Raw genomic sequence first — 72,089 nt, forward strand, 5'->3', positions numbered from 1 at the left:
TAATGATAATGATTTTAATGGAAATACTGTGAGGGGAAAGGTCTCAAAGGGATCTCGTTTATGGGCCAAAGCCCTAGAGGGAGCCCAACACCAGATTTCCATAGGCCACGAGCCAGTGACAAAAGGGTTGCTGGAGACCCCGCCAACTATAGGCCAAGACACAATAACTGAAAAGTGGTTGCTGATGTCCTATCGCCTGGTACCATAGTTTTACAGCTAAAATTGATCAATCGACCATATAATGATAGCTAGTCATTGTCAACGATCCAACCTTGCCTTAAAAAGATTTTACAATTTATGATCCTTTTTAGAAACATGGTGGTGATAACATTATAAATACTTAACTTGGTATTCATGAATGGGACGAGGATTATGATCAATGAACTAGAGATCCGACATCTCCTTGGACAAGCGGGACTCGCGAAGGGCACGCATCGAAGGTATAAGATTTTCTCCATGTAGATCTAAGTGTAGATCTAGGTAAACTCGTACTCGTAGTTTTTCGAAAATTTTTCTTTGCACGGATCCATTGGCTAAGGAGTTTCAGGGTTTCCGCGACGCGAAAAAGCAGTTTTTGCGACCCGAAAAACCCAACAGTGGTATCAGAGCCACGTGCGAAGATGAATACGAGTTTATTTTGGTTTTTATGAAAAATAAACATTCTGTAATATTCTGTAAATTTATGATTTTTATAGTTTTTATGGGTATTTTTCTCGTAGAAGCGAAGCACAAGTGTTTCGACACTTGTAGGCTTCGACTACCGAGAAGTTTTTCCCAAAATGGCCAAGTTTCGCCCCAAAACTTTTTGGGACAGCGGGCTAAGGAACTGTTAGATCGCGGGTAGGGGCGCTGCCCCTAGCCCCGCAAGGGGATTCGTTCTGCGATTGCGCCCGAAAACCGGCAAACGGGACCGCCGGAAAATTTTACTCATAAAAATTGTAAAAATTATGAAAAATTACAGAAAATTATGAAAATATATAATTTTGAATTATATATTATTTTTGTGATAGTCATGGCCCAAAAAGACCCAATATGATTGGATTTGTATTGTAATTTATAATATGTCCTGCGTGCCGTCATGTGCTTGTGTGTGCTGTATTTGATACGCGACCTGCGCGTCGTGCCTCCCTATTTATATTCTGGTTGTAAATTAGATTTAGACTCGAATGTAACTCGATTTTCAAAATTGTAATGTAAATTTTGAAGCGGTGGAAGGTCCACTCGAGACGGAGTTACGAGGAGGGCGCGAGTAACACGAGGTGGTCAAAGGAAGGAGCTTGAGAAGTTGTTGACCTTAGGTTGACCATCCGATCTTCTCATTGGCTTGAGAAGATCGTAGTAGGGCCATGACATAATCATAAAATTTAGTTAATTACTTGTGTATGTGATGCATGTTTAATTAAGTAATTAATTAGTGCCTAACGATTAAGATTAGATCTAAATCGTGCACAAGATGCACCCTTACGATTAGATTAGATCTACATCGTGTACAAGATGCACCCTATCGATTAGATTAGATCTATATCGAGTATATGATACAACATCGACGTTTAGATTAGATCTAAATCACGTCAACTCTAATACCTACCGTGCCGTGATACCTATCACTACCTCGATCACATGTGTTGTTGAATCTGCCAAAGCAGAGCAACACATATTATCTTGGTAGGGTACGGAGGGACAATCTTGGTCTCGCCTATCAACGCATGGGTGAGTACAACTCAATTAGATTGAGTAACTAGTTAACTCGGTTGGATCGAGTACAACTATAGGCATTCTTCCAATGGTTGGAAAGATAGGACATAAATCACATTTATATTAATTCTTGGGCGTATTAGCCAAAGCTAACTCAAGTTTTAATATAACTGCGGATAATGATCCTATAAACAAGAGTTGCATAGAGATATAATTGGTAATCGTTACCTACCGATCATACTAAATCTTGGGTGTATTAGCCAAAGCTAACTCAAGGGTTAGTATGATGTGGATCTTGTCCCACATGAATTATAGAATTCAGTGGGAGCATCATTTAGTTGAAGGCCTAATTAAATGATTTAAAAGAATATGATATTTATTTATGCATTTATTTCTATTGTAGAATTTCCATGACGTCAAACACGAACAACTTCTCTCTGCGTTCTGTCCTTAAGAAGGACAAGCTCAACGGAGCAAATTTCCTGGACTGGTACAGGAACCTGAGAAAAGTTATCACCCAAGAACGTAAACTGTACGTTCTGGAGCAGCCCATTCCGGAGGCTCCTCCTGCCACTACCACGCGAGCAGACCGAGATGATGACGCATTAGATGTGTCCTGTCTTATGCTCACGACCATGAACTCTGAGCTTCAGAAGCAACATGAGTTGATGGACGCTTACGATATGGTTGAACATCTTTGTCACCTATATCAAGGACAAGCAAGGCACTGGAAGAGGAACTCCAAAGAATACCTAGAAGATCTTAAGAAGAAGAGAAATAAGATTTCTACTTCAGGTATACATGTTATAGAAGTCAACCTCTCTATTTCTTCATCGTGGGTATTAGATACCGGATGTGCTTCGCACATTTGTACTAATGTACAAGCGCTGAGAAATAGCAGGGCATTGACGAAGGGTGAGGTAGACCTACGAGTAGGCAATGGAGCACGGGTTGCTGCTATTGCTGTAGGAACTTACTTTCTATCTCTACCCTCTGGGCTTGTACTAGAATTAAATGATTGTTGTTACGTGCTTGCCTTGACTAAGAACATAATTTCAGTTTCTTGTTTGGACAAGAAAGGATTTTCGTTTACAATAAAGAACAAATGTTGTTCCGTCTATTTAAACGATATGTTCTATTGTAGTGCACCTCTGATGAACGGACTCTATATTCTAGACATTGAGAGCCCTATCTATAACATAAATACCAAGAGGTTCAAGTCAAATGACATGAACCAAACCTACCTCTGGCACTGTCGCTTAGGTCATATAAATGACAAGCGCTTATCCCAGCTCCATAAGGATGGTTTGCTGGACTCATTTGATTTTGAATCATATGAGATATGCGAGTCATGCCTACGAGGCAAGATGACCAAGACTCCCTTTAGTGGGCACAGTGAGAGAGTGACTGATTTGTTAGGACTCATACATAGTGATGTATGTGGCTCTTTCAATGTCGCTGCTAGAGGTGATTATAGGTACTTCATCATATTTACTGATGACTTCAGTAGATATGGTTATGTGTACTTGATGACACATAAGTATGAATCCTTTGAAAAGTTCAAAGAATTCAAGAATAAAATACAGAACCAGCAAGAGTATTAAGATACTTCGATCAGATCGAGGTGGAGAATACCTTAGCCATGAGTTTCGTGACTATCTAACTAAGTGTGAGATTCTATCCCAACTCACTCCTCCTGGAACACCACAGTGGAATGGTGTATCCGAAAGGAGGAATCGTACCTTATTAGATATGATACGGCCTATGATGAGTCACACAGATCTTCCGACATTCCTTTGGGGCTATGCTCTAGACACGGCAGCTTTTATACTCAACCGAGTTCCATCCAAGGCCGTGATAAAGACACCATATAGGATATGGACTGGGAGAGATGCCCAAGTGTCTTTCATGAGGATTTGGGGATATGAGGCTTACGTTAGACGTCAAGTCTCAGATAAATTAGGACTCAAATCCGACAAGTACTACTTTATAGGATATCCTAAGGAAACTAAGGGATATTACTTCTACATTCCCAGTCAGCACAAGATAGTTGTGGCAAAGACTGGAGTCTTTCTAGAAAGGGACTTTGTTTCTAGAAAGACTAGTGGGAGTACATTCGATCTTGAAGAAGTTCAAGATGCGGATCCTAGCACTGAAGCCTCGATAGAAGTTGAACTGGAACCACAAAGTGTTGTGGATGATGTTGTTCCATAAAGAGTTGAGGAACAACAACCAGTTCAAGTAGACATACCTCTTCGCAGGTCTGATAGGGTACGTCGTCAGCCTGAAAGATACTCATTTCTCTTGTCTGACCATGATGACGTTGTGCTCATAGATAATGAGTCTACCACCTATCAGGAAGCTGTGATGAGTCGACCAGATTCTGAGAAATGGCTAGAGGCCATGAGATCCGAGATGCAATCCATGTACACTAACCAAGTATGGACTTTGGTTGATCCACCTGAAGGGGTAAAACCCATTGGGTGTAAGTGGGTCTTTAAGAGAAAGACTGACATGGATGAATTTATCTATAAGGGTCGTTTGGTAGCTAAAGGTTTCAAGCAGATTCATGGTATTGACTATGATGAAACTTTTCTCCAGTAGCAATGTTTAAGTCCATTCGGATTATACTTACTATTGCAGCATACCATGACTATGAGATATGGCAGATGAATGTCAAAACCGCGTTTTTGAATGGAAACCTACTTGAGGATGTGTACATGACACAACTTGAGGGTTTTGTAGATCCACAGCATACTAGCAGAGTATGCAAGCTGCATAGGTCCATTTATGGACTAAAGCAAGCTTCTTAGAGCTGGAATCTTCGATTTGATGATGCAATCAAACAGTTTGGTTTCATCAAGAATGAAGATGAACCTTGTGTCTACAAGAAGGTTGTAGGGGACATAGTTGTCTTCCTTATATTGTATGTGGATGACATACTGCTCATTGGGAAAGACATCCCTTTACTACAGTCTGTCAAGACTTGGCTATGAACTTGTTTCTCAATGAAGGACTTAGGTGAAGCATCCCACATTATAAGGATACAGATCTATAGAGATAGATCTAAGAGATTGCTTGACCTAAGTCAAAGTACATACATTGACAAGGTACTCCTTCGGTTTGCCATGCAGAACTCCAAGAAGGGATTTCTGCCGATGTCACATGGCGTGAGTCTTTCAAAGACTCAAGGTCTCTCTTCTAGAGAGGAGAGAGACCGCATGTATCAGATCCCTTATGCCTTAGCCATAGGATCGATCATGTACGCCATGCTATGTACTCGACCTGATGTCTCGTATGCTTTGAGCATGACGAGCAGATACCAATTAGATCCAGGTGAAAGTCACTGGATAGCGGTCAATAATATTCTTAAGTACTTAAGAAGGACTAAAGAATAATTCTTGATATATGGAGGCAATGATGAGCTAGCTGTAAAGGGTTACAGTGATGCTAGCTTCCAGACCGACCAGGATGACCATAGATCGCAGTCGGGGTTCGTGTTTTGCATTAATGGTGGTGCTGTGAGCTGGAAGAGTTCGAAGCAGGACACAGTAGCTGATTCTACGACAGAGGTATATTGTCGCATCGAGGCGAAAGGAGGCTTGGATTCGCAAGTTCATTACTGAACTTGGGGTGGTTCCTAGCATTGCTGACCCTATTGAGCTCTATTGTGACAACAATGGAGCTATAGCACAAGCGAAGGAACCTCGCTCACACCAGCGGACCAAACACATACTACGGCGCTTCCATCTCATTCGAGAGATCATCGAGAGAGGAGATGTGAAGATTTGCAGAGTACCTACAGAGGCTAACATCGCAGATCCCTTGACCAAGGCTTTGGCACAGAGGAAGCATGATGGTCACACTAGGTCATTGGGGCTTAGAGCCTACACTGATTGGCACTAGTGCTAGTGGGAGATTGTTAGCTAGAGCCCTAGAGCCAATCATTTGATGATTGTATTTTAGACTTGTTGTATCATATTCTATATAAATAAAGACATTTGGTTTTTGGTTATTATACTTACTTGTATTGGTGCCAAATAAACTAAGTATAATAACGTCCTTGAGTAGAAGGTTCTTACCTATATCAATCGATTGGTTGAATCGATAGTGAGATGATATAGGGAACACTACTCTTAATCATTCCTAGTCGAGTATTAACATTCAAGAACAATGTTAATGTAATAAGACTAGCATGTAGGTCAACTCGATGACTTGATCTCACAAGTCATGGATATAGAGATATCAAGTTGACACATGGGTATGCATTAGAGAATGTATACTGAATGACCTACCATGAGAAAGTATCATGGATCGTTATATGAATGTCATATATTTTCTCATGTGGCTATTAGTATGACTACTAGTCCTTAGACATGAAGTCACCATGGTTCCCTACATAAGGAGTTATATACTTTAGTTTCGTCAAACGTCACTCGTAATTGGGTGGATTATAAAGGCAATTACTGGGTATGTAACAAATTATGCGGAGAGATGTGAGTGATGTAGATGGGATCTATCCCTCCTATATGATGGGAGTGACATCGACATTCTTGATAGAGTGAGACCACGAAGTGCATGACCATGCCCAAATGAGTCAATATGAGATATTGAGCTCATTTGATTGAGTGAGTCTACTTGGAGTTCAAGATTTAGATTGATTAGAGGATGACACGGTCTATGCCTCACATTGATCAATCTAGATGTCTAGGATAGAAGGACACTTGTCATATATTGTGAGGAGTCAAAATTAGTAGTCACAAGGTGATGTTGGATCTCAACATTCTTGTAACTTGGGTAGTAATGATGTATTTCTAGATACCGCTCATTACTTATACTTTTAAATGAGTTTAGGGGCATTGCCAACGTTACAAGAACCTATTGGGTCACACACAAAGAACAAGTGGATGGAGATTAGGTTCATATGATGAACCAAGAGGATTAGATTCATGTGATGAATCAAATTGGATTAAGAGTAATCCTAATTGAGCTAATTGAGTTGGACTCAAGTTGATTCATGTGTTCAATGAGTCTAATTTAGATTATGACTCATTGAATCAATTTAATTAAATGAATTAGATTCATTATATTAAATTGGCTTGAATTAAATGGTTGGATTAGATCAACCATGAAAGAGATTAAGTCAAGTTTGACTTGACTTGAGAGGAAGAGGAAGAGTCAAGTTTGACTTGACTTTATGTCACATCATTTGTGACTTGGCATTAGGAGAACTAATGATGATGTGCCACATCATCACATGTGCCACCTCATGGAGGTTACAACTATTCTCTTTAATGGCCTCCACATTAATTGTGATTAATGTGAAGGGGGGTTATACCACTTGATGGAAAAGAGAAGTTTTCTTTTGGTGAGTAACTCTCATTCAAGTGATCTTCCTCCTCCTAAGCTCTCTTCTTGCTCCTTCTCTTCTCTTGGTCGTGGGTTTTAAGCAAGGGAGAAGAAAGGAGAGTGAATCTAATCCAAGAAGAAAGGTTAGTGAAAGTCAAATAGAGATTTTAGAGGAGTGTGTTCTCTTCTTTTCCTTTCTTCTTCTTCTAATCCCATCCGAGAGCATCAAGAAGTGCTAGCACACTTGTGGTGTTTTCTTCTCCATCCTTGTGTGTTAGAGAACACATCTTGTTCGTGTGGATACTTCTAGAGAGTTGTCTAGTTTGACAACTAGAGATCCGGCATCTCCTTGGACAAGCGGGACTCGCGAAGGGCACACATCGAAGGTATAAGATTTTCTCCATGTAGATCTAAGTGTAGATCTAGGTAAACTCGTACTCGTAGTTTTTCGAAAAATTTTCTTTGCACGGATCCGTTGGCTAGGGAGTTTCGGGATTTCCGCGACGTGAAAAAGCGGTTTTCGCAGCCCGAAAAACCCAACACAATGTCCTTTGCCCGAGAGCTCACTCACTAACCCTATGTAGTTATGTTTATTTTCATGCTTAGCTTATTTACACACTGATGCTCTATGCAAGTATGCTTATGTTTATACTTATGTACATGCTCATGACTATTCTTATGTGTATGTTGATGCCTGGTGAGTATGCTTATGCCAATGCTTATGGACATATCCATGATCAAGTCTAATATTATGCCTAGTTCATTTACATGCTTATATTTATGCTCTTATGCTTTTGTCGATGTCTAAGCTTATGCTCATAATATGTTAGTAGAAAGATCCCCAGTTACTAGAATGTGGTTCCTCTTAGTACACTAGATTATATGCACTAACTATTGCATAACACGATTTTGAATATGCTGAGTCTCTCAACTCATAAATTTTAACCTTTTTGCAAACAATAGGACGAATGAGACAGGAAGCATTGACTAGTGAGCCAGCTTGGGACAATGCCAATACAACCTAAAGACCTTCCGGCATAGTTTCCTTATTATTTTAGGTTTTAAGAATCCTTTATGTAACTTCATTGAATTGAGAACCCACTATTGCAGTATGTGTAAATGACGTCCGTAGTTATATTTATACGGAATGTTATGAAAAAAAATGTAAACAAATAAATAAAATAAAATAAAACTATGGATGTTGCATTTTGTTTTTCAGCTTTTTACCGAATCACGTAGATAAGTTTCTAAAATTACCCAATCATATAGGGTAGTTTCAAAATTATCAAATCACATATCCATTTTTCATTTTACCCCTATCAGTAGGCTGATTTTTTTATTAGTTAAATCAATTTTGCTCTGTGCTGAAACGTCAAAATTCTAAGTAAATCAGTCAATTGATTTATTTTTTTTTATTAAAGTCGATTTTAGATAAAATAGGTTAATGGACCAAATGATATTAGATTAACATGAAACTAATTCATATATGTTCGGTTATCTCTCCTGATTATATCCATGCCCTCAAATGTCAATTTGACTTAATATATTAAAAACAGTAATTTTTTGAATACAAATATGTTTCAAAAAATTAATTCATATTTAAAAAATTATTATTCTCAATATACTGAGTCAAATTGGTATTTGAGGAAATAGATATAATTAAAAGAGGTAAACGAATACATAGAAACTAGTTTCATGTCAATCTAAGGTCATTTGATCCATCAATATATTAGGTCAAATTGATATTTGAGGATATTGATATAATCAGGAGAACTAGCCGAACACATATAATCTAGTTTCATGTCAATCCGAGGTCAGTTAGTCTATCAGCTGATTTTACCTAAAATTAGATAATGGACTAAATGACTTCAGATTGATAAGAAACTAAATCCTATATGTTCGGCTAGTTCTCCTAATTATATCCATATTTTCAAACATCAATTTGGCCAAATATATTGAGAACAATAATTTTTTGAACGCGATTTAATTTTTTTAAACACATTCGTGTTCAAAAAATTACCGCTTTCAATATATTGAGTTAAATTGATATTTGAGATCATGGATAATCAAGAGAGATAGATGAACATATAAGAACTAGTTTTATGTCAATTCGAGGTCATTTGGTACATTGGTCGATTTTAGATAATGATTTTTTTAGCACAAATATGTTTGAACAATTCAATTCATATTATAAGCATTGTTCTCAATATATTACGTCAAATTGATGTTTAAGGGCATGAATATAATTAGGAGAGATAGATGAACATATAGAAACTAATTTTATGTCAATCCAATATTGTTTGGTCCATTCAGTCAATTTTGGGTAACATCGACTAATAGACTAGACGATTTCGGATTGACATGAAACTAGATCATATATGTTCGGCTAGTTCTTTTGATTATATCCATGCTCTCAAATATCAATTTGATTCAATATATTGAGAGCAATATTTTTTGAACACGAATATGTTTAAAAAATTTAATTCATATTTTTTAAATTATTGCTCTTAATATATTAGGTCAAATTAATATTTAAGGGTATTGATATAATCAGAATAACTAATCGAACACATAGGATATAGTTTCATGTCATTCCGATGTCGTTTGTATTAGCTGATATGACATGAAAATGTTTGATTGTTTGGACCAAACGAACTTGGATTGACATAAAACTAGTTCCTATGTGTTTATCATCCTCTCTTGATTATATATATGTTTTCAAATATTAATTTGACCAAATATATTAAGAATAATAGTTTTTTGAACACGAATTAAAATTTTTAAACATGTTAAAAAAATTATTGCTCTAAATATATTGGGTCAAATTGATGTTTGAGGATATGAATATAATCAGGAGTAGTAAATAAATATATAAAAACTAGTTTCATGTTAATCCGAAGTCGTTTGGTCCATCAACTGATTTTGGGCAAAATTAGTTGATAGACCAAACAATCTCGGATTGACATGATCTTATGTGTTTGGCTAGTTCTCTTGATTATATCTACGTTCTTAAATATTAATTTGACCCAATATATTGAGAGTAATATTTTTTTAATACGAATTGAATTTTTCAAACCTTGTCGTGTTCAAAAAATTATTACTTTTAATATATTGGATCAAATTTACGTTTACGAGCATGAATATAATCAAAAGAAGTAGACAAATACATAAAAATTAATTTATATCAATCCGAAGTCGTTTGATTTATCAACCAATTTTATCTAAAATTAATTTGAAAAAAAATTAAATCAGTCAAGATTTGATTCAAATTTTGATTTTTAGAGTAAAATCGACTCGATTGATAAAAACATGATAAAAGAGTAAAATAGAAAATAAATATATAATTTGATAATTTTAAAATTATCCATTTGATAATTTCATACATTTACGTATATGATCGGTAAAAACAGTTTGTTTTTTATTGAGAACTATTTAACGAATATTCACGTGGCAGCTGTGTTTTCTCTGTCAAATATCTTCTTAATGCTTTGGGTTTCGCGTGGCCTCTCATTCTCGTTCAACCTGTTCCTCTCCTCTTCCCCTCTTCTCCAGTCTCCTTCCTTTCTCCGTCTCCCCACTTCTATTTTCTCCTCTTTACTCCGGCGATTTCAATCCTGCGTCTTCATCGGAGAACGGAAAAGTGAAAAGGATTAGTCTTTCCCTTTGCCGTTCACCCTCTTCGGACTCATCTTTAACTTCGTTCGCCGCCAGTGATTGCAAAAGCTTTAATCTCTCGTAGTCCATGAAATTTATCCATTCTCAAATCCAGTCGCAAGATGGCTTCGTCGTCGTCGAGTTCTGGTGGATTTTTTCTATTTTTAATAGATCTTTCTCCGTTTGGAGGTTTTTGGTGTTATCCTGATGGATGGAGTTTTGAATTGGATCAAATCTTGGATGCGTTTAATCTTTCAGTTCAGGTGGAGTGTGCAAATCTCTTCAAGGTTTCTAAAGGACAAGGAAGCGGGCGGTATGAGTGCAGTGTTCTGTCTTGTGCGTGGAAGGCACCGAGGGTGCTTACTGGTTCTCTGGCTAGTACGACCTTGCCAAGGTGCTCAGAAGTAGAACACCACCGTGATGTGAAGGGGATGATGCAAAGACCGCGCTGGTTGTGCCATGTGAGTGTTCTATAGGTTATCGCTTGATTTCTAATTCGTTTTGGAAGTTAGAATGTTGGAGCTATGTGGCCCTATCTTTGCGTGATTGTCTATCCTTTTGTATCGAGAAGGTTGGAAGTTGTTTGAATTTTCATTGTTCTCTGAGTTTGGAATGGTAGCTTAAGGATAATGAACAAGTGATTCTATTTCCTGTATCTTTTCTGTTCGAGTACTTTATTAGAGAAGGTTATTATGCCTGTTCTTCATATCTAACTTGTATAAGAATTATTCTCTTTTATCAGCAGTTAAGGAACATGGTGGAATTAATTCTTTCCATGATGAGAATATCACAGAAAGAGTAATTCCGTAGTCCAATTTAGTTGGAAATATGGAAAATGTTTTATGGACATTGCAGAATGTTTGATAGCAATATGTAAAAGAATGCAACATTTATTTTCAGTGTCTTGTATAAATAATGCAATTGTTGTCAATGGTTATAGTGGCTAGAGCATGACTTTCACCGATCATGATCAAGAAAGTTTACCAAAGATGGTATTCTTTTCAGATAGGTCATTCATTCATCGTCTCATGTTAGGGATATGGCAACATTTTTTGAGGTGTCAATGAAGATTCAAAATTATGGCACTTTCCATTATATAATCTGATGGAAATATTGGCTTCTTTTGATGTGGGTTTTTGGAGGAGATTTATGTTTCCAAGCCAAATTACTTAGAGATAAATCACATAAAATTTGGATCCTTGGGTGACTCATTGAAGAGTGATTATTCTTCCATTCAATATTTCCTTTAATAAAAGTTCAAAATATTGTGTTTATTGTGCCAAAAGGAGTATAAGAAGCTCTAGAGATGGGTAATGATCAAAGCTAGTAACCTTGTGAACCTAAAACCAAAAAGAGTATGATATTTTCAGCAGAAAGAAGTGATCACATGCTATATGAATCCATAAGTTGCTCTTATTAGTCTCTATTTTACCATATATATGATATATATTCCCTTTTTGTATATATCAAGATCCTTGAAATCTTTTTGGATTGACTATAGAATCAATTGATCAGTTTCGTGGAAGGACCAAGTTAAGCATGTTGAAAGGAGGGATAGAATATCACTACAACTTTTAGTAAACTAAATTCTTATCTTAATGCTTAGTATGAGTCAATGGATTAAGTTATATGTACAAGTACATGAACCACCTCTAATTCTCACTTAAAGGCATGCTAATTAAGTTAACAATTTTTTTTTATAAATAAAAATTACAATCCATATGATAGTCTTTTTTGTTGTTCAATTTGTGTATGACAACATTCTTTTATTTTCAGTTTTAAATATGCTTTGTTAGATTAAAAGGAATAAAAGTGGAAATTTTGAAATTGGATGGGCTACATAGAATGACAACAACCACGAAGGGTTTTATGTAATTTACATTGTGAATTTGCCTTGATCGTGTATACATTGAGGTCCCATTATGCGATCTTCTCTTTTGAATTGTGTAAAACTAGCCTTAAATCTTGATCTTGTTAATCTTTAAGCTCATCAAACATATCAATTAACCAATTTGACAAACACTAATCATAGAACATCATCTATAGTTTCGTATGATGCCCTTATTAATGTTGAGTTTTCTTCTTGTGATTTTTATTAAAGCCCCAATTCATGTCATGTCATTTTAATACTCTAATGTGGGCCATGTCATTTAATGTGAATATGAAGTCATATGAAAGATATATAATTAGTTGATTTGCTATAAAATAATTATATGTTGTAAAACTAGTTATCCTTTTTGAAACTTTTGAAAAATAAATTATTTGATAAATTAATTGTTGGTGCAATCATGCCCCAATGTAGTATTGCATGAATTTTAATGTTTGGATAGACATTCTTTGTGATCTCATATGGTATCTTAAGTGTACAGGTGTAGGTACCTTGATAGGGAAACTACAATTGAAACTCCAAGAAGGTTAACACCAGATGGTGGTAAGGAAAAACCCTAGTAGGTTAGGGAGACTAAATGCTAGGCAAGGAATTTTAGGAAGGTCGAGGATTGGATTTTAGCATAGTTCAGCAGGCCAGATGGTAGACACGCAAATATAAGAGGGTGAAGGACTAGTCTCTTGGTAGGAGAGAAAGGTCAAATGATAGAATGCTTGGCAATGAAGACCCAAAGATGAGGAGACTCATACACAAAAATTGTTATAGTGAGAATGAGAGTCTTTGAATGATTGTAACCCTGGGGATGAGGATAGGACTCGAAGATTAGTGAGACTGGATCATTAAGATGGTTGAGTCATAGTACATAGTCGATTCATATGAGATAACAGTTGATTGGTATACATAGAGTACCACAAATTTTGATGAATTTGGATTTGTGTTATTGGGTCAATTGACAAATAGAGTTTAAAAACTCGATTGCAGATACCATAAATGTTGACAAGGGTTGTGGTTTAGTGTTAGTCGATGAATACAGATGAACCATGATTTCAGAGTCTAGCACGAGAGCAAACAAAAAGTTTGAATCAATTTGTGTAGTGGACTTTTTATTGGCGAGGTGGACTAATATTGTTATAGTATTTCATTTTAGGGGAATAAATTGTAATTTAGCAAAACTGGTGGACTTATTTGCAAAATGTTAATTAATAACCTAAACACTTCTTGCTTTTGTTTAGGTTTTCCTCTTCATTACAAACAATGATGCCACTTCTGTTCGCGAAAGTAAACACTTCGATACCTCCTTCGATGAAGAGGAGATTGATTGAAATCAACTACTCCTCTCTCTTTACTTCACTAAACATTCGCTACATTCTTGGCAGAAGCAATCGTTGCCCTTGTTGGAAACAATAGTTGTCCTTGTTAGAGGCAATCATTGCTCTTTTTATCAGATGCAGTTATTGCCCTTGCTGGAAATGGTTTGCTATCCTTGCCGCAAGCGATTGCTGTCCTTGTCAGAAGCCATTATTGCCCTTGTCGTAAGCGATTGTAGGAAGTGATTCTTGTCTGTTTTGTTGGAAGCTATCTTGCCATTTCTATTAAAATTAGTTGTTGCCCTTTGCTAGAAGCAATCTTGCTTTTTTTATAGGAAGCAATGGCTGCCCTTGTTGAAAGCAATTGTTATCATTGCCTCTTTCATTCACATTGTTGATCGAGTCTCTCCTTTGGGTAACAACTACACAATGTCTCAGCAGTTTCTTCTCTTGAAATTCCTACTTGATTATACCTTGGCGAGTGTTGTTAATTGAGGATATGTCGTGTTCTTACTTAGAGTTTGTCTAATGTTGTACCTCATGTTTTGTTATGTGGTGATGTTCTTTATTACGATCCTATCTTTTGATTTAGGAAAACTTGAAGAAGGGTGGTCCAACCTACTCTTTTTGTGTTTGTGTTCAAGATGGTGCGATAGATGTGTTTAAAGAGTGCATTGATTGGCAAGTGTCAAAGTGGAGTTTCCTTAATTAGGTTTTTCTTGCTTGTTTCATTATTTACCTTGTGCAGTAGACATAATTATGAAGTATTAGGAAACATAATTCTTTAAATGATCTTTTTCTTATTCTTGATGCTTGACAACTTTCTCCTACATTGCTTGCCCTTTTTATATTCATAGTTGATATCTATTCGATTGTTCCCTTTTAGAACCATGACAAATTAAATTACCTAACTAATTATGCTAATTAATAAGGTAATAAATATTTTAAACTATAAAGCTTTGGTTCCACATTCAAAAAGAGGGTTGCGTTAACATTGATATTAAATTAACAAGATAATACATGTAACACCTACATGATAGAGCTTTAGCTTTGTGCTCCGAAGGAGTTGCACGACTCATTATGCAGAAATATGTAAATAAAATGAATTACTTATATTATAGAACGTTGGCTCTGTATTTAAAAAGAGTTCGTGTCTTTTCACGTGTGTGTAGGTTTCAATCATTTTATATAAGATGACTTTCTCATTAGGTGGATTGCGGGTCCGTCATCCTATTCTATGTGAGATGCATTCGGATGAATTGGAGGTCATTCACCTTATATTTTCATATATATAAGATATATTTCATATTGGATGGATTGTGGGTTCTTCACCCTATGTATATAAATACATCTTTATCGAGTGAATTGCACCTCGTTCACCTTATTAATTTATATAAGATTTTGATGCAATCTGTTTTGGATGGATTGTGGGTCGTTCATCCATATATATAATGGATCCTTCATTAGGTATATTGTGAATTGTTTACCCTTGTATAATATATTTATACATGGATTTGTTGATAAATTAAATCAGGAATACTTCTAAGAGAATAAAAGGTAATAAAAAAATATGAAAACTGATAAATTCGTTGAAGAGTTGATGTAAGAGAAATTATGATAAGAGAATTGGTGGAAAATGATGATCTTGATTAGTTACTCTTTCTTTGGAATAAACACTCATGCAAGTATCAACTGCGCCAACTCGTGGGGGCAAAACTCTTTGATTTGTTATGAGATATGCTATTTGATATCATGTACTTCTCTCTGATTCCCACTTAGATTCGTTGCTCACTTTCTAGAGTTTTTAACCTCTAGGTTATTTGCTGAGACATATGAATAGTACTGCTGGAGTTTTCTTTTGAGGTATGCACTTGCATTTAGTTTGGCTAGATGTTGTAGATTTTGCTCCGACACTATTATATATCATGCACGATGAGCAAAGTTAGCTTCACGACAAGTTTAGCTCGTGCGAGGCATGACAAATATTATTTCAGAGTTAATAAGAATGTTAATTGTGGTGGCAATTGACTAAGGCTAAATTCGAGCAAACTTTGTGAGTTGATCGTGTAAGTCGACTAAACCTTGACGTATCATATAAAAGCTCAGGATTATCTTCCTCTTAGACATAACTCAAATGATAGCAACACCAAGTCTTCAACCCTAGTTATCAACAAATCACCAAAGACTTGTAATCTTGTTGTTTTTCAAGTCCATTCTTCATCGTCTTCCTCGTTTTACGCTTAAATCGATAAAAGGAAGAAAAATCAGACTCTATGGCCTTGTAAAGGAGAAAGATAGAGGTTTATAGAGTGATCCCACGAATCTTACGTTATGGATGTAGCGACTCTTGGGGGTGGGTGGGTGAAGCTCATTAACCTGGTTTGCATATATCTTTATTTTTATTTTTGTCTTTGTGATATTGTGTTTTCATTTCCACAGTGCACTAATTCTTTGTAGAGAGTGATACAACAAACTTTGCTGGCTGCGTGTGAACTACAATAGTGTTAGAACAAAATATAGCAAAAGCTAATTAAACTAACTAAATGCATAGCTCAAAAGAAAACTCCACTAGTGTTATATGCTTATCTTAGCAAATCTGAAGGTTAAAAACTCTAAAATGAGTAAAATGCAAAGTGGGTATAAGAAAAAAAGTGCACAATGTAAAATGATTTATCTCAAAATAGAGTGTAAAGAATAGTGAATAACCAAGGTCTTTTCTGCTCTTAAGATCATTAATCTCTTATCACAAATTTCCTCTTAAACTTCTCTTATACAATTTCATCATTTCTTGTATTTTCTCTTTTACAACAATAACCAAGCTTATCTCACTAGGTGGGTTCAGTTATATGAATCCTTCTACATCATTAAGTTCTATCCCCTACTATATCATCATTTATATTTAAATAAATTTATCTTATTTTATTGTTGCTAACTAAGTCTTTTTGATGGAGTTGACTATATGAATCCTTTTATGCCATTAAGTTCTATCCTTTGTTATATCATAATTTATATTTAAATTAATTTTATCTTGTTTTATTGTTGCTAATTACATATTTTTTTTTGTCTTCCTCATTTGATGTGCACATTTGTCATAATTTCACCTCGTCTAATTGAGGAATTTGTTGGTCGTCTAAGTATATGTCCATATCATTTTAAACGTATCTCCCGAAATTCTCTCAATAAATGCAACTCTAACTTTCTCTTTGTATCTATCCATCTTTGTATATTCGCACATCTACTTTAACATCCTCGTATCTTCTGTTCATGTACTCGAGTCATAGTCTAACATTAAGCTTCATATAACATAGTAGGTCTAATTGCCGTTTTATAAAACTTTCCTTTTTAGAAGTACTGTATAATTTCAAAGAACACTTGACACTCTCCTCTGTTCAACCATCCTGTTTGTATTATTTGTAAGATATTACTCTCAATCCCTGTTTTGTTTTGCAAAAATGATCTTAAATACTTAAAACTCCCAGTTACACACAACTCGTTACTCCTATCTTAACAATTATTTCATTATGTCTAATATTACTAAAATTAAATTGTATATATTGTGTCTTTACTCTACTAAGCCTAAAACCTTTTAGTTCTAGAATTTTCCTTTAAGCTTTAAGTTTATTATTACTTCTTCACGTGTCTTATCTACCAAAATATATCAGCACATAACATACACTATGATACTATATCTTAGATGTGTCTAGTGAGTTTGTGATATAGGAGGATCTGAGGTTTGACAAACCATAACTTTTGACTTCGTATCAGAATGAGATGTTCTATGCCAAATCGAGGCTTGTTCAAAGATTCACAATTGGTTACTGGTGGAACCCATAACAACCATTTTTTTGGAGGCTTCAAAGTTTTTTTTCCCCTTTTTTTTTTTTTTTTTTTTTTTTTTTTTTTTTTTTTTTTTTTTTTTTTTTTTTCCATTTTTAGCATCTTCGGATTTTGGGTCTATTTAAATACTTGTTTGGGTTGATGTTAGACATCATTTGTTTGAATAAAATTTTATTTCGATTAAACCTAGAGATGATGATTTCTCTTCTTTTGTTGACTTCTAGTGTCTTGTTTTCTCTACAATCCCTTCTAAACTTCTGCCTCCAGGATAATCACTATTCTATTATGCGTCAGTTGGTATCGGAGCTCATCAGATCCAATGAAAAGTTGTTGTGGCCATGGTCATAACAAGTAGTTTATGATTGAGGAAGCTCAGCACCGTGATCGTAACATTCATGACGTGATGATTGAGGATTTATAGAGGTAAGTCACAGAATTAACCTAGTGCTTGGCGGCATGGGATTTTGAAGATTGTGTTATTCACGATGGACGGAAAAATACATATACCCTTCACATCAAGGGAAAGAAGATTGTGTTGGCGCTAAAGCAGGAAGGAACCACTCCTATTCCGATAGCCAAAAAAACTAATCTAATTTTTATGTCAAAGTTTTTAGATGAGATGGAGTATGGAGGTGTATTACCTTGCTAGAACGATGCAATAGTCATATACGCTAATTTACCAACAAAAGTACTAGGTGCTAACAGATTTTGTTGAGTTGATGTCAGAGGATTTTTCTCCTAGGCTACCACTAATGAGAGACATCCGACATCAGATTAACATTGTTCCATCATCAAGTTTGCCTAATTGACCAGCATATCACCTCAGTCCTAAGGAGGGTGAAGAATTATAGTGACAGATGGTAGAATTATTGAAAAGGGGTTATATTCGTGAGAGCATGATCCCATGTGCAGTCTGAAGAAGTGTTCCTTTTTTACTAGTAACTTTTCTTGACTTTATTGTGTATGGTGTTCACACAGATCAATCAAAGATAGACACAACTTGTGATTGCATGATCCCATGTGTATGGAGTGTGACCTTAGCCAAGGACTTGTACAATATCAGAAGTTTCATTGACCTCTTTCTACCACCGATTCATCATAAATTTTAGCACTCTGATTGCTCTCATCATTGAGTGTCTCAATGAACGTGATTTTAAGTGGTCTGAAGAGGTAGAGGCAAGTTTTCAAATGGTCAAGCAGAAGATGACCAAGTTTTGACACTTCTTGATTTTGACAAAGTGTTTAATGTCAATTGTGATGCATCCGACATTGCTATTGGTGGTGTATATCAGGACGGTCCAGTTGCTTTTTTTAAGTGAGAAACTGTCTGAATCCAAGAAAAATTATTCTACCTATGATTTAGAATTCTATGCCATTATTCAGTTGTTGAAGTATTGAGGTCACTACCTAATACAGAAAGAGTTCATTCTATTTACTGATCACGAGGTGAAGTATATTAATGGTCAACACAAGCTGAGTAAGCGACATGCGAAGTGAGTGACTTATTTACAGGAGTTCACCTTTACGCTAAGACACCAAATAGGAGTCTGAACAGTATCATAGATGCCCTGAGCCGTTGTTCGTCACTATTTACCACTATGAGTACAAAAGTTGTAGATTTTAAGTCTTTTGTAAACATGTATGCAGCTGACCCTTTCTTCGGAAGGATATTTCAGGTGGTAATTGATGGACATCACCATGATTTTATTTCTCATAACGACTATCTGTTTTGACGATTATAGGTGTGCATTCTAGATTGTTCATTGAGCCAGCATATTATAAGTGAGCTTCATAATGAGGGATACTTTGGATGTGCCAAGACATTGACTCTTATCTCTACTTTTTTTTTTTTTTTTTGCCTAAATTGACCTAACTCACTTTATGGACCAATGTTATGTATGCCAACAGTCTAAGAGAATCTTCGCCAATGCATGCTTATACACTCCTTTTCTTGTTTTTGAAGCTCCTTGATTTGATGTTATGAATTTTATATTGGGCTTATCCCGCACCCAATAAACCTCGCATTCTATTCTATTTGTGGTTGACATATTTTCTAAGATGCCGATTTTGTAGTTTGCAAATTGCCCATTTTTATTTCAAGGAGATTGTGCGTTTACTTGGCATTCCTCGATCCATGTTATGCATACCAAGTTTATCAGTCATTTCTGGAAGAGCTTATGGGGGAAACTGGAATACAGTTGAACTTTAGCAGTGCCTACCACCCCAGATAGATGGTTAGATCGAGGTAGTGAATCAGGGTTTGGGCAATCTATTGAGTTGTCTGACAGAAACTAAGTCGAAGTAATGGAATTTGATATTACCTCAAGCAGAATTTGTCTATAATAGATCAAGAAACAAAACGGTTTAAGTCCTTTTGAGGTCGTTTATAGGCGTAACCCGGCTAGTGAACTTAGCCCCTATCTCACATATAGGATGATTCAGTCCTAAAGAAGATGAGATGGTAGAACACCTTCAGGGTGTTCATGAGCAAGTGAAGGAAGCTATTCACGAGAACAACATCAAGTATAAGATTTAGGTTCTTCGTGATCGTTGTTAGATACTTTTTGATATTGGTGATTTTGTTTGGGCAATATTGACTCGTGATTGTTTCTTTGTTGGCGAGTATGATGAGCTTAAAGATCGGAAGATTGGACCGTATGAGGTACTACAGAAGATCGGTTTAATGTGAAACACTTTAGTCCTTGTTATGTGGATGCTGATAATACTATGCTACTCGAAGACGAATTCTTTTCAACTCGAGACGACTGATACATGAGGATCTGAGCCTTGACAGATCATAATTTTTTATTCGTGTATTAGAATGTGACATTCAACGCGCTAAATCAAAGTTCGTTCAGAGATCTATGATTGGTTAGTGGATGAAACCTGTAACAATCCTGTCCTGGGTAAAAAAAAAAGTCGTTTAAGGCCTTTTTAGAGGCTCCGAAGTTTTCTCCCTATTTATTAAGATTTTTTTTTCCTTTCTGTTAAGGTTTTTTTTCCTTCCATTTTTAACATCTTAGGGTTTTTGGTCTATATAAACACTTGTCTGGGTTGATATTATACATTATCTTTGTTTGAATCAAATTTTATTTTGGTTAAACTTAGAGATTACAATTTCTGTTTGTTTGTCGACTTATGCTGTTTTATTTTCTCTACAATCCCTCTCGAAACTTTCGTCTCCAAGATATTGCTATTTTTTCTAGCGTCAGTTCGTCGTTTAAGGCCTTTTTAGAGGCTCCGAAGTTTTTTCCCTTTTTATTAAGAATTTTTTCCTTTCTGTTACGGTTTTATTCTTCCTTTTTAACATTTTATGGTTTTGGGTCTATGTAAACACTTGTTGGGGTTGATATTAGACATTATCGTTGTTTGAATCAAATTTTATTTCAGTTAAATTTAGAGATGACGGTTTCTATTCGTTTGTCGACTTTTGTTGTCTTGTTTTCTCTACAATCCCCCTCTAAACTTCCGTTTCCAAGATAATTGCTATTTTGCCCGGTATCAATTCGCCTGTAATTAGTGTAAAAACATAGGAACTTAGAGTTGATTCTTGATATAACCTTATCTTTATAGAGAACATTTCGGTTAATCCGCTTGTAGTCTTCACTCTTATCATTATATCTTCATACATATCCTTAATTAGTTCAATATACGCTATGTTAACACATCTCTTTTCTAGAATTCTTTATATGATTTTTCTTGAGACTCTATCATAAGCTTTTGTTAGGTCGACGAATACCATATATAAGCCTTGCTTTTGTTTTCAATGCTTTTCAATTTGTTGCCCGAGAAGATGTATAACTTCTATTGTCAACCTTCAAAGCATAAATCCAAATTAATTTTCGGTCACCGTGGTCTCCTTAGTTTTTCTTTTATTACTCTTTTCCAAAGTTTCATAGTATGCCTCATTAATTTAATACTCCTATAGTTTGTAAAATTTTGCATATCTCCTTTGTTCTTATATAAAGGAACTAGAGTACTTACCCTCCACTAATCTGATATTTTTTTTCATTTTTGATATGAGACTAAATAACTTTGTAAGCTATTCAATACCTTATTGCCCTAAACACTTCCATACCTCTATTGGAATATCATTTGGTTTAACTATTTTTTCATTTTGCATCCCATTTAAAGTATGTTTTGCTTTTGAAGCTTGAATTATACGATAAAAATTTAAGTTTCTATATTTATTAGACCTATTAAATATTTAAGTTTCTATATTCATTAGACCTATTTTAATTACCTAAGTTAACTTGGTTACTTAAACTTATATTAAAATGTTTATTTCCTCATTCATATATCTTCCTCTCTCGCTCTCTAATTCTATAAATGTTTTTTCCCTTTCTTTTGTATCCGATTTTTCACATAAGCATTCAAAAATTTCATTCATTTCTTCATTCATGTATAATATATCATATGTTATTTGTATTTTCCTTCACATTCTCATGTATTTTCTCATTCCACCACAAAAGTTATTTACTTGGCGGTGCATGTCCCTTTGATTCACCAAATACACTCTTGGCTATTATTTTCAATTTTGATGTCATCTTATCCTATGTTGTATTTGAATCGCCGTGTATTTCTCCTAATATTTATACTTCTATGCTCTTCTTAAATATATTTTGCTTTCTATCCTGTAATTTTCATCACTTAATTTTAGGAGTCGTGTACCTTTTCTTTCTATTGATATTATGCTTAGATGTATATCCAACACTACTAAGCTATGTTGGGTAGTTAAGTTTTCTCAAGGATGATTTGCAATCTTTACAAATCATTCTATCTTTTTTCCCAACCATAATCAAGTCTATTTGGAACTTATTATTTCCACTTTTGCAGGTGACCAAGTTTTTTTTTTTTTTTAAAAAACATATTAGTTAGTATGGTATCATAAATCTAGTATAGTTTTTCCTTCTTCATTTCTTGTTCCAAACCTATAAACCCCATGCACCCTATCATATTTTTTATTTTTCTCTCTTACATACCCATTTAGATCTCCTCTTATTAAGATCATTTCGGTTGATGAAACATATTATGTTTTCATCTAATATTACCTGAGATGTATATATCAATTATATTAATAATTTCTTTCGCCACCACTATTTCGAGAACTATAGTCTTATCCCTCTTACTCATTTATTCTCTTACAAATGTTTCCTTTTAAATTTCACAGGAATCAAACACACACATATTAGATAGGGCAAATAACCTGCAATTTGCCTAGGATGCGTCATACTTAAAGATAAATGACTTGAGACATTCATTCAGAATGAAATGCACCCTAAATATATATAAATATATAGGGTGAACTACCCATAATCCAGGAAATACTTTATATATAAATATAAGATATGGGTAAATGACCCACAATCCACCCTATAAGGATGCATTGTATATAAGAGTGAATGATCCACAATTAAATCACAATTCAATACATCATGTGTGTGTATATATAGGGTGAACGATCCACAATTTATCTAAAATGCATTTTACATTAGAATAGGGTAAATGATACATAATTCACCCGAAATGCACCTTACATAAGAACAGAGTGAATGATTTGCAATCTATCTAGTGAAAAAATATCTCATATAAAAATATACCCATGTGCTAAAAGACTAAGGGTCCTTTTCAAACACGGAGCCAATGTCTATAATACAAGTAATTAATTAATTATATTAATTTAATATATATTGTGCACAACACCTTTAGAGTGTGGAGCTAAAGCTCTTTACTACATGTAGTCATACAACTCTTTTAGAGGGAAGAGCCGAAGCTCTATATTGCAAGTAGTTACACAACTTTTTTAGAGGGGAGTTGAAACTATATATTACAAATGTTGATGAATGCTCTATATTGCAAGTAGTTACACAACTTTTTTTAGAGGGGAGTTGAAACTATATATTGCAAATGTTGCATTCATCATTCTGTTAATTTAAAGTTACCTAGCTACTTTTAGAGCATGGAGCCAAAGCTATAGTAAAGGTAGTTCATTTATAGTTTTGTCAATTTAGTATAAATTGTATGTAATTCATTTGAGAGTGCGAGTAGAAGCTAAGTATAAACAAATTTTATTTTATTTTATTTATTCGGTCATATAATTATATATCTAGTTTCTTGCAATTTCTTAGGGTAGTTCATACTCTCTTTTATGATATTAGTATTGATTTCCATCATTTATATATTGTATATCTATTAATTATTTTTGTCATAAACAAATTTTAAGAAGCAACAAGGAGGGATGAATAATAATAAGATCAACTAAGGGCATACAATGGGAAGATATATATCAAGCGACAAATGAAGAAATAAGATTATATAAAGAATTCTGTTTCAAATAACTTTATTATATTTACTTTCACAAACTTAATCAATTAAAATGAAACAAGTCGAAAACCCATTTGATTGAGGACTTACATCACACTAGCTCACCTTAAGAGACTCTCCGGTCCTTTTGTTGATGGATCAAAATACATCCTCCAATATGCTTGCTATAGTGAAGGCAAACTGCACAAATGCCATTGGTCTATGCATACTAGCTGAAGTGATACTTGTATTGCTTGCTTTTAAGAGTGAGAATAAACTAGACAATCCCTAAGCTACTAGAATAAGAACCGCTCTTCACATTAAATTAGGATTCTGAATTGTGAACCTTTCATGTCAATTTCCCCCATAAAGGGTTGATCCATTTTTCAATCTCTAAAGGCAAACCTATATATGTATTTCCTTAGAGGCAAGATTAATAAAGCTTTAGCAACAGTTGTCAATCACCTACAAATGGTGAAGTTCCTCCATTCTAGCATCAAGTATCATACTAAGTCCTTATTCCGGTGATGAATTGGTTGCATGGCTTCTTGAATTTGGCATGGGACATTGAGACAATGCAAGAGAGGTGAGGGCGGCTTGATGACAGCTAAATGGTGATGGAAAGTGAAATTGAGGACCGACAGTGATACAAACAACAACAACACAACTAAGGAACCTCTAATATGTGTTCCCTTCACCGAAACTTTGGTGGAAGGTGGTACAGAGTGGAGGCGGTGTGAGATGACAGTGTCATGGGGCGATCGTGTCGTGAGGGCAACGTTGGAAGGTGGCAGTGCCATGGAGCGGTGACGGCGTAGGGTGGTTGCGACGATGTTGCAGGGTGGCTACGAGTCTATGACAATAGGTGATGACGGGTGATGCGAGGCGACAATGGCGCAACGACGATTGTGGCATGACATGGGCGTTGGTGATGTAGGAAGAAGGTGGTAGCATGAATGAGAGCAGTGGAGAGGTGGGTATTGCACAAGAGAGGGAAAACTTAGGGTTGGTTTATTATTTGTGCACTTCTACAAAAAAAATTCCACATTTTTTCAAAATTACAATTTGGCCCCTTAAATTTTTTGGGAATATAACACTAGCAGCAATCTCAATTTTACACTGATCACGCCTTGATACATTTTTATAATTATGTCATACGACGTTTGGATTTTCCTCTATAATGTCTTTCAAATTGTATTTTGTTCTCATCATCTTATCAATGTCCAATATTGTCGGCCTTTGTAGCTGCTTTTATATCTTCATATAATTCCTTCTGTGTAATTTTAATGGTAAGTTATAGTTAATATTTTGTATTTAGGACTAGCAATCAAACATGAATTGTTTCTAATCATGAACTAAGAATAGCTGGATGCTACTGATCATGATGGTCACCTCCATTTAAGTACTTATAATCAACTATGGCTTCCATGATGAAATATCAATTTGCATACTTCGGAATTCCTATTAGCTCACTACATTCAGTTCTCTTTGTATATTTTTTTTGTTGTCTTCCTTGCTTGTTCTTTTGAGAGACGAACTTATAGATATTCTTTGTATTTGCAAGCTTTGTCCTATCTACAACAAGCTAAACATTTAATGCTTCATTTACATAGAGTTTAAATGCTTAATTATAAATTATTTCTGAAAATCCAGTTCACGGGGTTTTCATTAAGGTGGCTAAATAGCTGACCCTTCTTATGGATTTAAGTAGATAACTATCAGTTACCTAAGTTCTTTATTTGTCTCCAAACTAGCTTGTGCAGGTCCATCTGGGATTTGTTTACAACAACAGCTTTTGCATTCACAAACACTGTCTACTTGTTAGAACTTGTTATATTAATTAACCTCATTCTTTCTAAAAGAAAATAAACCAATAAGTCCCTTTACCTTCCTTCTCCTTTGGTTGTAAATGCAATTCCAATTTTGTGTTGCATGATTCTGTCCCTTTTACATGCCTGAAACATGAGACGGTTGAAGTTTGTAAAAATAAAAGATGAATTCATTCATTCATCAGTATTTTCTCTCTCTCTATATAGGTAGTGGATATGTACATGTTTTTGATGAATGATTCTATTCTGTTACATGCCTCAATTTTTTGAAATATGAAAATTATACATTTCCTTTTGATTTTCTGAAAATGTATCAGCCAACAGTCTGCTAACTACTTGCAAATTGCAATTTGCAAGAGTGATGATATAATTGTGAATCTACATTTCCTGAATTTGTATTAAGGCGGGAAAAAGTTTTTTAGCGAGATAGAGCAAAAACTTCTTCGCTTGCTAACCATTGTCGTTTACAACCAACACAGACTGCTGGATCTGAATGATCCAAAAATCAATAGTTCTGATCCTAACTTTCAGAGTAGCAATATACATAGAAAAGTGCCGCATTTTAGATATTTGAGTTCTTTTTTTTTTTTTTTTTGTGAAGAAACTTTCGCAAGTAATTGTTAAAAACTGGTACTAAAACAGGCATTTTCACCATAATGTGTATTAGTTTTCCTTTCTGAATGTGAACAGCACATAACTACTTGTCAGGATCTACAATCAACTTAAGTATTTGCAGCTTAACCATTTATTATTGTAGTTATAATTGACAATTAGATTTATATTTGAATTCGAGCATCAATTGGCAGCTAACACTTTAAGTTTTGTTACTTTTGTTATTTTTTTCATACATCCCTCCTGTTTCATAGGCTAATTACAGATATGAAGATCTTAATGAGAGGAAGTTCGGATGCAATGTTGTTATAGATTTTGGTGGATATGGGTGGTCTTTCCGGTCAGATATTGCTCCTCTCCCAAGCAAATCTATGAGGATTGGTTGTGCTTCATCAGATGTGGGCCCCTTTGATAGAATTTCTCCAGATTCATTGTGGGAGGCAAGAACCTGATTTCTGATCACCTTCTTACTTTATGTAATTAATGAGCTTGATACATGCTCATGTTTCTTTTTATGTTATTCACTCTATTCTTAGTTTTTTGTCCCTTGTGATAGGAATCCATGTAATTTGCAGAATCATCTTTGATGAGGCATTTTGATAGGGCATTCATCTATTGTGGTTATTAACAATATGATTTTATGCCACTTGGATTTTGTATGCTCAAATAGAAAACTTTGGAAGTTCTTTTCAGTCACTTTAATCCTCATATTTAATCCAAGCATTAAATATAGGTTGCTTCTTTATTAGTTAAGATGAGTGTTTGATAATCCTCATACTTCATATAAGTGTTAAATATCTATTATGGACAATTATTTTAATCACTGTTGGGCTAAAATGTTTAAAAGGGAAACTAGAATATTCCTTTGTAAGGGTGACTTATCATCATAATTCTTTTATGGTTCATCCACATTTCCCTCACTATGTATCGGCATGACTTGCCCTGTATCTTTGACTTTTTTGAGGAACAATAGCTACTTCAGTTAGTATTATTGCTATTTTTTTTTTTTGACAAGCTGATTAATCAGATGTATAGTTATCCTAAAATCCATCTGAAATTCTCATCTTGTGATCAGATGTCTGCAATTGTTCAGTCAAGTTAGGTTGCTGTTATAGTTCATTTTAATGTTGGATTCTAAGTAACATATTAAGCTGTACTACTAGCTGTTATAAGTTCTCTTTTGGCTCAACTGTTTCTGCATCACTAATGATGATTAGCGATTTGCAGTCTCAATCCTCAATAGCTGATAATCATGCGTAACAAGTTTTAGGTTTTGATGAAACAGGACCTGAGACCAACTATTTCTTATCTTGCACCAGAGGAACTGAAGTTAGTAAATGATGCATTGAAGGTAACTACTTGGACTAAGCATGCATACAGTACTATAGTGGTGCTTATTATATTTTTAGTTTTATTATTTATTTTCTTGTTTATTCTTGCTGAACATATAAGAACGTATAAATTCATGTCAATGTTGTTTCTAAGAATGGTATGCAACATCATGTTTTGTAAACATGCCATGTGCCAGCAGTATTCAATAAATTAATTGAACATATTAAATTGAGTTGTTCGAAATGAACTGTAGGAATCAAACATTTGGTAGCTTAATCTACATAGAAGGCATCTAGAATGAGCTAAAACCATAAGGTTCTAATCAAAATTAATGTTTGCTCTTCTAGCCTGGAATTGAAGAAGATATACTACTGATTATTCCATAGCCCCTCATGGAAGTCATATAGAAAGAGTTGAACTTTTTTCCAAGATGGTCAAGACCTATCTTGATCAGCTTCCATTTAGATTGGAATCAGCAGAAGAACCTACAAATTCATGTCAATCTTGACTTTTTTTTTAAGAATGGCATGTAGCAACCTCACGCATTGTAAAATTGCCATGTGCCAGCTTTTTTCAAAAAAAATTTGATTGTTTAATTAAGTGGTTCGAAATGAACAGTAGTAATCAAAGATTTGGTAGCTTAATCTACATAGAAAGCATCTCAAATGAGCTACAACTATTAGGTTCTGCTCATAATTAGAGTTTGCTCTTCAAGCCAGGAGTTGAAGAAGATATACTAAGTGATTAAGCTAATAGCTGCTTATGGAAGTCATATTGGAGTTGCATCTTTTTCCAAAACAGTTGAGTCCTATATCTTGTACGGCCATCATTTATATTGGAATTGACAGAACAGCCTATAAATCCATGTCAATGTTAAACTTTTTAAAGAATGACATGTACCAAACCAATGTTTTGTAAAAATGCCATGTGCCAGATTTATTCAAAAAATTAATTGAACATATTAAATTAAGTTGTTTGAGGTGCACTGTAGTAATCAACGATTTGGTAGCTTAATCTACATAGAAGGCATCTGGAAGGAGCTAAAACTATATGATTCTACCCATAGTTAGTGTTTGCTCTTCAACCTAGGAATTGAAGAAATAAATTGATTATTCTAATAACCCCTCAGGAAGTCATATAGTAGGAGTTGCATCTTTTCCAAAAACAGTTGAGTTCAATCTTAATCGGTTGTCATTTAGATTGGAATTGACAGAAACTTGATCTTATTTACCTGAGATGAGCACCTTTAGAAATCAGCAAAATTTGCCGGAAAAACTTTATATCAGCTTGAACTTGACGACACCACAAAATTTATTAAATCATCTATTATTTGAAACTGTTTATTTAAGATGATGCCAGTGATTGAAATGCCGTTCCGTGCCGCCTGACACGAACGGTTTTTACCGTTTTGCTGGCAACCAAAACAAGCACGTCATGCGCGCGCGTCTCGAGCAGCAGCGAGGCATCCACGGGGCGTTGCGATGCGATGGCGGAGCCGAAAGCGTCGTTGGACGTTTACGGCGTTGGCGGAAGCATTGCCGGACGCTTCTGGTGCCTTCGGAGGCATCGCCAGACGCCTTCGGCGTCGTCACGGGCGTTGCGAGGGAGCGCGGGTGTTGCGGGGGCGCACGACCGTCGCGGGGTGCGCGCATGTTGGGGGGAGTGGGTTACTGTTAACAACTAATATTACACATTAATAAATCAAACAATTCCTACTTGTGATATTTTAAAGAAGATTTTATAAACTCTAATTAAATTATCCCAATAAAATAAAAAAATATATTTAAAATAAAAAATAATAAATTTTATTAAAAAATATTCTGAAATTATTTTTAATGTTTTAAATTTTATTTAAAAATTCTAGAAATTTTAAAAAAAAAATCTAAAAAATTTTATAAAAATTGCAATAAATCAAATTTATATTCTGATTTTTTAAAATTATTTTATATTTTTTTTACTATTTTAATATTTAATTGATATTCTAATTTTTTTACTATTTTAAATATATATTATTTAAATTATTAAATAAATAAATAGTTATTTTATATAATTATTATATATAAAATAATATTTTGTATTAATTTATATAATTATGATTATTTTAATCTGGACATTAGAGAACTATAAAAGTTATGTATCAATTTTAATTTGAGTTATTGATAGATCAATTTTTTTTAAAGAAAAATTATATTTAATTATTTTTTTAACAATATTAAGTTATTTAATAATGAAGAACTTATATAAAATCAATATACAACTTATATTTTTTTTTTAAAAAAAGGGCAGCCCGGTGCACGAAACTCCCGCTATGCGGGGTCCCGGGGAAGGATCCATTATACGCAGCCTTACCCTGCTTTTTGCAAGAGGGTGTTTCCAGGATTCGAACCCGTGACATTTTGGTCACATGACAACAATTTTACCATTGCGCCAATGCTCTCCTTCTACAACTTATTTTTAAATTATACATAATAAATATATTTATCTAATAATTACTATATATAAATAAAAAATACCGAAATTGTATCTGCATAACACAATACAATATCGAAGTCGTATCGTTCCGGTCTGGACCGAAATCTTGGTATGGGTCGAGATTTTAAACCTTGGATAACGCCATAGAATTTGTGCCTACCTTACATGATTAGTGTACTTAATAGTAACATTTGACATCTGCTATATGTAATATCAGTAGTATCGTGGCAGTATCATGGTGGGTATTATACCATGTTAAGAACTGCCAGAGTGCTCCATATGTGGTTGAAATTTTATGGAAGACCAGCCACAAAACTCTTCTTACCTGTTCACTTATTGTCCACATGTAGTCATGTCTAAATAACATACGACAAAGTTTAAAGTATTGTTTAATGTTGGAGTTTAAGTTTCTAGCTAAAACGGTATGATTGCAAAAAAGTTGTGCCATCACTCAACACACTTCAAAGTGTGTACAGTTCAACTCAAATGGGTTTAATCCTATAATTTCTCTTCTATTTAGCCTGTTCATTGCCATTTATATATCCAAGTCAATTGAATAAAAAATTTGAAGAAACAAATTACTAACGTATAAAAAGTATTTTGACAAATGATTATACCTTACTAAAACAAAAATAGTCTGGTGCATTGAATGATGGTTGTGGCTTTTGTAGCATTCTTGTGAGATCAACATCATAATTTTAGATTAAATGATGCACATAGAACATTTGATTTTGGAATTGGTTTCTTCACATGCCCGTAAAGGTATCTTTGTTGACCGACCATTAGGAGTTGGTATTGGATTGACATAACTTAAATTGAAAGGCACGTACAAGATATGAATATATCTCAATTTTTTCCATCTCCACAACCACTCTTTCTCCCTCTCTCCCACCTCGCTCTCATTATATTATTTTTTTAAATCTCTTCTCTATTACTAAAATAAGAGAATTTTCTTGTCTTAGTCGATCTCAAACAATTTCAAACATCCCTTTTTTAGGTGATACCACTAGAATTATATTGGCATAGTAATGCAGTCAACAATTTAATTATGTAAAAAGTTATCTAAGTCCTTAATTTTACTAATTTTTAACAACTTAGATGTAAAATAATTATTTGGATGACTCTTTTTGTAAGGAACTATAGCACTAAACACGCAGAAAGCGCAGCGGAAAAACAAGTTCCTTCTCGAAGATCCATGCGGAGGAAAATCACATACTAAGTTTAATGAAGGGAGTTTATACCTTTGGTGCATGCCTTTCGCAATCCTGACAACAACGTTTCTTTAGGATGCAGATCTCAGTGCGATCAGCACGTCCGCGCCTCTACGGTATCCACATGAACACGTTCTCCGTTCATCTCACGAACTCATGACTTGGAGAAGAAACAACCTTTGTTGTGCTAGTAACTACACAAGGTTATTTTTGGCCAAGAGAAGAAGAGGAAGAAGAGCAAAAACCAAGAAGATTACATCACCCAAAAGGTCACTCATCTATATAAGGTGACTTCACAAAAGGGTTACTTTACCAAATAGGTTACTTCACTAAAGGTTACTTTTACGAATGACTTTTGTACTCATCCAATAAATACAAAATGTTTTTGTCTCTTGATCTTCCTTTTGATTAATAATATATTAATTTCTATTAATATTCATTAATCTTAATGGGTTAGATTTAGTATATTGGATTAACCATTAATCCAATAAGCCATTAACCCAATTAACCAATGAGTCTAACTCATTACTCAATGAGTCTAATCCGAATTCATTCGAGTCTAACTCAATTCGGATTAGACTTAACCCTATAATCCATCTCCAAATCAACGTGTTCTTTGTGTGTGACCCAATAAGCATTGGCTATGTATCTAAAATTATTTTAGATACATAAGCAATGAGTGACATCTAACAATGCATCATTACTACCCAAGTGACGAGAATGTCGAGATCCGACCTAATACTTCCGTGTTTATTATCTTGTATGATTCAATCTTTCTGTCCTTGATATCTAGATTGATCAATGAGACATAGACCATGTCATCCTCTTATCAATCTTTGTGTTTCTTGATCTCTAAGTAGACACACTTAATCAAATAAGCTCAATATCGTATATTGACTCATTTAAGCATGACCATGCATTCTTGTGTCCTACTAATTAAGGGCCCACAGATATCGCTTCCGTCATATGGAAGGGATATATCATATCGACATCACTCACATCTCTCCGTATAACTTATTACATAACCAGTGATCGACTTTATGGTCCATCCTGTTACAGGTGACGTTTATTGATACCAAAGTATACAACTCCTTATGTAGGGAACTATAGCGACTTTAGGTCTAAGAACTATTCATACTAATAGTCACATGAGAATGTTTATGACACTCATATAACGATCCATGAAACATTCTCACGGCGGGTCATTCAGTATATATTCGTTAATATATATCTCATATCTATGACTTGTGAGATTAAGTCATCCGTTGACCTATATGCTATTCTCAACGCATTAATATTGTCCTTGCATATTAATGCTTGACTAGGAATAGTTAAGAGTAGTGTTCTATATATCTACAACATCTCGCTATCAATTCAACCAATTGATACATTGTAGACTATAACCTACTACCCTAGGACATTATTATACTCATTCATTCAGCACTGAACTGAAGTAAATATAATAACCAACTTTACCTTTTATTAATAAGTGAAATATGATACAAAAGGAGCCCCTTACAATCATCTCATAATTGGTACTAGGGCTAATACTTACACTTTCTAATTCTCATGAATTTAAGCTCATCATTCACATGATAGATGAGTTTATGTTTCTCATCTTCATCTTCCATGTATTTAGAGGGATTGTGATGGTTCTTCTCATTGTGCGCTTATAAAATAAAATAATGGAAAAAATTAAATACTTCAATTCAAAAAATGGGATGAATGAAAATATAATAACTAGCATGTAAGTATAGTAGTTATGCTAATTATGAATTTTTTTTTCTTTATTTGGTCTATGACAATCACAATACCAACATGGTGTTTTGTGATTTATGAATAATATATGATGGTACAAAGAAAATTGTGAGAAAAAAATTAATTAAAATTTGAACTAACCAACTAAATAATAGTTTACAAAGAGAGATTACAATTTTGCCGAAGTGAATTGTGCCTACCTGATGTTGACTTCACATCAAGATTCATATACAAGTTTGCCAACATTTCTCGAGCATTTGCAATTATGTGAACCATAATTTTTTTTTTAGTACAGAACTAATTTGGACATTTCCAAAATAGTGGATTTTATTTGAAAAATATCAAACTAATTGATGAAGAGGGATTTTAGGATCAGGATTGTCTTTGTTGTGAGTGCTTCTATTGTGCAAATTAATGGAAGATGGCTAGTCTAACTGGGAGCTTTTTCTGGAGAGATGTGGAGGTGACGACCAAATATAGAGGAGTGGCACAAATGATTGGGTGCATTGGTTAGGTGAGAGCATCTCTAATCCCCTTATCTAGCATGAGATGATGATGGGGAAAAGAATGTGGTTTCACTTTGGAGTGGTTTGTTAGGATTGTTGGTAACAATAGATAGAAAGTAGGTGCAAGGATATTGTTGTACAAAAGGCGACACTGACAGAAGCTAGGATAATCAACGGTTGTGCAAGCAGTGGAAGTAGCATGGTCACGTGATTATAATATTAGAAGTGATGGAATTGCCTCGGTGAGTGTTGTAGTGGACAGACTCAAACAACAACAACAATAACCAAGCCTTATCCTACTAGGTGGGGTCGGGTACAGACTCAAACAACTTAAGAAATAAATTAGCTACAACTTGCAAATAAAAAATCCTACCAAATTTAAAAAATAATCTAAATATTTAAAACTTTGACCAAATTAAAAATATTCCCACCAAATTCAAAGATATTCCAATCAAAATAAAAGATACTAAACATTTGACACTTAAAATAGAATAATTATCAAAATTGACTACAATTTTAAATTTGAAATATAAATCAATTCCTAATTTGCATTGCACCGCACCCTTCTCCACTTAGGTAATTGGTATTGTTAGCTCTTGTTCAATTCCATGATCAATCACAAGCTTATCTTCAATCTCTAAGTCCACCCCTACTCTCTGAGTCCTAGCACCGTATATTTTTTTTTCCCCTTGCATAGTAGCCATCTCTTAACTATGAGCTACCTTTCGCCTTTGTTTTTGTTGAGTCTTTACCCTACAATGCTAATCATACTATGATTCTTTGCCACTATTAAACATCCACTCCATGTCATATTACTATTAGACTTAACCTTTATTCATGAAGCATTACTTGTTCAACTACAATGATAATTACACAGGTATAAGAATGGAGTTGCAGCTCATAGGAACACTAAAGGCACACGATAGAGAAGCGGAAGTGGAAGTGGAAGTAAAAAAGTTAACATTTTGTGAATATAATTTTTTTATTTAAAATTGGTGACTCACTATGCTGATCCCACTTAATGTGACATTTTAAGTCTTTGACCAAGATGTTGCACTCATGTTGCCTAGTGAATTAGGTAGGATAACATAATTTTAGAATTAACAGTCAACTATACCGTTATTTGTTTACATAAATTTGTAAGTTTTTGATGGATTATTAAAAGTCCTAGTTTATATTAGATTTAATAATTAATGCAAAATTAAGTTATTAGAAGAAAATTGCTAGTTTCAAGTAAAACAATAATATTTAATATTTTAAAATAATTTTGACATATGATTATTAATCTTCATAGATAATTAACAAAAAAATACAAAATAATTTTAGCTATTCTGTGTTTTCCTTTAAATTATCAAACAAGGAAGTGAATTTTTATGTGAAAACAATTTTGCAAAAGATACATTGGACTATTTCCTTATTTAGAATATATTTTTTATTTTTTGAGCAATGGGATGCATGCCATTAGAGAAGTGCTTTAGTTTTTGAAGGGGAGCCTTGGTGCAACGCTAAAGTTGTTGCCGTGTGCCGCGTGCCATGTGATCTAGAGATCATGGGTTCCAGTCCCGGAAATAACCTTTTGCAAAGCAAGGTAAGATTGAGTACAATACACTCTTTCCTGGTACCCTATATTGACGAGAGCTTCATTCACCAGACTACCCTTTACATGGGACTATTTCCTTATTTGATGGTGGAATTCATTTTTATTTATTTTTTATTTTTTTGACCAATGGGATGCATGCCAATAGACTTTAGTCTTTTGAAAAAGCATCATTTTTTAAAAGCATCAATTACTAATTTTTAATCAATTCAATCCAACATACAAACAATTGATTTGACTATAGATTGTAGCTGTCAAAATGTATTGCGGTTCACATGTAAAATGATACAATTTTTAAATATGCACTAGAATTAAAAAGATTCACAAATGACCAGTTAAATTTGATTCATTTAGATATGAATCTTATTTTATATGATTCCACGAAACAGAAAATTCATTAAATGCTAAACCCAATTAATCAAATGAAAATCTAAGTCTGAAAATTAAACCCAATATATGAAAAATTAAACTGAAATCAATATAAAGGGAGAAAGGATGAATTTTATGTTATACAATAGAATAATATGCTGCTCATTCTGCAGAAATTAACCTGTGCGCTTGCGAAATCGACCATTTTTTCTCCAATTACCTCACTTGAAAACACAATGGGAAGGGAGTTTGAACAATGGCTGAATTTCCCATCAAATTCAGATGGAAACAAATGTGCAATGGCTGAATTTTTATAGACATTTATGCCTTAGATTTCTTTCCCAAATTACTTGACCTTGGGGCATTAGGGAAGTGAGGAGAGGTTGCGTGTCTGAGAAATGAGACAAGATGGGAATTCCATCTTGCTGCAAGAGTAAGAAAGAAATCAACTATTGGCGACAATTAGTAAGACCTGCTACTAGGTGTTCATGATGAAGGGAATTGACAATTCAAAGGGCGAAAACAACCTGGTAGTGTAAACACCAAACTATGGACTTCTTGTTAGAGTGGAGTCGTGACAACAAGCTGAATATTTTGGGTATACTAGTCTTTCCATCATGAGTTTCCAGTTAGTTCATGAGAAGCAAACAACAAAAGCAATTATTTTTATATGTTTTCCATCCATCAATGTAATATAATTTAGTGGAAGCTAGGTTTTACCCTACCTTTTGCAAAATCCATAGTGGAGCTCTTTTTCACTTTCTCTTATAAGGTAAACATAATGTAAAGATAGAAGAGATTAGAATCTCAAAGTCAACGATAACATAAGAAAAGAAAATGATATCACTTGGAGACATTAAGGTGAATGATGATGAATGTGAACTCGACACCTAATAATGATTGTGAAGAATCAATCATGTTGTTACATATAATGATAATGAGAGTACAATTAATGGTCATTTGGAAGCAAGGTTCAAAATCTCGAGTCGTGTTAGAGCTTTAGATTTTGATTGGAGCAATATTATTTTGGTATCATATTCATGTTTTAATGTATAGTGCCCATGAAGAATTAGAAGGGAAGAAGGAAGGAGATGAAAAATAAAGAGAGAATAACTATATACGTAATTTCACTAATTTCAGATTTTATGCCCTGTCTAGACTGATGCAATTTTGGCATTTCATAGTAGAGTCAAAAGCAACAAAAAATAACAAACGTTATTTTCATTTATCTTTAACACATTTTATAATATATTAAAGGATGTCGAATGTACATGATACTAATCAACATCATTGACACAACAACATAGGATAAATTACATGTATCGAGTAGTATCGAGTTCGATAATTTATTGCAACTATTCGTTCAACTGTGCTCTCTCGCACAATATGAAATTTCAAAGCATGCTTAGAAGTCATATGATGTCAAATGTACACAATACTCATTAACATCATCAACAAAACAATATAGGATAGATTACATGTATTGAGTAGTATCGAGTTCGCTAATTTATCACAACTATATGGTTTGACAATGCCACCATGCATAGTATGAGATTTCAAAGCATGCTTAGAAGTCATATGATGTCAAAATCATTTTTCATTCATCTTTCCATGTGACATGGTTGTTGTTTGTCTCTCAATCTCTTCAATTGTGCTATTGCTATTACACAACAATAACAACTACCAAGTTTTATCCCACTATGTGGGGTCGGCTTGTGTTGTTGCTATTGAGACTCTGATTTAATGGCAATGATCGTGTTAAAAATGGTATTTCTATGTCAAGCATTTGAGGGCAAAATTTCCTATTGCAAATTTTATTTAATTCTTAACTGAATGAAATAATGTACACTTAGCATTTCCTGAATATTTTGTTATGAATTAATATCAACTTACTATCTGTAATATTATTCTATTAAATAGAATATTATACTTTTGCAAATCATAGGATGTTAAAATTATTCTGTATGATATAGAATTCTTTTCTTTTCAAATATATTTTATCCAAATCTTACTATCATAATTCAAAAATTCACCAAACTATTAACAATACAAACTAAATTTGATGAATATGATAGAAACTTATTGTTGGTCCCTTTGGAGGCCGGCAAGAGGGGAGGGGTGAATTGCCCTACAAAATAAAACTCGAACCTTTCTCGGATTTCAACTATATCATAAACACTTGTAATAAAAAGTAGAGACTAAGTAAAGAAATCATACACCAGAGATTTACTTGGTTTGCAATCAGAGGATTGCTAATCCAAGGAAAGTAGCGCACTATGATCTCCTCTGGGCGGAGAAGCCTCTTTACAACGTTGACAGCACAAATGAAAAGAACACAACTGAAAGCACAGAAAGAATTGATTACAAGTGAGATGTTCTGAATGTGCAGACCAGTACTCTATTTATAGTACTGGTCCGGGCGCCTGAAAGGAGTTCCGGGCGCCCTGGGGGGATAAAATTCTATCCCCAACGATCAGATCGCGTTTGACGCGATCCTGGTCAAAATCCAGGTCCGGGCGCCCGGAAGGGTTCCGGGTGCCCCGGAGCCCGTTGTTGCTTCCGGGCGCCCCGGAGCCCGAAGTCAACAACGTTGACTTTTTCGCCTCCGGTTTAGCTCGTCTCGGTCCGGGTCTTGTTCGCTCCGGCTCCGCTAGCTTGGGTGATCTCGGCCATCCGGAATAGGGCTCACCCGAACCCAAGTTCCGGCCTTCTCCTCGAGCAGCCTTCCTTCCCGGTTTCTCGTCCCTCGAACGCCGCGCACGTTCTTCTCGTCCACCGGTGTACTCTTCCGCGGTCACCTCGTCCGTCGGACGCACCGAGCCCGTCGGCTCTCTCCCCGTGCCGTCCTTCTTGCTAGCCGCGTCTTCCGCTCGACTTCCTGTGTTCCTAAGCTCCTGCACACTTAGACACAAGGGTTAAACAAACGCAGGACCTAACTTAGCTTGTTTGATCACATCAAAATACCTTGAGGTTCCAACACTTATAAGGTGGAATAGTAAACTAAAACAAACTTTTAAATTTTGTAACACACACCTAAAAACACAGTGAGCAAAATTATTCCAAGATTTCCATAGATGCAATGTTTAAAGAAATACTGAAAATATGACATCAATAGTTATCTTATCTCCATGTGGACCTTTTTTTATATGTTAACACATTATAGATTCTATAAATGCTGAATAAAATTTTATAAAATATTTCAAAGCAGGTTTTCTTTTTCAGAAATTTAGAATTAGAAAATTGTAACCAATTTCACTTATAAATTTTAAGTTGAACAAATTTTCTTTCTGAAATCATTATTTTAATTTTTTTAGATTGAATTAAAATTATTCAATTTAATTAAAAAATTCAAAACATTTAAAGTTATTTTGTATTTCGACAACCTTAATTTCCATCTGTATGGATAGATATTTACCTCAGATGATTATCATACATATGATATTGTTAACTCATTAATTCCATTTCACTACTTAGCCACCCATAAGTTGATTTGTTTAATACATTTTTAGTATTCATTTAACCTGTACATTCTTGAGTTCTTAGCTTGATCTGTGCAATTTGTATATACAAGACTAGTGTAAATACAGAGATCACATATTAAACATGCTTATCTGGAAGTGCAGCTTGCTTTCGAGGCTCATGATGGCCAAAAACGGCGAAGTGGAGAACCCTTCATCATTCATCCAGTTGAAGTTGCAAAGATACTTGGAGAACATGTAAGTTGCAGAGAGGATATAAATACATATTTTAAGTTTTCATCAAGAAATTTTATCAAAACAAGGTGTGCTTTAATGTTGTTTATATATTGTTGTATATATTGCAGTTTGATATTTTATTGTTTTTTAGGAGTTGGATTGGGAGTCAATTGCTGCTGGTCTATTGCATGATACCGTTGAAGATACAAAAGTTGTTACATTTGATAGGATAGAGAAGGAATTTGGTGCTACTGTACGCCACATTGTTGAGGGAGAGACTAAGGTACAAAATCATCCTAAGTAATTTTGCTGGAACATTGAATTTTTGATTTAATTTCTAGTATTATTTGCTGACACAGGTATCCAAGCTAGGAAAACTTAAGTGCAAAGGTGTGAATAGTTCAGTTCAAGATGTAAAAGCTGATGATTTGAGACAGATGTTTCTTGCAATGACAGAAGAGGTATTCATGTTATACATTTATTCTCGTCAATGAATAGCTGTTTTTTACCTCCTATAATTGAGATTAGTGTGATTGAATGCTTCTGTAGGTCCGTGTCATTATTGTCAAATTGGCTGATCGTTTACACAATATGCGCACACTATCCCACATGCCACCACATAAGCAGGTTTTTCACATTCTCACATAATTTACTACTTTCTGAGTCATTTGACTTCCTAATAATTATCTTCAATTTTGTTATCAGTCCAGTATTGCACTAGAGACACTTCAGGTGTTTGCACCTCTAGCAAAGCTTCTAGGGATGTACCAAATTAAGGTATGTGCACCAGGAGTTTTGTACAAAGCTTGCTAGAGCATCTTACTTTTTGTCGTCTTTGTTTTTATCCATGTGGCATCCCAACTTATTTCAAATGCTTTTAGTTATATACTTGTCTCTTATATCAAAAGATTTACAACTATGTTGACTAGGTTCCTTTTTGTCGAAGGAGCATAGATTAGTATAATAGTTTTCATTAACAATTTGACAGGTCAGATATCATTTTGGTGAAGGGCTGAATACATGCATTTTTCCTGGCTGAAATATTGTTCTGGTTGGTGTTCTTATTTTGCACAATATATAAATCTTTTGAAATGATTAATAACTTACCTATCAAGTAAGGATCCTTATGTCTAAGTTCATTCAGTGTGAGCTCCTGCATAAAAAATGAAACGGCTCCACTTGAACAGCAGTTGCATGACCACTGTACTGCTCTGTAGTATAATTTAAAGCAACCATATTAGTATTTATTGTTTTAGAATTTTAAATAAAATGGATAGTTTTAGCATTGTTTATTTTATGATTGAATTCAAAATATTAGTTTATTTGCCCATTTTGTGATTATTACAACTTTTGACTGTTTCCTTTTTGCAGTCAGAATTAGAATATCTGTCTTTCATGTATACAAATCCTGATGTCTTTGTGGAGCTCAAGAAAAGAGTTGAAGATCTTTATAAAGATTATGTCAAAGAACTTGACATGGTAACATTTTCTTGGAAGTCGAATGAAAAAGGATCATGTAACTTAATGTTTGATATTGCTAATATTTGTCATATTAGTCTCCATACATGCAGTGAGGAAATTATTTCCACAATATTTCAGGCTAAGAAGATTTTGAGGCAAAGAATTGAGGAGGATCAATTTTTGGATCTTGTGACAGTGACAACAGAAGTGCATTCTGTATGCAAGGAACTTTACAGGTCAGCAGAAATTCTGAGTTTGTTGTACTTCTCAATTCTCATATGTTATCTTTTCAATTGTTTATGACTTGGCACACATAGGACGACTTGTCAAGCAAATTATATAGAATGGTTTACCAAGGAAAACATGGGTAGAAATTCGAGAAGTAAATTGGAGTAATTAGTGTCTTAAGTTCTTGTCTTATTCAAAGTAATTGATTAGCGGATTGATTCTCTCTTTCTTTATTTAACTGAATAGAAAATGATAGGGGGAAGATATTGATTGCAACCCACATGTCTAATGTAAAGTAGATCCTCTTCATTTAAAAAATTATGACCACTAGTAGAGTGATCTGTTTGCTCAATGTGTTGTGTGAAGTTGGTTTTGTCACTAAATTCCAAAATGCTTAAACCTACTTTTTTATTCCTTGTCTCTCCTGTACTTCTTTCTGTATTAGTTGCACTTCCTGTCCATATTGTATGATGTCACTTATCTGCACCCAACACAAATTATTCAGCTTCATTCTTCCATTGCTTCTCTTGTAGAGTTATGCCCTTATTTTCTCCTTTTTCTATAAATTCTATATGTTGTCCCACTTCCTTTAAACTTGCCTTCTCCATGGCCCTATTATGAACTTCGAATTTTGGGATCCACTTATGGAAAATCTATGTGAGACTATCTGTATAAGAATCAACTATGTCGTGTTGATTTGCGCAGGTAGAATTTCCCATTCTGCTCGTTGACCGATACTGGAACAAGTACAGAGCCGTGAGGTTGCCACAACCTCACGGTGTCCTCTGTGAGGTCGCTAAGGAAGTCGCGACCAGCATCGCGGAAGAAGCTGCAACCTCGTAACATCCTCCATTTTATTTATTTATTTATTTATTCTATTTTTATTTTTTAGACGAAGGGGAGCCTTAATGCAACGTTATAGTTGCTTTTGCGTAACCTAAAGGTCACAGGTTCAAGTTTGGAAACAACATCTTGTAAAGCAGGTAAAGCCGCGTACAATACTCTTATCTGGGAACCTGCATTGGCAGGAGTTTCGTGCACCATACTGTCTTTTATATATATATATATTTTTAGATAGCCAATTCAAATTCCTTCCCCTATTCCTTTCTGTCTCAATTTTTTTCCTTGATCCGTTAATTTTTTTTCTATCGTTAATTTTTTTTCTCTCCTTTATTTTTCCACGAGGGTAAACATAGAGGCAAAACCCCTTTTCCTCTTTAATGATAGTTAATTTTTTTCTTTTATTTGTCCACGAGGTAAATAGAGAAAAGTTAACCTCTTTAAGATGGAGAGAACCAATTGTTATGAAAAATTTTAAAAATAAATATAATATAATTTCTAACCTTATAAACTTTGCTACTATGAATTAAATTATTGTATATATAAATTTGGTTTAATTTTAAATTGATCAAAATAAATTCAAATTAAATCCAATTTAAACCTAATTTATCCTACTATATCTACTCGATTGACTTTAGCTAACTCAATAAGCATTAGACATTTATAATATCAAAACTTGTACTCCAAATTCAACATCTCAAGTATAACTTAATAGTATCTATAATAATCAAATATTAATAAAAATAGTTATTAATTAATATATTTGTATTTTAAAAAGTACCAAAACTTTATTGGCATAATATGATAAGATGTCGAAACCATTTCATCTCGGTCATAAACTGAAAGCACGACTCAAAATTTCAAATGGTGTTTTGAACATATTGTATCTGAGATGTGGATTAGAATTTTGAGCGTGCCACCCAGCACAACTAAAATTTCATGGAGTATTAAGTCTTCTCTCAGTTGACATGGCAAAAGACAAAATGGTTCTATCGATTCCAATTTGTGACATTTTGGATTCCTTATTTTGTCATAGAAGTAGAAGAGATGAAGAAACCCTTCAAGTTGGTTGAACACTAGAAGAGATGGCAAACTGATGAGGAATTCAAGCAACAATAGCAGCGAGACGGAGGAATCTTCTTATTTGTGGATTTGGCCGAGCTCGACAAATTAGTTAAAGAAGACAAGTTGCAAGTGTTAAGACCTCATTGGTATTATGATCTCCATTCGCTGGTGTAGCAGTTGTTGGCATCATGGTTGATATGTTGCAAGACAGTAAGGTGTCTGCTCCAAGGTTTAAAATTTCGTACTGTCCTAGGTGAAATGAACAAAATTAGTCGTTCTGCTTGCAGCTGTCGCGGGATTGCTGAGGCGTTGTGATTCTATGGCGACCATCCTGGGGTTGCAGAGGCTGCAACAATCCCATTTTTTTTTTCATTTTAAGTATTTAAATTAAAAATTTTAATTTTAATTAATATATTTTATATTTAAAAAATATAAAAATCATATCGGCACGACATGATATGATATTATAACCATATCGTTCTGGTCAGTCAAAAAATGAAACTATGAAATATGTTGATATTTTAAACCATGATTACTCTTGGAGAGACGGAAATGAAAAGGGGGGGGGGCGCTGATTGACAATATATCTTATATATAATTTATATTAATATTAAACTTAACATTAATTCTGATATATTAATAACATATTAATATATAATTAAACTAAATATGTTAATTCATTAGCTTAAATTTTAATATAGAATAATATTTCTTCTTGCACATATAGTATCATTTAAAAGTTAATTTCACCTTTTGCTATTTGCAAAATTTTCGCTATTTATTCTATGCCGTTCTGTAACTACTAGTCATTCTTTTTATTCTATTTGTGTTTAAATTTTTTAGAGGCCTATAACAATATTAGTAGAACTTATAATTTATATGTATTAACTAATATAACCTGATATCAGAATGAATTAATATAAGTAATGGGTAATGTACTTTTTAATCAATCAATTAATACTTAGATATATCAATACATGTTGATTTATATGTATTTACATGTGATTTATTTTGGCATTTTCTTAATTAATATATGTACTAGCTATAAAGAATATATTAATATCCAAATTAATTTATAAAAATATATATATATATATATATATATATTAAAATATTAATTAATACATATAACTTACAAGTTATAGTATATAACTATACTTGATAAAAAAAGGACAGTCCGGTGCACGAAACCTCGCCAATGTAGGTCCCGTGGAAGAGTCAGACCACATTGGGTCAATTGTACGCAACCTTACTTTGCATTTTTGTAAGAGGTTGATTTTGTGACCCAAACTCATGACCTTAAGATCACATGGCAACAACTTCACCGTTGCGCCAAGACCACCCTTCTTATAACTATACTTTATATCAGTATTTGTTGCGTCAAGGCCACTCTTCTTATAACTATACTTTATATCGGTATTTGTTACATTAAAAAATTTACTTACGTTTTGATACCTGAATTAATACATATGACTTTAGAGTTTTCAAATATTAAGGATTTGCTCTCTCCATCGGAAAGGATTTTTTTTTAAAAGAATATTTTTATAGCTATTTTTTTTAGGTATGAACAATGTGTAGATATACAAATAACACCAAGAGAACCTCATTTCAGATCTTATACTTAAGTAAATAATCTCTAAACCATACCAATACAACACGGTAAGGTACCAAACCATATTGTTCTTATTGTTCTGATCAAAGACTAACACTTAGGGGCTTAAGATTTCAAACCTTAATTTGACATACAACTAACTTGTTCATCCATAATATCTTCTGGAATGATATCATTTTAGCTTCTGTGGTGCTAATGTAGCTAACTCTTAGTCACATGGTTCTACTCATTTAAGCTCTTTAAATATTTAAACAAGATCCAATGCAACGATGGATCATACACACACTGGAAAATTGGATCATGCATACTAGTCATTTCTCATATATCACTAATTTTGTGGTTTTATGCTTTCTTTGCCTCCAAAACATTAAATCATCCATGCTTGTTAGATCACCAACATAAATACTAAGTTGTGTTTTAGTTCTGCCTCCTTTTTTTATCATATATATAAAAGGTTCCTTCTGGTGACTATCTTATGCTTGGTTTCACACCATTATCAGCTTTATCAGATGGGGAACTAATATATTGAACTTTGAATATATTGACTATCTTATGCTTTGAACAAATTGTTAGTAGTAGGCCCTATCCAATTTTCTTGTAATACCACACATTACACTTGAATAACACTTTCTACTTGAATTGGTTTCTAAATATTATCCTGCTCCTTTCCAGTTGTATTAGTTTGTCTTATTTATTATGTTGAACACATTGATTTGTTACTGGATCTCAGCAACTGGAATCAGATTGATTGGGGTAACATATCATTTTTGGATGATGTTTTCATTCTAGTTTATCACCTTCTAGTTAAGTCTTAGACCTATCGTCTGTAGTTTCTCAATAGGCTGATTTGATTAAGTGCCTTTATTTTAGACACTGATATGACTAGCATTCTGTTCCTCAGTGCTGGATTAGTTTATGCTGAATAAAAAACTGGCATATTTCTACTCACATTTATCCTAAGATTTGAAGGGCCTTTACAGTAACACTGATGCAACATCCCTTCTTATTGACTCTTTATTTTTTCTTAAGCTTCCATTTTTAGGTAATCACCGAGCTTAAATAGTTGCTCATTATTCCCATTCATACAACCTATCATCATTGTTCTTTTACAAGTATTCTTGATCTTTATTTTTAGTTCATGGGCAATTTTTTATTGCTGAACAGTGTGTACAAAACTGTGTTGAAATCTAAACGTTCAGTTCGTGAGATCAACCAAATTGCTCAGGTTTGTCTTATGAGCTTAAGTAATTATAAAGACTATTTTCATAGTTACAATGTGCCTCATCTATTCTGATTCAGCCTATGCTAACTCTCTCTTCTTTATAATCAGCTCCGAATTATTATAAAACCAAAATCCTGCAATGGAGTTGGACCTTTGTGTAGTGCACAGCAGGTGATGCATCACTAATCTCTATTGCAACTTTGTCCAAACTTACTATTACACGTTATAACATTATAACAGTTAAGCTGCTATAACAATACTGAAATAAAAATATTTTTTTAAATGGAAAATAGGATGCGGTATGGTTTTAATATATATATTTTTTTCAAAATACGGTGCCCTTTTGATTTTTACCCCTAAAATTTTCTTTGATTTGTCTAGATATGCTACCATCTGCTTGGTCTTGTTCATGGAATCTGGACTCCTATTCCTAGATCTGTGAGTTCCTTTAGCTGCATAGTTATTACTTCTCATATAGCTTCTACTATTTGATTAACGCAGTTCCATACATGACAGATGAAAGACTACATTGCAACTCCTAAACCCAATGGATATCAAAGCCTCGATACCACAGTGATGCCTTTTCTTTATGAAAGCATGTTCCATCTAGAAGTTCAGGTGACTACTAAGGCACAAGCTTTTTGTTTTTGAATGGGATTTGATGCTGGAATGCTAAACAACAACACCACATTTTCTCCCTGTACCTTGAATTTTGAATTAGTTATATTATGATTTTGCTATTTTATTTATTGAATGTCAGATAAGAACAGAAGATATGGATTTAATAGCTGAAAGAGGAATAGCTGCCCATTATAGTGGAAAAGTAATTCCAAGCATGCTAGGGCAAAATATACCTGCTGGGAGAAACTCTAAAGGAAAGACAGCTTGCTTGAAAAATTCTGATTTTGCTCTCAGGGTACGTAGGTTCTACATTTCTATATGAAAGCACTCAAGTAGGCACACAGTGATAATTTTGATAATTATGGTGCATTTGGGGTGAATTATCTTGTAAGATCAGCCTAATAATTTTGTGACTGAAAATCTAGATTTCCATGTTTGGTTGAACTTTTATGAATTTTCTCATGACAGTTTGTCATGGTAGTCTGCGCTTTCAAACTGGATTATCCAATTTACCTTAGAGAAGGTAATATTGGCTTATCTTCATTATTTTTTTTTGGGGAAAAGACAAATTTTCTTGCGGGTTCCCTTTTTTTCCTTTTGAAGTTGTATATTTCTTATCATCCCTAATCAACATAGCCTCACACTACTCCACTCTCTAGTCACATTGTCGACTCTTCCTCATCTTGCACCTAGGTCCGGTTCGGACCCGACTTGAACTTGTAATCATGTCAACGGGCCAGTTACCCATTGATCTAGTTACACGGGCCTTAACCGTAACCCATTTGACTATGGTTGGGTCGGTTATGGTTCAATGGGTCAATTAATCGTTGAATCGGCAGTTCCAACCGTTGGGGGGAAGTTTATTTTTGCTTTTTATAAACCGCTGAGATTATTTGACCATTTTTTTTATTAATGTCTATGATTTATTATTTGTTATTCTCCAAACTCTATAAATAGGTCATTCATTTCATATTTCCACACCATCTTCTCTACTCTCATCTCTTAATTCCAAAATCTCGATCACTTCAATTCTTCAATTATAATGGAAGGAGGTTCATCATCTAGATCTCGGAGGGATAAGGAAATAGTAAACCCGAATGTGGATCACAACGATATTCAATTTACGGATGATAAGCCTGAGCAAGTTCCGACATCCGAGATACAAGGAAGTACTGATGACGATACTTCTAAGGTTCGAGATATTCCTTTAAAATTGTTTATTTTTATTAAATATTTTGAGAAAGTCACTCTTCCGTATGGAGAAATGTGTACAAAATATAAGCATTACAAAGCCTCCTACAAATTCCAATTGGGCGGCAACTATGGGTGAAACAACACTTCAAAATGGAACATCCGACGAAATTTAGAATCGAACGTTCTCAAACGCAAATGTCTAGATTTTCCTCGATTAATGGAGGTACCGTTAAAAGATTAGTAATGGTATTCAAATGCAAACGTTCTCAAACTATGGGTCATTTAAGTTTATTTATATGTTTTGATAATAAATTATGAGAATTGTTAGGTAGATTTGTTTCGTAGAACATCTTTTCTTTAGTTTTGGGTCTAAATGCACATTTGATGATTTTTATCAAGAATCACTTAATCCATCTCCTAGGCGTATTCGTCGAACAACACTCGTACAATTAAAAGATTAGTAAGGCAAGGAAAAAAACTTTAATTGAAGAATTTAGTAAATTAACTAATAAAGTTTGTTTATGTTATAATATTTAGAGTGATCATTAGCAAATGCATTCATATATGGGTGTGACTTGCCTTCGATCGATAACTCTTGGAAAATTCAAAAACGTTTATTAGCCTATAGTGTTTTTGATAAATTACACAATGCTCACAATATCTCTCAATTATTATATTTAATTTTAGAAGTATATGGATTAACTTATAAAATATTTTCATTATCATTTGATAAATCTAGTTTTAAAACTGCTAGTATTGAAGAACTTAAACTTATATGTCAACCTGCTATTGATAGTTTTTTTCTTTTTTATATTCGTCGCATATTTCATGTTTTAAATTTATGTATTTAAGATGGATTAAGAATTTTAGAAAAATCAAATTAAACTAATTAAAAGTGTTATTTATTATTTATGGTTACATCCTACTATAATGAAACAATGGGGTAGATTTTGTAAAAGTAATGGAATGAGATCTAGAAAATTTCCACGTATACCAACGTGTTGAAATTCAATATATCAATTATTATAAGATTCTTTTCAAAAGAGAGAATTATTATGTTCATTTATTTGTTACAAAATATTAATATATATTTATTTTCACACCAATATAAACTATTTAATGGTGTAACCGAACAATTTTATGATGTTTATTATCCTACTTCGCATTTAGCTATGGTGAATTTTTGTAGTATAGTTTTAGTTTTAAATGAACATAGTATGAATGAATTTTTATCTCCTTGTGTTTTAGCAGTGAAAGCAAAATGAGAAAAATATTTTTATTATATTCCTAAAATTTATTTAGTTACGTTGAATTATTAATTTTATAGGAAATGTTAGTTTTGTATTATGATGCTTTAATTTCATTAAAAGATTCTTCTTTTCCTTATTCTTTTAAGATTATACATGATATTAAAAATCATTTATATGAAATTTATAAAGATTATAGTATAAAGTATGGATTAGAAATTAATATATCTGAAACACAAAATATCAATACTAGTAGTAATTTAAAATTTATAAAAGCATAACTTTTATTAAAAGAACGAACAAAATATCCACGAGGATCCTCAAGTTCTAGATAGAAAATTAGAATTATTTTACTTCTTTTGATTTTAGCGAAGCAGATCATGAGTCAGATTTCGATATTTTATGGTGGTGGTCACAGAAGGCTCAAGTTTTCTTATCCTCTATTATCGCAAAAGAAATTTTAGCTTATCTAGACCGTTGCCGTAGAACAGACGTTTAGTTTTGGAGGTAATAAATTGGATGAACGACGATCTATTTTGTCTCTCGACACTTTGGAAGTGCAAGCATTACTTGATGATTGAACGAGAGTCAAAAAAAAAAAATAATAAAGAATACAAGGAATGTAATTTTCAGATGACGAAGTAGAAGAATTTGATACCCAAGGAATGAACACTACGGGAACGGGAAATAGAAGTAAGTAATAACGCTAATGCTAACGCTACTTCCTAAGGTAAAAAGGGTAAAAAGGTAAGCCAACTACATGAGATTTAATTCTCCTATATCGTAAGATGATACGTAGGCAACTTAAATAAGAACAAGCCCTTTTTTTATAACTTTATAATTTTTAAATAATTTTTTAAAAAAGAATAATAATCTTGAACCGTGACGAATTGTGAATTGGAGGTTCCGAATTGTGAATCAGTGGTTCCGAATTGTGAACCGTTACCGTCTTCGACAGTTAAGGTTAAAGGTCGACCTTCTGGGAACTGTCAAACCAGCAATTCCGAACCGTGATCGGGTCTACCTGCACCCCATACTTTATTGTAAATGTATGAATATATATCTTCATATTATTTAACTAGTATAAAAATATAATTTATAGTATTGTCTAACTGATTAACATACATAAAAAAAATTTGATTTTAAATGTTCAGATTACAAATATATCTTTTGAGAAAATTATTGTTGTAGTTCTTGAAGCTTTTCATTTTTAGATTAATCTTATTTCTGGAAGCATTAAAGTCTAATCTTTTCGTTATACCACATCTCTATGCAAGACTTTAGTAATTTCAGAACAACTTGGTTGTCTACATTAACTTTACCCATCAAAACATTAATGAAGTCGAAGTTTCCTTGTTACTCTCCAGATTGGTTGGCTCAACGCAATCAGAGAATGGCAGCAGGAGTTTGTTGGTAACATGAGTTCCAGGGAATTTGTTGACACTGTCATGCGAGACCTGTTGGGTAGCCTTGTTTTTGTTTTTACACCAAAAGGACAGGTAATCTAATCAAGGAGTGTAATTTTCTTTAACAAGATAGCTGCATATTTACTTTCCTTTAATACCATGTGTTGTAGATTAAAAACCTTCCTAAGGGTGCCACCGTAATTGATTATGCTTATATGATTCACACTGAAATCGGAAACAACATGGTTGCTGCAAAGGTACACATTTAACAGCTACTATTATATTTTGACAAAATCATGGTATATCTGTCCATCTCTTTTCAGGTCAATGGTAATCTTGTTTCACCCATGCACATGCTTGTCAATGCTGATGTCGTTGAGATAATCACATACAATGTGAGTAACTTAGATCTCAAAGTATTAGTTCTGTAATTTTCTTCTGCATAAATTGCTTAAATCATATACAAACTGTCCTTTATCTCTCACAAACCCTTTTTGTTTATACGGCACTGAACAATTAAATCAATAGGAGAAGAAAATAGCTGATAAGTACATGGAAAAAATCAGTGTTATAGTTACTGATAGGAAAGATGCAGTGTTATAATTACTTCAAGGGAAGACCTAGGAGAAATGGAGAGAAGTGGAAAGTTTTCGTGTTAAAATCTAAGAGATGCTGGTAGAGACGTGAGAGAGATGTCAGACGGACAGTTGAGAGGTGCTGGCAGCTGGACAATTGAGAGATGTGGACTGGTAGTTGTTGTGACTGTAAGTTGTAATACTCTACGCACTAGGGAAACTACTGTAGCAAGTAGGAGAAATGCCCGAGAACCAGACTGATGTCTCAGAGATGTTGCGTCGAGCATGGCTAAATGGTGAGGTTCTTGCTGATTGGCTAGTGTTGGTCGGCAACTCTAAATCATGTACATCTAGAGAAGATACTAGAGCATAGGAGAGACGTCATGTTGGAGAATTGGACAAACGCCTGACTATTGGAGAGATGTGACACTAGAGAGATGCTTCATAAGTTGATTGTTGTTCGTGATTACCAATCAACAACTCTGCTTCTTGACTTCATTCAAGGGTTGTGAGCTGGAATCACAAAACAATTGCTAAAATGGGGTCACACGGACAATAGTAAATAACATAATTTTGGAATTTTAGAAAAAAAATTGTTTTAGAAATTAAGTGCACTTTTAATTTTGTAAGAAACTTCCTCATCTCTTTTATCAACTTCACGTGGTTCCATCACTAATACACATTAGTCAAATACACTTCATCAAAATGGTCAATAAGGAACTTTCATTTTAGCCTTTTGTATTAAAGATATATTTTATTAGATTTTTAACTATTTTATGTCTCATGCCTTTTGCTATTTATAATCTTCCCTTTTTCCTCTTTTTTTCTTTCCTCCTTGTTCTTTCCCATTACTTGCTCCATGCTACTATTGCACAAGGCAGCACTAATCTTCAAAGGCAAAGGAGGTTGCGTTTGAGATCTGTGTACTAGATTGTTTGCCTCACTGTGTAATCTTTGTGACTGCTACTCTCTCCAAATACAAATAACTTAATTCCAAATTCTTGACTCCACTAACCTATTCAAATTTTCCTTTTATTGGTGATGAATCACTATTATCCCATCCTCTCTAAGGTGCTCCTCTTATGCACCATCCCTGGTCTCCTTTGCGTACAAATGGTGCTATTCTACTAGTAGCAACAAGCAGATTGCGTCTATGTGAAGCAGGAAGAAAGAGAAAAGGAAGGAAAGATGAGCTATAGAGGGAAAGGGAAAAAGAACAAGAAAATTTTGTGAAAAAAATACTAAAACAACTATTTTTTTTTTATCAAAAACTGCTGATAGGCTCTTTCTTTGGTGGTCATGAGGATTTTCAGTCAACTCTATTTGATAAATTTATTTGATTGTTACACTTACATAAACTGATGCATCAGAATGGAATAAAAAGTAACAAAAAGAAATATCGAACTAAGTGAAATATATACATAGTTTCAATGATTGAAATGTCGTTCGTGCCGTCCGGCATGGACAGTTTTTATTGTTCCGCCGGTGAACCGAAACTAGCATGTCATGCACGCGTGTTTTGAGTGGCAGTGAGGCGTCGTCCGATGCCTCCGCTGCTGCCGGATGCCTCCGGCGCCGTCTCAGGTGTCCATGGGGCGTTCAGCATTGTGGGCGATGGTGTCCGCGTGGCGTTGTGACGCGATGGCGGAGCTGAAAGCGTCGCAGGATGCTTTTAGCGCCGCTGGATGCTTCCGGAGGCGTCGTTCGATGCCTCCGGTGCCGTCGCTGGACGCCTCTGGTGCCGTCGCAGGACTCGCGGAGGCACGCTGACATCACGGGGCGCGCGGGCGTTCGGGGGAGCAGGAACAATTCCCAAGTGTGATATTTTAAAGAGGCTTTTATAAATCCTAATTAAATTATTCCAATAAAATATAAAAAATATATTTAAAATTTTAAAAAAATTAATAAATTTTATTAAAAAATATTCTGAAATTATTTTTAATGTTTTAAATTTTATTTAAAATTTTTTAAAAAAATCTAAAAAATTAAAAAAAAATCTAAAAATTTTTATAAAAATTGTAATAAATCAAATTTATATTCTGATATTTTTTTAATTATTTTATATTTTTTACTATTTTAATATTTAATTGATATTCTAATATTTTTTCTATTTTAACTATATATTATTTAAATTATTAATTAATTAATTAAATAATTAATTTAGATAATTATTATATATAAAATAATATTTTATATTAATTTATATAATTATAATTATTTAATCTGGACATTAGAGAACTATAAAAGTTATGTATCAATTTTAATTTGAGTTATTGATAGATCAATTTTCTTTAAAGAAAATTATATTTAATTTTTTTTTAACAATATTAAGTTATTTAATAATGAAGAATTTATATAAAATCAGTATACAACTTATTTTTAAATTATATACAATAAATATATTTATCTAATAATTATTATATATAAATAAAAAAATACCGAAATTGTATCAGCACGGAACAATACGATACCAAAATCGTATCCTTCCGATCTGAGACCAAACCCTCGGCACAGGTCGAGATTTTAAACCTTGCATAGTTTATGTATGATTTAGGTAATTTGTTTGTCCCAATAGTTGCAGAATTGTATATCCACTTTCATCATGTCTTTTGACTTAATTGTTAGATAGCATTGAAGTTGTGGAAATTGGGGTTTAAGCTTTCTGACAAGGAGTCACTCTTTAGGTTAAGCAAATAGATTCTATTTTACCAGTATGTTTGTCTTAGTATTTTTGTTTGTGTTTAGATTAATATTTGGATGGTTTTCTTTAGTTTTCCAATAAGTTTCATTACTAATTATTATCTCTAATTCTTAGTCTTTTCATTTATTCTGTACTAATGATGGATATCAACCCTTAGACAATTACACATCGAGTTGGTACTTGATGCCCCTACAAATAAAGTGTAAAAGTTTTTAAAGATAGTTTGGATCCATGTTGGATATATGTATTCTAGCCCAATTACATTTGATTATAATTGGTTTACCTCATTTCTTTGTTGCTTCTATGTATTTTTTTTTTTAAAAATAAATTTCCCTTTCCATCTTAAGATAATTGTATCATTTATCCATGGAGTGCACTTGGTTCTTAGGAGCATGCAATATTTTTTATTCATTTTTCTTGCAATTTCATGTGTCCATCTCAAACTCTTAGCTACTCATTGATTAGAATTTTATTAGTGCCAATTGGCACTGCAGAGACATTTTGTTATGCACCTTGATCGACAGGCCGAATAACCCAAAACATGAAATTAGAATGTAAACAATTTTGTGGCGTCCACAAGAAACTTATGTGAGAGTTTCATCTTCGTGAACTCTTTCATCTATGTGAGAGTTTCATCGTCATGAACTCTTTCGTCCATGTGAGTTTCATCATTGTTTGTTGCTAGATCCAACAATGTCTACATGCTGGAAATTTGATTCTTCCCCTTTCTCCTTGGATCAAGCGATCTTAGTGTGCCGTGGAAGTTCATCTCATTCCTCTTCTCCTAGTTATTTGTTTTGAAATCCAACAACGTTCATGTGTCAGAAAAATCACACTCCTTTATGTAGGATCAAAAGCGCTAGGGGGGGGGTGAATAACGCTTGTGACTTTCACGTTTGTTTTAAAAGACTTGGAGAGACAAGTGGTAGCGGAATCAAGAAAGGAAGAAAGCAGACAACGCTAATAAATCAAGATTTACTTGGTTCAGATCCAATGATGACTCCTACTCCAAGGCCTGCACGTGAGAGTGCTTTCGTTAGACAAATACTAATCAATTGGAAAGTTACAAGAGTGATTACAATTTGAGTACAAGTAACTTGAATAATAAATCAATACTGACAACTTGGAGAATCAGATTTTTAATGTAGTCATTGTCGGAGCAACTTTCGGGCGTCGTAGAGACTTTATCGGAGCAATGCGCAGAAGCGGAAGATGTTTGGAAGCTGCTGGTCGAAGCCTTCTTTTATGGTCTCGTCTGGGCGCTTGGATCCCCTACCGAACGCTTAGACTGTGCTGACGCGAGCTCTCGTCGAAACTTCATCCCTGAAGTTTATCCACGTTCGGGCGCTCGGACCCCCTCCGGGCGCTTAGATCATTGATGTGGGTCGGTCAGTTGCCGTGGGACTTTCCTGCACACTCAGTTTAACTTGTTAGATCAATAATAACACTTAGCTTAGAACCCTTGACAATTATCAAAACTCAGGTTCGATCTTCTGGTGCTCCTACACCAACACTTTCTCCTTGTTCATTGTAAAATCCGACAACGCTCATGTATCATGAAAGTCTAACTTCTTTCCCCTTCTTGTTATTGTTTGCTGCGAGATCTACACCTGTGTTGTGGCAGTTTGATTCTTTTCCCTTTTCCTTGTCGTTGTTCATCGTGAGATCTAGAGATGGTTGTGCAAAAATCCAACTCCTTCCCCCTTCTCATTTCTGCACGAGTTCGCTTTACATTGCAATAACCTCATCTCCTCGTCCACAATGGAGCAGGTAATTTTCTTCCTCCTCTTCTTCCCCTTCTCTTTTTTGGTTTTTGGCACACCCTTTGACACCATCACTCGATGCACCCAACAAGTTTTGAATCAGTTGGGGACCGTAGCTCATCTCAAGATTTCAAATGTTGCATCTACTATTTTATAAGTGTTAGCAATGCATGCTAATGAAAAAGAAGTGTGGATGCAATATTTTTTTTTAAAAAAATATGGGTTTTACATTTGCATAATAGTTGTCAAATATGATGTACTTATTCTGATTTTTATTCTAATTTCAACTTTTGTTAGAGTATTCAATTTTGTTTTGAAAGTATAATGAATGGTTTGCATGCTTTGGTCACTGGGCTTATGCCCATTGGTGAAGATGATCAAGAAGAGTCACTTAAGTGAGACATGGAACCAAAATGAAAGAACTTCCTGGTTCACGAGACTATATAATCATCTTCAGTATAATTTAATTCAAGAAATTGATAGTACCCTTGCTAAGATTGTTCCTTTATGCATTTATCACATCATTTTTTTGTTTACCAGCATATCAACTCTAGATGAAAGGTTAATATTAGGCAACATGATGTATAGTCTTACCATGGGTATGAAATGTATTGTTAATTTTTAGTTGTCAGTTACCTTAGACGTATTGGGTTAATTGGCAGATTTTATGCTATTTCTGACTTCTACAACCTAGTATCTTGATTTAATTTGTCAAGATAATTTCTTGTAAGGAATTGGTAATTGTATTTAAAACTGTGCCTTTTGCCAGCATAATAATTATACTAAAAACTAAGTGGAGTGTATTTGCTTAATATCTTTAATCAGCGTAATTTATCTCTCACTTCACCAATTCTAAAATGTCACTTCCTGGTGACTAAGTGTAGTTACCTGATCCTTTCTCTGAGTGTTGTGTTTCCTGATCTCCCTTTACTTTATTAGTTAAATATAATTCTCTGTTTGCTAGGCTTTATCAAGCAAGTCAGCTTTCCAGAGGCATCAGCAATGGCTGCAGCATGCAAAAACTCGCAGTGCTAGACATAAGATAATGAAAGTAGGAGTCCTTATTCACATTTATTTAATTACTATTGGATGAGTTATCTCATTAACCATTGTATCTTTACCAGTTTTTGAGAGAGCAAGCTGCACTTGCTGCAACTGAAATAACTGCAGATGCAGTAGATGATTTTGTTGCTGATCTCAAGGGAGGGAGTGAGTACGACCAGACATTCCCTAGGTCTTTACCCAGTGAAAGAAAATCCATATGGGAAAAAATTCTTGCAATTGTGGAAGAATCAACTTCTGCAAAAACAAAGCATAACCTCGTGCCAATTCAGAACAATGTTGGGTTGCTTAAAATCAATGGAAAGCCCAACAAGAGTGCACAGAAAATGAGTATGAAGATCAATGGTAATCCAATGATTGGTGACCATGCTCTTACAAAGTTCATATATGGAAAGATTCCTACATACAAAGAAGTGTTGCCTGGTTTAGAAAGCTGGAAAGCAGGTAAAATCGCATTGTGGCACGATGTGGAAGGGCAGTCAGTTCAATGGTTTTACGTTGCATGTATTGATCGCAAAGGTAGCATCATTTCTATTCTCCAAGCACTTTATATTTATAATATTAAGGCTTGCTTTACTTAGACATATAAATAGGAGCAGGAAGGGAGGGGGCGAGAAAGCAATATGAAAATGGATTCGTGATGTAGGAGCGATGAATGGATTCATGTGCTCTCTCCCTCTTTCTGTTTTCACTGTCTTGTCTGTATTGTCTAGATGGAACATCCATTGAATCTCAGTTCCTTTCTATTTGGTCTAGATGGAATGCATCCAAGATCTCACTGCTACTTTCCTGCATAATAATACCATTAAATGACAATTAATTACTACATTTCCCTTTTTGGTAAAGATAACAAGCAATACTGAATGAATTTGTTCGTTCTATGTTGTCTGATATTATAAAGTTTGAATAGAAACAACGTTCATCATATTCCATTTACAACCCATTCTCCTAATCTATGTACTCTCTTCGTAGGCATGATGGCTGAAGTTACATCAGCATTGACAGCTGCTGGAATCAGGATATGTTCTTGTGTGGTTAGTGATAATGAAACTTCATATGAGTTATTTTGGTGCATATCAACCTAATCTTCAATGTACTGAAACAGGCAGAGATTGACAGAAAAAGGGGTATGGGTGTTATTCTGTTTCATTTCGAAGGATTATATGAAAACCTGGTATGGTTGGTTTCATAAGTTATTTTATTTTTCTTGTTCCTTGTCTTATATACGAGATTATTGTAGGTGAATGCTTGTGCAAGCGTCGATGTCATCCTAGGTGTTTTGGAATGGTCTGCTGGTTGTAGCTGGTCCAGTCCTGTGGATGATTTCAATTTTCTTTGAGTGTGGATAGCTGAAGTCCAGTCCTGTGGACAAAGAAAAAGAAGCTTCAGATAATTTAGAGGCAAGTGCTTTGAAAATACTATTTTTGAAATGAGAGGGAATTATAGTTTAGAGTTTCAGGGATATTTCCAATTGATTTTTTGAAATTTATATTAATAAATAAGAACAGCTAATTAAACTAGCATGTTAGCAGGGGGAATATTGTAAATAGGTAAACGGGATAAACGATAGTGTTTGAGCCTTTAACAAAGTCGGTAAAGGCTTTTTATTGGGAACATATTTAGCTAATATTGCAACTGTATTGATAGTTTATAGATTACAGCATTCCTGATATTGGTCTGTCTTTGATCCAAGCTTATGAGGGATGTTCTCAAAGTTTACGATGTTACATTTCACGGTAAAAATCTATCGCTTTATTGGACCTCGATAACGACGTTTTCTACATAGACTAGCACGTGTTGGAGGGTTCGCCAGGAATTATCCTGGTAAGATCTCTTGATGTTTAAATTATCATGGGATCAAGAATGAATAGAATAAGAAAATATCAAAAAAAAAAAAAAAAAAAAAAAAAAAAAAAGGGAAGAATGAAATTAAAACCTTTTATAGGAAATCAAGTTTTGAAACCCCAATAGGTTATTAAACTTGCAAATTATGAATTACGGATCGTGCGTTGGAGTGGTTTTATTGTCGGATGATATCAATTCAGACGATTATGATCCAAAAAATCCTCCGACAGCTAGAGAATGGGAATCCGACTAAGGGGTTTGTCCTCGTAGGATTTCTTTAGAGTTTCTCCGTTCGGCTATCCAATTCATTGACTGGGTACCAGAAGTTGCATATTCAAATTGTTTTTGAAATAAGTCATCTCATCCACACTAAGTTATTCTTATCAAATTGATTTTAATCTTTTAGTTAAAGTCCGTCTTTTAGTTGGACCTCAACCAAGACATTTAATAACCTCCTCTAGGAAGCCATAGAAAGCTTCTGCTGTTTTTGGTGGAACATAGCATGTTCCAATGTTTCCAAGGTGCTTCGACAGGTGCAAATGATTACAAAGCAGCGACCGCCTCTTTAGCAAAATGTCGAGGGGCTCACTAATACTACAACAAGGTAAAAATTAAAGGGCGTTTTATCAAAGATCGCATTTAACTTTCTAAAATTCTCAAAGGCACACGTTATACTTTGACTTTTATTAAAAGATATAAGTCCCTGAGATTATGAATCTCATGTCACGATAGGATATTTAAATTATCACTCAAGTATTCGTAGTTCGATTTCAACTTATTTTTAAATGGGATGTACAATTAAAGGATTCTAGACTTTATTGAACAATAAAATGAAATAATAATAAAATAAATCATGCTTCCATCCTTAACTCATCTTTATTCGTGAAGAATAAAGAAATAAATAAATAAAAAATACATGTACAAAATCATAAAATTCAATACAAAAGAAAAATCAATCATTATCATTTATCAAGAATTAAATGAGCATTTTAGACATAGAACAAAAGACAAAAAAAATCATATTTTTCATCACCTAAACCATAATAGTTGTAAATGATAGAGTAGAGACAAAGGGAAAATAACAAAATTTATGACTATAAACATATCTAAATAAAAGCTAAACTTAATGTTTATAAGGAAGTGAAATGTTAGAGGTATCTAACTCGCTATTGCTAAAAAAAATAATAAAATCCTTCATTTTGACCAGACACAATATGAATGAATGCATCAATATTTGAACTTGATCTAACAAGGAGCATAGTAGCACCAACTAGATCAGCATGACAACGTTAGGTGTGATTTCTATTTCCCAATCTCAACGAGCAAGAGAAATATTGGAAATTGCTACGTTGCAAAAGATTTGCAACATTTACGTTGAAGAGATGATTGGTTCATCTCCCTCAACGTATATTGCGATTAAGAGCCATCAAAACATTGGTTACAAATTGATGTTTTCATCTTATAAATTATGAGTCCAAGAGATTACAGAGGTAGGGCATCATGGAGGTGATTGCAGGCAAAGTGAACATTCGAGCAACAAAGGGATTTAGTTTGTGAAGGTCGAAGAGCTTTTCGATTCAGTTTCGTGATCGCTCTTCCGATGTCAAGTAGTGACCAAGTTCGTCTCGAGAGAACACTGTGAGTTGTTTACAATTTTATTTTGTGTTTGTTTCATGCTATTAGATACAACAATGGTATTAGAGCTGTTGGAGTTCAATCAAAGTCCCACATTGGAAATATTTGGGAAAGATCATGAGATTAAAAGGATGTAGAATATCTCCATTAGCATGAGGCCTTTTGGGGAGAGCCCAAGAGGAAAGTCATGAGGGCCTAGGCCTAAAGTGGACAATATTATGCCATTGTGGAGATATGTGGACATCCTTTTGGGCACAATAAATGGTATCAGAGCCATGGGCCAGACCAGATGCAATGTGGGGTGACCTTGAATGAAATTGAGAGTAGGTCCGGAGTTGGTCATGACCGGATGCTCGTGGGTGTTGGTTGGTCCTAGGAAGATGTACAAAAATTTTGTACAAGTGTCGAACTTTTCCTAACAACCTATTGTGTTCTTTAGAAATTAAATTCGGAATCGCAAACGGAACTTAACATTATTGATTCCAAATTTAGCTTATCTTTTCTTAATGGTTTAGACTTGGATCGCAAACGGAACATAACATTATTGATTCCAAATTTAGCTTATCTTTTCTTAATGGTTTAGACTTGGATCGCAAACGGAACTTAACACTATTGATCCAAATCCACCTATGTTATAAATTCAATTAAATATCAATTTCAGAAATTGACTCCCAGGTCAAACATGGTGAGGCACATGATCTTCTTGGGTATGGCAGCATCCACCACTGCCTCGACAAAGCCTCTTAACGAAATTCAATATTTAATTTCCTAAAATAGCATTAGGTTTAACCAAAAAGAACTATCAAATAACAAGATCGAAAAAATAAAAAAAACACAACTTCGAATATCTAATATGAAAATCTAGAATCATATGTCTCTTGTGTTTGGAATTCATACAAAAAAAACTAGCATGATGCGGAAAATAATTACTAGTTGTACCTTTCTTTGTATGCAACGACTTCTTGATCTTATGTCGTATTCCTCGCCTCCTCTTGGACGTCGTGTGGGCGACGATCCTCCAAGATGAATACCACCCAAAAGCTCCTCCTTCTCTAAGATTCGGCCACCACCACCACCAGGGAACAAAAGAGAGCAAGGGGAAAGGAAAAAAAGGAGAGGGTCGACCACAAGAAAGAGCGCAAGCAATAGAATAAGAATTGATGCAATCCCTACTTCTCCTCTTCTTCTCCTTCTCTTTGTATCCGGCCACACAAAGCAACCACAAGAGGTGGCCGACCCTAGCATGAAGAGAAGCAATGGCCAGCCCTTAGGAGAAGACTAGAGAGAAGAGAGAAAAGAATCGATCAACCCATGAGGCCTCTCCTCTCCTTCTTTTATAATACTTGCCCAAGGCAAATAAGGAAAGATTTTTACAAAAAAAAAATTAAAATCTTCCTCTTGATTTCCTTTCCCTTTTTTATTTTTCCTTTTCTCCTCTTTTATACTCTTAATGGCCGGCCCCTTGCTTGGACACCAAGCAAGGGTGGCCGACCACATCATCATGAAGAATTTTTTTTTTTATAAAATTTTATAAAAGAAGGAATCCTCTTATAAAATTTTACAAGTTCTTTTTTCTTTTGTGGATGTTAAAAAAGGAAAGTTTTAAAAATTAAAACCAAGTTTTTAAATTTAAAACTTCTATTTTAAAATTTCCCTTTTTAACATGGTTACAAAAAAGGAAAGTTTTAAATTTAAAACTCTCTTTTTAAAAACCATGTGGATGGTTTAAAAAAGGAAAGTTTTAAAACTTTTAAAACTTTCTTTTAAACCATGTGGCCTAATTCAAATAAGGAAAATCTTGTAAATTTAAAATCCCTCTTTTAAAACTTGTAAATGTCTACAAAGAGAAGATTTTAAAAATTCAAAACGACCCCTAAAGTTTGAATATAGTGGTCGACTCCCTCCTTGCTTGGGCACCAAGCAAGGGGCCGACCCCTTTGAGGAGGAAGTGGTCGGCCCCATGGCTTGGTTACCAAGCCATGGGCCGTCCCCCTCTTGGACACCAAGATGGGTTTTTCATGAGTGGATTTGAGGCTTCATTGAGGCTACGACAGGGACTTAGAGGAGAAATTGATTTTAGTCTCCCGACGAGCTTGAGTATCCCGTGTTCGCCCCGAAGATACAACTCAAGTTCATCAATAATAACTCATTCCACTAGGGAGTTATTTCACTACCGCACCAATCCCAAATTACATTATGAGCTCCTTCTTATCATGAGTGTGTTAATCTCCTTATGTTTAAGATATCGAATGTTCATTAATTTAATGAGTTACTGACAACTCATTTAATTAACATCTAGTTCCGAGAGTAGTACTACTCAACTTTATTGTCATGACGGACTAAGTCCACCTGTAGGGTTTAACATGACAATGCTTATGAGCTCCTCTTGGGGACATTATCAACTTAGATTACTAGGACACAGTTTCCTTCTATAATCAACAATACACACTATAAGTAATATCATTTCTCAACTTATTGGGCCTATTGATTTATCGAGCTAAATCTCACCCTTTGATAAGTCAAAGAAATAAATACTAAATATATGTGCTTATTATTATATTAGGATTAAGAGCACACACTTCCATAATAACTAAGGTCTTGTTCTTTTATTAAGTTAGTATAAAAAGAACTTATCTTAAATGGTCCTGCTCAATACACTCAGAGTGTACTAGTGTAATTTATTAGTTAAGATAAACTAATACCTAATTATACTACGACTATTCTAATGGTTTATTCCTTTTCATCTTAGTCGCGAGCTACTGTTTATAATTTATAAAGAACCGATAACATGATCTTCTGTGTGTGACACCACACACCATGTTATCTACAATATAAATTAATTGAATAACTACACTTAGCATAAATGTAGACATCTTTGATCAATGTGATTCTTTATTTCAAAATAAATGTTTACAAAAGCTAGACTTTTAGTATACAATCTAACAAACTCCCACTTATACTAAAAGACTATGCTGCCATATATCTTGCCATACATCTGATTCCCTACCCTTCAACATTCCTATCGAAAACTTCTCCTATCAAAAACTTAAGGGCCTTAGTGAAAGGATCTTTCAGGTTATCACTTGATGCAATCTAGGTGGCAACAACTTCTCCTTGTTATACGATATCTCGTATTGAGTGGTACTTGTGCTCTATTATGTTTACTTGCCTTATGGACTTATGGTTTCTTCGAGTTTGCTACTGCACCACTATTATTACAATAAATTTTAATAATCTTTGGGCAAACCAGAAATCATGTCTAAGCCCATCATAAAGTTTCCGAGCCATTCAACATCTATGGCTGCCTCAGAGGATGCCACATACTCAACTTGCATGGCGGAGTTCGGAAAAGCACCTATGCTTAACACTCCTCCATAGTTATGACTTCACTTCCTAAAGTAAACACAAAACCCTGAGGTTAACTTACTATTGCCCCTATCTGATTGGAAGTCGGTATCCGTGTAACCCACAGGGATCAAATCATCTGCCTTGTAAACTAGCATATAATCTCTAGTCCCTTTGAGGTACTTCAATATATGCTTTACCGCAGTTCGACGTCCCTGTCCAGGGTTACTTTGATATCTGCTAACCATGTCCACGGAAAAATAGATATCCGGTTTCGTTCACAACATAGCATACATTAGGCTTCCAATAACCGAAGCATAAGGAATTGCCTTCATGTCCTCTATCTTCTTTGATGTATTTGGAGACATCTCTTTAGATAAAGCTACTTCATGCCTTAAAGGTAGAAAACCTTTTCTTGGAGTCTTGCATGCTAAAAATTGAGTTAGGAAAGTGTCGATATATGAAGCTCGGGATAAGCACAACATTCTTTTCTTGTGATCCCGTTGATCCCGAGAATATATGTGCATTCTCCCAAGTCCTTCATATCGACTTGCTTGGACAACCATACCCTTACTTCCGACAACACTTTGATATTGTTTCCAACTACCAAAAATACCATCTACGTATAGTACAAGAAATACCACCATGTTTCCATCAAACTTCTTGTATACACAAGACTTATCCGGTCACTGAATAAATCCATAGGTCTGGATTACTTCATTAAACCAGATGTCCCAAGACCTAGAAGCTTTGCTTCAGTCCATAATAGACCGATTGAGCTTACATACTAGATGCTCTTTTCCCTTTGCAATGAACCCCTCTGGTTGCTTTATATGGATGCTTTTTTCAAGACTTCCATTAAGGAAAACGACCTTGACATCCACTTGCCAAATCTCATAATCAATATGAGCAACAATAGATACAAGAATCTGGATAGACATAAGCATTACTACTGGTAAAAGTTTTCCTTTTTCAACAAGCCTTGCTTTGAAAGTTACCACCTTCCCGTCTATCCCTCTTTTCCTATTGTAGACTTATTTTCACCCAATAACTTTTACACCATTTGGTGGTCCCATACTCTATTAAAATTCATATATTCTAATTTTGTATTCATTGCTCTTTACTAAGATGCTGCATCTTTATCTTGGAGTGCTTCATCATATGTCCGGGGGTCTGGTTCATGTTCACTAGGGATCAAGTCCAAAGACTCTCCCAAAACATGAATCTTTAAGGTTGTCTCACAACCCTCCCACTACGACGAGACACTATCTATAATTGTGTATCATTTGTGATACGTGTTGTAGTTTCTTGTGATATTTCATCTTGTACAGTTGGTACTAGATTAGACGTGTCCTTTATTATTTATTTAAGAACAAATTTACTTATGGGCTTGTGGTTCATTACATAGTCTTCTTTTAAAAATCGGGTATTGGTGCTAATCATGACCTTTTGATTTTTAGGACTATAAGCCTCCTTTCGTTTCTCTAGGATAATCCACAAACAAGTGAACTCCTGTCCATCTTATCAGTGTCTCCTTTCATCACATGTGCTGGACTACCTTGAATCCGAATATGCTTCAAATTAGGCTTACGCCTATTCTGCAATTCTATGTGAGTAGAGAGTTCTGACTTAGGAGGTACTATGTCCACTTCCATTTCCAGAGTATATCCTCAAAACGAATTTGGTAATTTTCTGAATAACTCATCATCAATCTAATCATTTCCATAAGAATCCTATACCTTCTTTTTACTACACCATTTGGTTGGGGTGTACCAGGTGCAGTTAGTTGGATTGAATCCTGACTTCTGATAAGTGACTCTTAAACTCTCCTAAGAGGTACTCGCCACTACGATCTCACCGCAGTGTCTTTATACTTTTACCTTGACGTTACTCCACATCAGCCTAGTACTCTTTGAACTTATCAAAGCACTTAGAATTGCAGCGCATCAAGTAAATGTACCCGTATCTTGAATAGTTGTCTATAAAATAGATAAAATATTCGAAACCACCTCTTTCCTGGATAGTCATAGATCCACACAAATCAAAATGAACCAATTCCAACACGTCTTTGGTTCTATACCCCTTAGACTTAAAAGGCCTCTCGGTCATTTTTCCTTTCAAGCAAGACTTGCAGGTTGGAAAGGTTTCCACTACCAATGAACCCAAAAGTTCATCAGCTATTATCCTTTGAATCCTACTCAAGTTAATATAACCTAGCCTTAGATGCCAAAGATATGATTGGTTCATTTTCGAATGTTGCTTTCTCTTATTAGAATTAGAAGATATGTTATTAATTTCCATTTGTTGCATCGTGGGAGTTATTGGATTTTATAAATTTCCAACCAACGTACTAGAACAAATAATTTCCCTCTTTTCCTTGATAACAACTTTGTTATCAAAAGAGATAGAATATCAAGTTCTTTGAATAGTTTAGAAACTGAATTCAAGTTCTTTCTAAACTAAGCATGTAAAGATAATTTCTCAAAATCCATGTTTTATTCCTATCAGAGGATAAACATCTCCCACTACAACAACTGCTACTTTTGCAGCAATGCCCATGTAGACGGTATTTTCCCTTTCACATAGTTGTCAGGTTTCCTGGAACCCCTGTAATGAATTGCAGACATGATCAATGGATCCTATATCTACACACCAGGTACTGGTAGATAACACCACTAAACATGTTTCAACAACTAATGAATAAAATATACTTTTATTGTTCTCATTTCTGAGAGGACAGTCCACCTTAGAGTCCAAGTTTTGGTTCCAATCATAATTGGGACTACTAAGTCTATTCTATAGTATAATAGCTAGGGGATTGACAAACATTTGATATCCTAAGAATCACAAAAATATTTGGTCAAAACCAACACCTTAAAATCCCTGTGAATTTTGTATGCCACGATAGTGTGGACGTATACAAAATCAAAGAGGAGATTTTATCCATTAATTTTATTATCTCGTCAACCTAACTTTATGACAAATAAAATTAATAGTTGGTTTATCTTTGATCAAATATTTGGTCAAAACTTTGAATTTGAAATAATATTGATTCCTCAAAATAATATCATTTAAATTCACCAACACCACAAACACAGTGAATTTTGCATGTCACGATAGTGTGGACGTATACAAAATTGAACATTTGTAAGAGGAGGGTTATACCCATTAATAACCTTGTCAACCTGACAAATAAAATTACCTCAAACACCGTGAATATTGTATGCCACGATAGTGTGGATGTATACAAATTCAAACATTTGTAAGAGGGGTTTTACCCATTAATTTTATTATCTTGTCAATCTGACAAATAAAATTACCTTAAACACCGTGAATTTTGTATGTCATGATAGTATGAACGTATATAAAATCTCAACATTTGTAAGAGGGGGTTTTAATTTTATTATCCAACCTATCTTTATGATAAATTAATAGTTAATTTTTCTTCAGTCACACAAATAATAGCAGTGACTCCGATGGGGAGGATACTATTAAATGTACCTAAGTGTATACCATTACTTGATACTTAGTCCATTAAATAAGATTATGCCCCTTCCGATAGGGAAGATCACACGCTCTTAATTAATTTTCTATAACCATCCAAAATGGAAGTTTGATCTAGTGATCCACAAACAAACTCATTTGATGGGGAGGGAGGCACTCAGAGCCAACACGCAAGTTTGTTGCATCACTTACAAACCAGTAATGGAGACCGTGGAATTTATCTAAAAATCCCTCTCCCACTTAGTTATTTAAGGTGAGGAATTTTAACTATGCAAGCATACATCATATGCACACACACATCACAGTAAATAAAAACAATAAATATGGAAATTAATTTTCCAACTATTATGGCTTCTTCCATCACTGTTCTCCGTGTGCTCCCACCCTAGAGTTCATGTCGTCGGGTCCATCAAGCTTCCTTTTCCGTTGCGCCTCTAGTCCTCAAGTAGCACCACGCCTCGCAAGGATACGATCCGTGACAAAAATAAAATTTTACATATATCGATCCTATATTCCATAAGGGAATGTACATGAGGTCTAGATCGAACAAAAAAGTAAAATCCTAGGGCTAACACAGCTCTTGCTGTATTAGTTAAATACAATCATGCATACACAATAAAATTCCCTTGACATGTCCAAGGGTCCAATCACATACAATAACCATAAGCCATAATAGTTGGAGCCTGCAACCACAGAGTTAGCATATTCTACTATTATCCTGCCTAAATTATGTATGACATGTGCATAATTAAACTGAAAACCAAACATACAGAGGCAAACCCTAGCTCTGATACCAATTGTTGGTTGGTCCTAGAAAGATAGTACCGGTTCCACTGTATAAAAATTTTGTACAAGTGTCGAACCTTTCCTAACAACCTATTGTGTTCTTTAGAAATTAAATTCGGAATCACAAATAGAACTTAACATTATTGATTCCAAATTTAACTTATCTGTTCTTAATGGTTTAGACTTGGATCGCAAGTGGAACTTAACACTATTGATCCAAATCCACCTATGTTATAAATTCAATTAAATATCAATTTCAAAAATTGGCTCCCAGGTCAAACATGACGAGGCACATGACCTTTTTGGGTAAGGGAGCATCCACCACTGCCTTGACAAAGCCTCTTAACGAAATTCAATATTTAATTTCCTAAAATAACATTAGGTTTAACCAAAAAGAACAATCGAATCACAAGATCGAAAAAATAAAAAAAAAAAACAACTTCGAATATCTAATCTGAAAATCTAGAATCATATGCCTCTTGTGTTTGGAATTCATACACAGAAAAACTAGCATGATGCATAAAATAATTACTAGTTATACCTTCCTTTGTATGCAACGACCTCTTGATCTTCTGCCATATTCCTCGCCTCCTCTTGGACGTCGTGTGGGCAACAATTCTCCAAGATGAACACCACCCAAAAGCTCCTCCTTCTCTAAGATACAGCCACCACCACCACCAAGGAACAAAAGAGAGTAAGGGGAAAGGAAAAAAGGAGAGGGCCGGCCACAAGAAAGAGCACAAGTAATAGAATAAGAATCGATGCAATCCCTACTTCTCCTCTTCTTCTCCTTCTCTTTGTATTCGGCCACACAAAGCAACCACAAGAGGTGGCCGGCCCTAGCATGAAGAGAAGCAATGGTCGGCCCTTAGGAGAAGACTAGAGAGAAGAGAGAAAATAATTGATCAACCCATGAGGTGTAACGACCCGCCTTCTACTGGCTAGGCTGTAAGGCTGGACCGTCACATTGTGCTGTGCTAAGCTATATCCATGACCATTACTAAGTCTAGGTGCGGAAAGCTGTACCAATTTAAAACTTTGCTAAGCTAATACAAGTTCTTGGTCCTACATGTGCTAAGGGATGCAATCTAAGGTATTCATGGCATACCCTACATCCTCTATGGTCAAGGAGCTGAATTACAAGGTCTCTTGGTCGAAACCCAGCTTCCCAATCGATCCAGATTGAACTCAATCGATTGCAAGCTGTTGAATTGATCCATGGATCGATTCCGATGGCTACTGTGCTCGGGTAATACTCTGGATCGATCGGCTGATCGAGGCCAATCGATCCAGTGATTGATTCCAGAGCTCTCTGTTCTCGGGAGCGATTTCTCGATCGATCGAATGATAGATCCTGGAACTTTCTGTTTGTGACAGAATGCATCTGGATCGATCGTTCGATCGATCGAGAAATCACTCCCGAGAACAGAGAGCTCTGGAATCGATCACTGGATCGATTGGCCAGTCTGGATCGATCAGCCGATCGATCCAGAGTATTACCCGAGCACAGTAGCCATCGGAATCGATCCATGGATCGATTCAACAGCTTGCAATCGATTGAGTTCAATCTGGATCGATTGGGAAGCTGGGTTTCGACCAAGAGACCTTGTAATTCAGCTCCTTGACCATAGAGGATGTAGGGTATGCCATGAATACCTTAGATTGCATCCCTTAGCACATATAGGACCAAGAACTTGTATTAGCTTAGCAAAGTTTTAAATTGGTACAGCTTTCTGCACCTAGACTTAGTAATGGTCATGGATATAGCTTAGCACAGCATAATGTGACGGTCCGGGGTCGTTACAGAGTGGTATCAGAGCAAGTTCCATACTTTCTACACACACATCAGCATTGAACCTGCAGCTTCCAAGTAAGAACACCTCTCCTCTTACTTATGTTTTCTTACTGTCATGTTTATAGATAGCTAAAGCATGTTGATATATGATAGTGTTTAACATGGTTGATTATAGTAATTAGTTAAATGTGATAGTATTAGTTATTTATGTCTTCTCTTCCTTTAGAAATGGCAAGAGGACGCCCAGCTAGAAGGGCACCAGCTACTGAGCCCCAGCACGAGGCAGGCAGTTCAGTGCCTCCCCCAGACCTTACAACATTAGTTGCTCAGTTACAGCAGCAACAGGAGATAGCCACCTTAAAGGCTAATCAGCAGAATACTCCCACTGTCACCCCGGAACCAAACATAGCAACCCCAATAGTTATAGAGGTTCCACCAGTCCAGCCTACAGCACCAGTCCTAGCAACAGAGGCAAAGAGAGAAGCCTATCTGATCCAGTGGCAAAGAGTCAAGCCCGAGAACTTCTCAGGCACCAGTGAACCATGGGATGCTCAAGCCTGGTTCAAAACACTAGAGAGCACGATGGAGCTTCTGGACTGGCCAGAACACGAGAAGGTGAAGTGCGCCTCATTCTGCCTAACAAGAGACGCACGTATGTGGTGGGAGAGATTTAGAGCGAAGCGCCCAGTAAACCAGATGACATGGGCTGACTTCGAGAAAGAATATTTCGAAGAGTTCTTTCACATGCGGGTCACAAACCGCCACTACGACGAGTTCACTGAGTTTCGCTAGGGCAACCTTTCAGTGGAGGAAGCCGTGAAGAAATTCAACAGATTGGCTCGTCTATGCCCTGAACTAGTCAGCACAGTAAAAGAACGAGTTCGGTTGATGCTTAAGATGCTGAGGCCGGAAATAGCGATGAACGTGGCTGGCGGCGTTCATAGGCCGCAAACCACCGAAGAACTAGTCAGCAGTGCTCTAACCACTGAGCACTACCAGAACAATATCAAGCAGCAGAAGCAAGTCCTCTCAGAGTCCAAAGGACAAGGAGGTTCAGGTACTCAGAAACAACAGAGCCACAGCTCTAACTGGAAAGGGAACTCCAGCAGCAAGCGCAAACCAGGGAGTTACCTGAAAGGAGGACAAGCTAGTAAACATCCTAGTTATCCCAAATGTGCTACTTGTGGGAAATTCCACCCTGGAATTTGTCGTAAGGGCACACGAGGATGCTTTGAATGTGGACAGGAAGGGCATATGGCTAAGCAGTGCCCAAACAAGATAGTTCTTCCTCAACCACAGCCGATTCAGTACGGAGGCCAGCCAACACAGCTACATCAGATGCAGGCCGTTCTAGATGGTCCACACATCAGCCAGGGCAGATTAGAGGCCCCTTCAGCTACGACCAATGCGAGGATCTACTCACTCACCAGAGAGGACGTAGCAAATGCCTAGATAGTTGTTATAGGTCAGATCAGTATTTTACAGCAAAGTACAACTGTCTTATTCGATACTGGGGCAACCCATTCATATATATCCAGGACATTCACTGACGAGTTGGCAATACCTCCAGAGGTACTCAGTAGCCAATTTTTGACGACGCTACCTTCAGGAGAAATTATGGCATCCACGCACTGGCTCCGAGCAGTGCCAGTTATTATAGCAGACAGAGAACTCTTTTGTGATCTGATAGTGCTAGATATGACTGATTATGATGTCATCTTTGGAATGGACTTCCTGATCAGATACGGTGCCTCTATAGAGTGCCGTAAACAGAAAGTCGTATTCCAACCGGAAGCAGAAGTACAGTTCGAGTACATCGGAGAACCAAAGAGAAAGGCCAAGAAGTTTCTCTCAGCTCAAAAAGCACAGAAATTAATGGATTCAGGATGTACGGGATTCCTAGCACATGTAGTCAATACCAGTCAGGATAAGGACCAACAGCTAGCAAAGGTCCGAGTCGTACGTGACTACCCAGCAGTCTTCCCTGAGGAGTTACCAGGTCTAGCACCAGATAGGGAGATTGAATTTGAGATAGAACTCATTCCCGGTACAAATCCTATCTCTAAGGCACCCTACCGCATGGCTCCAGCAGAACTGAAGGAACTTCATGAGCAACTACAGGAGCTGCTTGACAAGGGCTTCATACGTCCTAGTCACTCACCATGGGGAGTGCCTGTATTGTTCGTGAAGAAGAAGGACGGGAGCATGCGCCTGTGTATAGATTAAAGAGCACTGAACCAAGTCACGATTAAGAACAGGTATCCTCTTCCCAGAATAGATGACCTGTTCGATCAGCTAAAGGGAGCAGCAGTGTTCTCTAAGATAGACCTCAGGTCAGGTTATCATCAGGTGAAGGTTAAAGAAAGGGATATACCCAAGACAACATTCAGGACTAGATACGGACATTACAAGTTCGTTGTCATGCCCTTTGGCGTGACAAATGCTCCAGCTACTTTCATGGACCTCATGAACAGAGTATTCAGGGACTACCTAGATGGATTTGTTATTGTATTTATCGATGACATTATTATCTATTCAGGAACTCGGGAAGAACACGCAGAACACCTGAAAATAGTATTGCAGACTCTTCAGCAGAACCAGCTGTACGCTAAATTCATGAAATGTGAATTTTGGTTAGATCATGTGTCCTTCCTGGGTCACATCATCTCAATGGATGGTATCATGGTAGACCCTAGTAAAATAGAAGCTGTGAGTAACTAGAAAAGACCCAAGAACGCCAGTGAGATCAGAAGCTTTTTGGGACTAGC

The 72,089-nt window shown here is 35.0% G+C and overlaps 1 protein-coding gene across 2 annotated transcripts; it reads left to right on the forward strand.

Annotated features, from left to right (window-relative positions):
- Positions 1-10,534: 10,534 nt before the first annotated feature.
- LOC122018465 (putative GTP diphosphokinase RSH1, chloroplastic) lies at positions 10,535-58,089 on the forward strand. 2 transcript variants are annotated; one of them, XM_042575790.1, is made up of 24 exons: positions 10,535-10,845; positions 10,957-11,159; positions 26,729-26,914; positions 27,760-27,825; positions 39,343-39,435; positions 39,566-39,697; positions 39,774-39,875; positions 39,964-40,041; positions 40,120-40,191; positions 40,786-40,893; positions 41,014-41,111; positions 45,785-45,845; positions 45,951-46,013; positions 46,224-46,280; positions 46,359-46,460; positions 46,603-46,758; positions 50,272-50,403; positions 50,481-50,567; positions 50,634-50,705; positions 56,314-56,400; positions 56,474-56,930; positions 57,384-57,445; positions 57,517-57,585; positions 57,652-58,089. In XM_042575790.1, the coding sequence occupies exons 1-24, from the start codon at positions 10,821-10,823 to the stop codon at positions 57,748-57,750; spliced, it is 2,667 nt and encodes an 888-aa protein (XP_042431724.1). In that variant the 5' UTR covers positions 10,535-10,820; the 3' UTR covers positions 57,751-58,089. The 2 variants fall into 2 exon arrangements, with proteins under 2 accessions (XP_042431724.1, XP_042431725.1); XM_042575791.1 differs by lacking the exon at positions 10,535-10,845 and having other exon boundaries at positions 11,020-11,159; positions 26,787-26,914.
- The last annotated feature ends 14,000 nt before the right edge of the window (positions 58,090-72,089 follow it).

The sequence above is a fragment of the Zingiber officinale genome, chromosome 9A (assembly GCF_018446385.1).
Source record: "Zingiber officinale cultivar Zhangliang chromosome 9A, Zo_v1.1, whole genome shotgun sequence".
NCBI classification, from domain to species: domain Eukaryota; kingdom Viridiplantae; phylum Streptophyta; class Magnoliopsida; order Zingiberales; family Zingiberaceae; genus Zingiber; species Zingiber officinale.

Coding starts and splice junctions, on each gene's coding strand:
- LOC122018465 (XM_042575790.1), top strand. CDS start 10,821: ATGGCTTCGTCGTCGTCGAGTTCTG. Junction 39,436..39,565: donor CAAAGATACTTGGAGAACAT/GTAAGTTGCAGA, acceptor ATTGTTTTTTAG/GAGTTGGATTGGGAGTCAAT. Junction 56,931..57,383: donor TGCATGTATTGATCGCAAAG/GTAGCATCATTT, acceptor CTCTCTTCGTAG/GCATGATGGCTGAAGTTACA.